The sequence below is a fragment of the Pinus tabuliformis genome, chromosome 1_2 (genome assembly GCF_031772625.1).
Source record: "Pinus tabuliformis cultivar Carrire ecotype Pingquan chromosome 1_2, CPIR1, whole genome shotgun sequence".
NCBI classification, from domain to species: Eukaryota; Viridiplantae; Streptophyta; class Pinopsida; order Pinales; family Pinaceae; genus Pinus; species Pinus tabuliformis.
The window spans coordinates 271,956,848-272,028,936 of NC_142298.1; positions in this window are offsets into that span (position 1 = coordinate 271,956,848).

Consider the following 72,089-nt stretch of genomic DNA (forward strand, 5'->3'; position numbering starts at 1 on the left):
GCATCCAACATATTCGCCAGCAGGTCCATGACATTCTTGAGAAATCAAATGCCAAGTACAAGCAGCGACATGATCAACACGGGTGCCACACAAGTTTCAGGTGGGCGACAAAGTCTGGTTGCATTTGCAAAAGGAACGCCTTACTGGAGCCTATCGGAAATTGAGACCACTCCGATATGGTCCTTACACCATTACTAAGGCTATGGGAGACAATGCATTTGAGCTCAGCATTCCCCCATTCCTTGGCCTGCACCCAGTGTTCAATGTGGACCGCCTTCGGCCATACTTTCCACCATTGCTAGACACATCCGACATTGCAGAACAGCTCAAACCCACAGAATTAAATCCAGATTGCATGGAACAAGCTGCAACTGATCGGATCATGGACACACAGATCAAGAACACTCGCCAACAGAATATCCAACTGTATCGAGTTGTCAAAGCAGGCCAACTCCTTCAGCAGGGCAAGTGGCTCACCAGGGAACAAGTTCAGCAGAAGTTTCCTCATCTCATGGAGGAGCTCAACGCAATGGGGACCATTGCTTCCTAAGGGGGGAGGAATGATCCAGGTGGATATTGGTGGCCACCTGCCAAGTCCACCTGGACCCCCACCATTGTCTTTCTCAGCATTTTCAGTTTCCTTAATTGTAGCACAACTTACTATTTTTAGCAGTTTTTCGGGTCCTGAACTTCCGGAGCCGTTTTGAGGCCCTAAACGACGTTTTTTGGGGAATCCAAGGGCTTACCGACCACAGCACATCCACAACCATACACCATTGGGTGGCTTCACCAAGGACGAGATCTTCGCGTGAGCTAGCAGTGTCGCCTTCCATACAACATCAAGCCCTTCACGGATGAGGTATTGTGTGACATTGCTCCCCTTGAAGTTTGTGATGTATTACTAGGACAACCATACTTGTGGAAGCGACATGCTGTGTATGAATCAAGGCCCCATGCTGTTATTATTACATTGGGAAATAAGTTGTTCAGGATACCAGAGGTAGCACCACCTGCCGCCCTCTCTTTGATTACTGCAAAACAATGCAGTAAGATCATTTCCAAAACCAGGAAATTTGTTTTCCTGATGATACGTCCTCAAGGAAAGAAGAAGACAGTGGCCGCGGCCTCCAAACGGGGTCCCTCTGCATGACAACTACATATGGACAAGGTTGTGGAGGAGTACGAGGACATCTTCACCTCCTCGGCAGGGGTTCCTCTGCACTGTCAAGTCAAGCACTCCATTGATCTGACCCCCAGGTGAGCCGCTACCCAATGGACCAATTTATCGGCGCTCCGTTCTGGAGAACGATGAAATCAAGAGGCAGATTCAGGAGCTCCTGCAGAAAGGTCACATCCGTCCGAGTTCATCGCCCTGTGGGAGCCCGATCGTGTTGGTACAGAAGAAGGATGGGACGTGGAGACTCTGTATTGACTATCGGGCGCTGAACAAGATCACTGTCCGTAATAGGTACCCGATCCCGCAGATTGATGACCTCCTAGACCAACTAAAGGGGGTGAAATATTTCAGTAGGATCGATCTGAAGTCAGGATATCACTAGGTACCAATCGAACCCTCCGATGTGTGGAAGACTGCCTTCAAATCCAAGGAGGGCCTCTTCGAATGGTTGGTCATGCCTTTCAGATTGACGAATGCTCCTGCAACCTTTATGAGGCTAATGGATGACATCTTGCGGCCATTCACCAACTCCTTTGTAGTAGTATACTTGGATGACATTCTGATCTTCAGCTAGAGTTGGGAAGAGCACCTCCACCACATCCGACAGGTTCTCCAAACACTGCGGCAACACAAGCTATGTGCCAATTTGGAGAAATGCACTTTTGGCATGACCCAGGTTCAGTATCTGGGATACATCATTGATGAACAGGGGGTGCATGTCGATCCGGCCAAGATCCAAGTCATTCGGGATTGGCCCTCTCCAACCACTCTAACAGAGCTCTGCAGCTTTCTAGGTCTTGCCAACTTCTACCGCAGGTTTGTGTTGGGGTTTTCTCATATTTCTTGGCCCTTGAGTCAAGTCACCAAGGGCGGGGTGAAAGCAAAATTATTTTGGTTTGAATCTCAACAGAAGGCATTCAGGGAATTGAAGGATCGCCTCTGCACAGCACCAGTGCTCGCGTTACCAGATTTACAACAACCATTTGAGGTCGAGACAGATGCCTCTGACTATGCTATTGGGGCAGTCCTTACTCAACATGGACATCCAGTGGCATATCACAGTGAAACACTTTCAGACACAGTCCGGAAGTACCCCACTTATGATAAAGAGATGTATTCCATTGTACAGGCCTGCCGACAATGGAAGCATTACATTTTGGGGAAGGAAACGGTCATCCACACAGACCACCGACCTCTGCAGTTCATACAGACCCAAGGGAAATTGCAGAATGATCGCCATCAGAAGTGGTCTACATACCTGCAATAGTTTCACTTGAATATCAAGTATAAAAAGGGCATCAATAATAATGTTGCAGATTGCCTCAGTCGGCCACCGATCATGGCGCTGACCACCGTGCTCAACTCTTGTGGGCACGAGACTGCTGATTGGCCACTTCTCTACAAAAGCGACCCAGAATTCGGCCACACATACCAGACACTCTTGGAAGGTCGGCATGTTGCAGATTTTCACCTCCAGGACGCCCTATTATGCCACCTCGGTCACCTTTGTGTTCCTTCAAGCGAGCGTGCCAAGATGATTTGGGAAGCACACTACGGTTGGGCTGCTGGGCATTTTGGGGTCGAGAAAACAGTGGCAGTACTGCAAAATTATTTCTATTGGCCAAATCTTCGACAGGATGTTGGGAAGTACATCCGATCATGTACTGCCTGTGCCATTGCCAAACCGACCATTAAGAAGCACGGCCTCTATACCCCGTTGCCTACCCCTAGTCGACCTTGGGAATCCATCTCCATGGATTACATGTCAGGCCTTCCTTCCAACAAGCATGGAAATGACTGTGTTTTTGTGGTCGTCGACAGGTTCTCGAAGATGGCCATTATGATGGCCTGCAAGAAGAATATCACAGCAGAAGACACTGCTAAACTCTTCTTTGAGCGAGTGTGGGTGCACTTTGGGATCCCACAGTCTATCATCTCAGATCGGGACAGTCGGTTTCTCAGCACATTTTGGTCCAGTCTCTGGTCAATGCTGGACACCAAACTCACGAAGTCCACAGCCTTCCATCCTCAAACTAATGGCCAGACAGAGGTTGTCAACGGGATGATTGTGCACATTCTGTGCATGTATAACTCAAAGCATCCACGCACATGGGACGAGAGCCTCCCCTATGTTCAGCACAGCTACAACCGAGCTCTTCACAGCTCCACTGGCCATAGCCCTTTTCAGGTGGGTTTGGGATTCCAGCCACTATGCCCCATTGATGTGGCCATGCCCCTTGCAGCTACTCACATGAATTCAGCTCATGTCCAGTCCGAAATAGATAAGGCCACCAGCTTCATTGATCGCATCCAACATATTTGCCAGCAGGTCCATGAAATTCTTGAGAAATCAAATGCCAAGTACAAGCAGCGACATGATCAACACCGGGTGCCACACAAGTTTCAGGTGGGCGACAAAGTCTGGTTGCATTTGCAAAAGGAACGCCTTACTGGAGCCTATCGGAAATTGAGACCACTCCGATATGGTCCTTACACCATTACTAAGGCGATGGGAGACAATGCATTTGAGCTCAGCATTCCCCCATTCCTTGGCCTGCACCTAGTGTTCAATGTGGACCGCCTTCGGCCATACTTTCCACCATTGCTAGACACATCCGACATTGCAGAACAACTCAAACTCACAGAATTAAATCCAGATTGCATGGAACAAGCTGCAACTGATCGGATCATGGACACACAGATCAAGAACACTCGCCAACAGAATATCCAACTGTATCGAGTTGTCAAAGCAGGCCAACTCCTTCAGCAGGGCAAGTGGCTCACCAGGGAACAAGTTCAGCAGAAGTTTCCTCATCTCATGGAGGAGCTCAACGCAATGGGGACCATTGCTTCCTAAGGGGGGAGGAATGATCCAGGTGGATATTGGTGGCCACCTGCCAAGTCCACCTGGACCCCCACCATTGTCTTTCTCAGCATTTTTAGTTTCCTTAATTGTAGCACAACTTACTATTTTTAGCAGTTTTTCGGGTCCTGAACTTCCGGAGCCGTTTCGAGGCCCTAAACGACGTTTTTTGGGGAATCCAGGGGCAACATGGGTCCATGGAATGGACCGATGTGGCCCGTTCCAACAATGATAGTGCTCGGATAGATCTTTCTAATGAGCTATTGTACGCGTCAAACGGAGATCATATGCCAAAGTTACGACCCCGGGAAGTTGGTGTACCAATTTACCCCCAAACGGGGCCCACAATTTGGTGTTTCATCTCCTAGGGTTAGGTTTTGGAATGTTAAGGGTTTTCCATTGTTTCTCAACAATAAATAGGCCTTCGAGCCTCATTGTAACACAGTTCAGAGGCATGTAGCCACCACATCTCTTCTCAGAGATAAGCTACCATCGCCCTAGCTGGTTTATTTCCATTTCTGGTTGTAAGCATATTTCAGTATTTTCCATTAATGAAATGAAGTATTATTTCCGCTGCATCTTTGTGTATATGGTTATCTCTGTAATTTGTTGCGTTCCTGTTTAAATCCGGATCACTTTGTTTCATGTATTATCTGTGATCATGGTAAAGTTGGAGTCTCCAAGCACCCTTTGGGCCTCACACAAAGGAAACCTATCCCTGATAATTCACTCTTAGGGCTCTAGCCTTCCATAGGAAAACCTAAGGAGAATTTTCCATGCAAATCCACCTAGGATTCATAGGGTATCACCATTTAATAGGGTTATAATGGCTCCTTGGTTCACACCCAACATGCAATGGTCACAACGATGAGAATGAATTATGGTTTTCTCACTAAGATTAAACTTTATATATGCATTCACACTTTTTGGCAAGTGCAACTCCAATAGATCTTCTCCCACCATTTAGGAACTTATGATAAGAATTATCACTTAGGAATACTTTTCTCCATTGGGTAAGCCCCTTTAACATAGATCCTTTATGTAATCCATTAGCCCTATTTCCCTCTTATGGATCCCTATCCCACAATACTGTTGTCTAATTGGTTTGTAGTAGTGATGTGTTTTATTAATGTATGGGTGTGATTACAATTTGCAATGCTAGGCTCACTAATATTTGAGTATACAGTCTCTTTGACCTAATATTGCATAAGCACTCTAGCCCAAAGCATATATATGCAAGCACTCTAACCCCAAAACATATCAGCTCACCATCCTACAAACAATATGTACATATACAACCTATGAATCAAGTTGAGGTATTAAATACCCTTTTCCCTTATTTAAGCATGATCCTTAAGGCGTTCTATACAAATATACAATCAAATTTCTTTTAAGAGTTGTGGGTATTCCTCCTACATGGCATCCTCATGCTCCCATATAGCATCTTCAAGACCATAGCAATCAATTAGACCTTTACTAGGATGGTGGATACATTCCTAAGCAGTTCGAGCTTCTTGTCCAATATGCACACAGGGTGGAATTGGAAGTAACCCTCGTGCTTCAATTAGATCACAATCCAACAAATTACATGGTTAGGATTATGCAAATACTTTTTAGGTAAAGACAAATGAAACATATTGTGTATGAAAATAGATGTGGGTAGTGCAAGCATGTATGCAACATGACCAATCCTCTCTAGGATTTTAAATGGTGCTTAATATCTTGTTACCAATTTTGGGTAGATCCCAAATCTCAATGAACTTTTCTTACCTTTCACTTTCAATAAACACATGTTCACCCACTCTACATTCGCTATGTCTTCAACCTTTGTCTACATAACTCTTCTTCATATTCTTTGTAGCCTTCAAATTATACTTTATCTTCAACATCTACACTTCCATTTCCCTAAGAAAATATGGCTCAATAAGGGGGTTGATAGGATAATGTACTCTATGACTCTCCTAAAGGAAGGTCCTTTTTCTCCCTTTATTTAAAAGAATTATCTCTCCTCAAGAAGTTCTTTTAGAGCTCTAATGGTGAACTATATCGACACAATGGTATGCCAATTATGAGACCATTTGGAAGCATAACATTGCTTTGAGCTTCCTTCTTATGATGGTCCCAAATGCAATGATATTTATAGGCCCGTGCTCATTTCTTGCCTCCCATTGGATCATTGATGAAATTTGATCTTTGAGTGAGCTAGTGGGAGAGAAGGGGAGTCCTTTGGAGGCTCCTTAACTCCACTTCAGTGGTGTATTAACTCGAGATTGGTCTCTTTAACCTAGTCCTTTCGCTTGGTGATTACCCATTTAATTTGATTTGGCCCGCAGACTGTTGAGATGTCACTTCTACGAATTTGTATGACTATCGAAGAAATAGTTGTGGTGATCCATGAAAAATTACTTAGGTGATTTTGCAGTTTAATTTTTTAAATCAAAACCTTAGGAATCTTTATTTTTTTCTTGATTTTTGATGTTTCCCAACAACACTGGTGCATTTACACAAACCCTTCATTGTTGAGTGCCTTGTCTAGTGCATTTGGGTTCATGAATTTTCAGTGATAATAGTTTCCCCTTTATATGTGATGTTAGGAGAAAGCATATAAATGAAATATATCATGATTTTTTACCTGAAAATGAGTCATGCTAACTTCTTGGGACAAAGATCCTTATTAGAGAGAGAAGAGGGGGTCTGGAAGGAGAGAAAGTAGAATCCATTACTGATAGAATATATATATATATATATATATATATATATATATATATATATATATATATATATATAGTGGGCATGTCCCATGTGTGTTGTTGTCGCTCCTAGAGACAGTCTCAGATTGCTTACAAGACCAGTGCCTAGGCACATCTAGATTTTGTGTGTCTCGTATGATTCTCAGGAAAATGGAGACATCACACACACACACACACATATATATTAAACAGAATGGGTTGGTTCATTCATCTAAAGGAGTAAGCCATGAGTTTCTGGTACTTCTTCACATATACAACTCACATAAATATGTGCATAAAATAGTGGAGGCCGAGTAGTTCAAGGACCTACAGTTTAATAAGCTTTGACAGAGCAATGAGAGAGGATAAGGAGAAGGAGTAACTCATCACATAGAGCTTAAAGCATCAAGAGTTCTACACTTAACACATAGAGCTTGAAGCATCAAGAATTTCTACACTTATTTGAGTTACAGGTAGATATAATGGACAAAAGAGAGACTGGGTGCTATGATTCACAAAGTACAATTTTAAAGATATAATCTCAATAATCCATACAGGCATGTGCATTAACAAGTCAATACAAATGAATCTGCGAGGAAGTCTGAAATATTTCTAGCAGCCATGATTACATGAATTCAGAGAATAAACATGAACATAATGGATTTTAACAGAGGGAGAACATATTGTACTACTCGAAGGAGGAATCACCACCATTTTCTTTATATTGTGAAAGATGTGTATCATACAGTCATACAGTCTTAAAATAACTTGTAGCTTTTTCTTTAGGATTTCTGAACCTTTGTAAAGTGTCACTTCCCTCTATTTATTTGGAGAGGGGAGAGTTTTAACATTCATTACAACAAAATATCTTCAGCCCTCTCTCAGTTGTCAGGTTGACTAGCTATCTCGTCCGGGGATGGCTTTGTGGCCCAAAAAAATTACAAAATATTAATTTCCTCATTTAATGGTGACACATTACAAGGTAATAAAACAAGTCAAAAGTCAGATAAGAATTCTAACAAAATATATTCATGCCCATCCCTGTGATAACCTTTGCTTCAGGTTGTAGCTTTCCTACGGTCTATCCTCCTGTGTCGCTCAGCCGATTCCCGTCGCTTTTGCCTTTACTACTTGAATCATTCATCCTTTAAAGCTGGGAGTGGGAAACTATCATTTTCATGCTGCAGTACAAAAGCAGAGGACCCTTGGGCAATACTTCGTCTTCCCTCTATATGGGACACCATGCTGGATAATCAAGTCCTCCCAGGCTTCCAAATTTTTGTTTTCTTCTGTCAGCGTCAACCCTGGTTTCATGTCACAAGGGGCCTTTTTGGGTCGGTCCATGTTGAGTTTGAATGCTCCATCTCCTTTCTTAAATGCCACAGTTGCCGACCCATCACACCTTTAAAGTTCTGCACTACCTGGTCGTGGAGTTATCACATCGAGACTTTCCATTAAGAAGTATTTACAGGATGGGGCCTTCTGATCCATTTTAGCCCCTTTTGCTTCATGTGACAGGGGCCATGATCAAGTGCTTAGTCCTTAGGCGCTAGGGCCTTTGGATTGCCCTCCAAGGGTTTTTTTCCTTTGTTACATAGAATCCTACATATTGGCGACTTATAATGCTTGCCTTTAGTATCTCCCCTTGAAACTTGCGATCATTGATCCGTGGGATTGAGCCCACCAGGGATATTGCAATCGGAGTATAGGAGAGGACCTTCCTACCATATTACATAGAGCTTGCCGATTGTCTGGACGTGAGACTTCAAGAAAGAAGGATGCATAAAATATTGCATCTGGGAGGGGTCTCGCCTATCACAATCATAGGTTGGGAGGGACTTCGGCAGAGGAGGGACCCTACTTTGTGCGATCACCGATCTACGGGATTGGCCCCTTTAGTGCTTGGCCCTTGGTTCTTCGGCCCCTCCCAACGACTTTACACTATATCGAGACTTTTCCACTTTCCAACATTTTAACCCCAGTCCTGTCTAGAATCATCGATCACTGATATTGTGAGACCTTTGACATTACGGGAAGTCCGACATGTGGGACCTCCAACCGCTGATAAGCTGATATACTATGCCCGAGGACCCTCCGATTGTCGATCTGCCTTGCCTTGGACCCGTCGATCACCGATGATCTGATATGTCATGCCTTAGACCCATCGATTTGCGATGTGTGATATCGGTGATCGACCAATTGCAAATTTCGTTGTTTTCCCCTATCACTTTTTCAGAAAAGCCCCAATTGTACTTTACAATGAGCCTGGATGTTAGCCATTTTTTCTTTGTATTCTAGCTTTCAAATGGTGTCTTCAATCTTCTCTAACTTCTGATCCAAGAGTCCATTTTTAGACTTCCACCTACTATTGTAAAGCTTATTGCAAGCACTATCCATTAGAGAGGTTACGATTTAGCTTTAAGAGCCTCTGTGGCTTGGAAGATGTATGTAAAATTGTCTGTTCTGTGGTACTCTTTGTACAAATGGAACTCTATTTTCAGAAGATGACAACATGTGTGATCATGACTTTGAAAAAGATGGTTACATAGGTGCACAAGAAGAATCTTATCAATAATGTTGAGGACATAATTGTTGTTGTTGAAGCAGATGATTGCTTCACCCTTAGGGATGTCTCTGAAAAAAGGTAGTACAGTTGATGCACATCTCCACAGGTACCAGACATGATAAGTGATGATGATATTGTCAACGGAGGTGCAAGCTTATTAGATAGGTACTTGACCAAAATGAGAAACTACAACTCTCACAAAGTATGACACTTCATTATGTGAAGCAATGTTGATGTCAAATGTTGGAGGGTGTCAATGAAATGAATGGGAAATGATGAGTTCCATTGTTCCATTTGAGGTTCACATTGGATGGGAATGAGAACTGAGATATTGCTTCTTTCCTAGAAAATGAGAGTCAGTGTCAACAAGAAAGAAGATTCAGTTCTTTAGAGAAAGAGGTTTTCTAGGAAATCAACTTTAGGTTGATACAGATACGAAACCATGGAATGATGGCAGAGGCATGATGAGTGAGGTCAAAAATATGGTATGGAAACTATAAACTTCTCAAGGTTCAAGAATTATTCCAATAGCAACAGTAAAAACAAATTGAGGTTGGAAAGTATTTGGAGTAGGGATACCATTGAGGGGAGTGACAAATGGTTGCTTTGCCACTAGGTGAGTTAGGTCAACAAAAATACAATATGTTGGCTAGAAGTGGAAGAGGGTCACATAATGAAGCTCATATTGAGTGGATGGGGTGTAAAGATGTGTTCTCAAACTAGGAGTGGTAACTTGTGTGATGGTGCAAGAGAATAACTACAAAGGGTGGTGGTCGAATCCACTAGTCCTGGTTTGGGGGGGATGAATGGAGGGTGATCATGGAGGTGTGATAGGCCAAATTTAGATGTGGTGGCAAATTAATGATGATCAAAAGTGTGGGTGCCCAAGAATGTAGAGGGTTGGTTAGAAATGAGCCAAGGATGAGGAATGTAGCCATGGTTCTAGGCATGCAATCAAACAACTAAGGGAGGTATGATAACATGGATGCCAATAATGCAAATGATACTACTATGTGGGGAAATCCATTAGGGTGGGAGAACTATTGACCATGCATGAATGTTCACCTATTATAAGAGGAAGGTGTAGGTGAACTTGGTCAGGATATGGGGCCCCTATGGTAAGCTCATGAAGAGGGAACTAGATTATGAAAATGTCTCCACAGGAGAATATGTTGTGTGTGGAGCATGATTGTTCAGAGGTCTTTGTTTCAGCTAGATGTATATCCCAGGAAGTTTGTACACCCCTCCACGCGGGGGGGACTTGTTCCCCCCGCGGGGGTCTGGGGGCCAGCGGTCCCCCGGCGGGGGTTCCGGGGCAGCGCCCCCGAAGCTAAAAACAAATGTAAAATTGCATTGTAAAAGTATAGTAATTTCTAGTCAATCTGGGCTGTTCATTAGGCAGATGATCTGACGGTAGAACTTATGTTTAGTTTAGGGTTTTTTGCCCTAGAAGGCAACCCCTCTCTTTGTATGAGGGCATTGTATTGGAGGCTGAGATATAGATGTGTATTCTGTGAGCGAGAAACAGAGAGGTGAGACTGTGAGAGAAAACAAAGGATATTACAACGGATTTGCTGTAGGTTGTGTCTCTTCATTTTGCTCGATAATAGAAAGGAAGGACTGGCTGTTCGGGGTGGACGTAGCCCAAACTGGGTGAACCACGTATATCTGTGTCTCTCTTGTTTTGTGCGTTTTTTGTGTTTATATTTCTGCAATATTTTATGTGTTCAATTGCTCCGTAATATATAATTTTCTAACAACTGGTATCACAGCCTAAGGTCTATTTGGCTGATAAACTCGCAGGAAAGAAGGGTTCCTGGTTCGAGTGGGAGCAATGGCAGAAGATGGTAAGTTTAGGGTCGAGAAATTTAACGGCCAAAACTTCTCGCTGTGGAAGATGCAGATGGAAGATTATCTGTATCAGAAAGATCTATACCTACCATTGGGCGGAAAAACAAAGATGCCGACAGGTATGAAAGACGAAGAATGGAACCTTCTCGATAGAAAGGCACTCGGAACAATACGGTTGTGCCTTGTTGCGTCAGTTGCCTTCAACATTTCGAAGGAAACCACGACAGAGGGTTTGATGCAGACGTTTTCGAAACTATATGAAAAACCCTCGGCCTCAAACAAGGTATTTCTTATGAAATGGTTATTTAATATGAATATGTCGGAAGGTGGATCTGTTGCAAACCATTTAAATGATTTTAATACAGTTACAAGTTAGTTAAGTTCTGTAGGGGTAAACTTTGATGATGAAGTTAGAGCTCTGTTATTCTTGTGCTCATTACCAGAAAGTTGGAATGGTTTGGTAATGGCCATTAGTAACTCCGTTTCTGGATCTAGTACTTTAAAGTTTGATGATGTTGTCGGTGCTATCCTTAGCGAGGAAATGCGACGGAAAACCTCCGGTGAGACATCGGGAAATGCTTTGAGTGCAGAGTCTAGAGGAAGAAAAATGGAAAGAGGAAAGAGCTCAGGATATCGCAGTAAATCAAGGAAAGGCAGATCCAAGTCTAGATCGGGGATAGTGTGCTGGAAATGTGGAAAGAAAGGACACCTAAAGAAAGACTGTAGATCTCGGAAGGGAAAAGAAGGAGATGCACAACAAGAAAACAATCATGAAGCAAATGTGACAGGTGAGGTGTTACAAGATGCTTTGATTCTTTCTTTCGAAAATATTACTGATTCCTGGGTGGTAGATTCAGGGGCTTCATTCCATGCCACACCTAATAAGAAATACTTTCATGACTATGTTCAAGGAGATTTTGGACAAGTTCGTCTGGGTGATGATAAACCCTGTAAAATTGTTGGAATGGGTAAGGTTCTTGTAAAATAGCAGAATGGAAACCAATGGCTATTAAAGGAGGTAAGGCATGTTCCAGATCTAAAGAAAAATCTGATTTCAACAGGGCAGTTAGGTGGTGAAGGTTGTGTGACAACTTTCACAGATAAAGCTTGGAAGGTCACCAAAGGAGCCCTGGTAATAGCAAAAGGCGAAAAGGTTGGTACATTGTATTTATGCAATGGTATTTCTAACTCTGTTAATGCTTTAACTTCCAAAGGAGCAGATGCAGCATTATGGCATCATAGGCTCGGACACATGAGTGAAAAGGGGATGAAGATTCTTCACTCAAGGAATTTGTTGCCAGGTTTGAAGAATTTTGATTTGGACTTCTGTGAGAATTGCATTTATGGAAAACAGACGAGAGTCAGATTTCTCAGAGTTGGAAAAGAAAAGAAGAATGAAAAATTAGAGCTTGTGCATACAGATGTATGGGGACCTGCTCAGGTATCATCTCTCGGTGGCTCTCGTTATTATGTTACTTTTATTGATGATGCAACTAGAAAAACTTGGATTTATTGTATTAAGAATAAATTTGATGTATTTGATACTTTCAAGAAATGGAAAGCTTTGGTTGAGATCGAGACAGGAAAGAAATTGAAGTGTCTTAGATCAGACAATGGAGGTGAATATTGCAGCAAAGAGTTTGATAAGTACTGTTCAGAGCATGGAATTCGCAGAGAGAAGACAGTTCCAAGAACACCACAAGAAAATGGTGTGTCAGAAAGGATGAACAAAACAATCATGGAGCGTGCAAGGTGCATGAGATTGCATGCAGGATTGCCTTTACAGTTTTGGGCAGATGCTGTAGATACGGCTTTTTATCTAATAAACAGAGGGCCTTCAAGTTCCTTGGATGGTGGTGTTCCAGAGGAAGCATGGACAGGTAAAAAGGTAAACTAATCTATTTTAAAGCCTTTTGGTTGTGAGGCCTTTGTCCATATTGATAAAGAAAATAGAACAAAGCTTGAGGCAAAGTCAAAGAAATGTACCTTTATTGGATATTGTGTTAATGATTTTGGTTATCGCTTATATGATTACGAAAATCACAAAATCATTAGGAGCAGAGATGTAATATTCATTGAAAAGGTCTTGTATAAGAATCATTTGCAGGAAAAGAAACAGGAAAAGGAAAACAAGGAATATGCAGTTCTTGATGAAATCACTGAAAAGGTAAAGGTGCCTGAAAATAATAATAATCAACAACAACAACCACCAGAACAACAAAAGGCACCCCAAACACCTGAAAGTGGTGTTAGAAGATCTACCAGGATAAGTAGACCCTCTGAACGATACTCTCCTTCATTATATTATTTATTGTTGACTGATTCTGGTGAACTTGAATGTTATGAAGAAGCAATGCAGGTTGAAAGCAGGAAGAAGTGGGAGGTAGCCATGGAAGAAGAGATGGACTCCTTAATGCATAACCAGACTTGGGATTTAGTCAGGTTGCCTACAGGAAAAACTACATTGAAGAATAAATGGGTTTACAGGCTGAAGGAAGAAGATGGAGGAAATTAGAGGTACAAAGCTAGACTTGTGGTGAAGGGGTTTGCACAAAAGAAAGGTATTGATTTTGATGAAATATTTTCTCCTGTTGTTAAAATGACTTCAATTAGAACCATTTTAAGTCTTGTAGCAGCTGAAGATTTGCATCTTGAGCAGTTAGATGTAAAGACAACCTTTCTCCATGGGGATTTGGAGGAAGAGATATATATGCAGCAGCCACAAGGATATAAGGTGAAAGGGAAGGAGAAACTAGTGTGCAAGTTGAAGAAGAGCTTGTATGGCTTAAAACAGGCTCCAAGGTAGTGGTATCTAAAATTTGACAAGTTTATGTCTGAACAAGGTTATACTAGATGTCACTCTGATCATTGTGTTTATTTGAAAAAGCAAAATGATGGCAGTTATATTATATTGTTATTGTATGTAGATGACATGCTTGTTGCAGGATCTAACATGCAGGAAATAAATGTACTCAAAAGAAAATTGGCAAATTCATTTGCAATGAAGGATTTGGGAGCTGCAAAACAAATCCTTGGTATGAGAATCACTAGAGACAGGACAAATCGCAAATTAACATTGTCTCAGAATGAGTACATACAAAAGGTGTTGAAAAGATTTAATATGCACAATGCAAAACCAGTTAGTACACCTTTTGCTAGCCATTTCAAACTTAGTAAGGAAATGTGCCCAAAACCCAAGAAGACATGGATTATATGTCTAAAGTTCCATATGCATCAGCAGTTGGAAGCCTAATGTATGCAATGGTCTGCATAAGGCCTGATATTGCACATGCAGTGGGAGTTGTAAGCAGGTACATGAACAATCCAGGAAAGGAACATTGGATGGCAGTGAAATGGATTCTCAGATAGTTGAAAGGTACCACAAATCAAGCATTATGCTTTGGTGGTTCAAACATCTCCCTACAAGGATATGTTGATGCAGATATGGCAGGTGACAGAGATAATAGGAGGAGCACTACAGGATATGTATTTACTGTTGGAGGAACAACTGTCAGTTGGGTTTCAAAAATCCAAAGTGTTGTTGCACTTTCAACAACAGAAGCAGAGTATGTTGCTGCTACAGAGGCTAGTAAAGAAATGATCTGGTTACAAAGGTTTATGGGTGAATTGGGTAAGGTGCATGATATGGGCACGTTATACAGTGATAGTCAAAGTGCCATTCATCTTGCAAAGAACTCAGCATTTCATTCCAGGACTAAACACATACAACTCAAGTACCATTTCATACTATCAGTATTGGAAGATGGAGAGTTGAAGCTGGAAAAGATACACACTAGCCAGAATCCTGCAGATATGCTAACAAAAGTTGTAACCAGGGAGAAACTGAGAATATGCTCAGTTTCAATTGGTCTTCAAGGATGACGATGAAGATGAGAAACAGCCAGGTCCAAAGAGGAGTCATTGTCCAGCAAATGAAACTTCGGTGGAGTTTCAACAATCATTCTCCAAGTGGGAGATTGTTGTGTGTGGAGCATGATTGTTCAGAGGTCTTTGTTTAAGCTAGATGTATACCCCAGGAAGTTTGTACACCCCTCCACGTGGGGGGGTCCGAGGCCAGCAGTCCCCCGGCGGGTGTTCGGGGGCAGCGCCCCCGAAGCTAAAAACAAATGTAAAATTGCCTTGTAAAAGTATAGTAATTTCTAGTCAATCTGGGCCGTTCATTAGGCAGATGATCTAACGGTAGAACTTATGTTTAGTTTAGGGTTTTTTGCCCTAGAAGGCAACCCCTCTCTTTGTATGAGGGCATTGTATTGGAGGCTGAGATATAGATGTGTATTCTGTGAGCAAGAAACAAAGAGGTGAGACTGTGAGAGAAAACAGAGGATATTACAGCGGATTTGCTGTAGGTTGTGTCTCTTCATTTTGCTGGATAATAGAAAGGAAGGACTGGCTGTTCGGGGTGGACGTAGCCCAAACTGGGTGAACCACGTATATCTGTGTCTCTCTTGTTTTGTGCATTTTCTGTGTTTATATTTCTACAATATTTTAGGTGTTCAATTGCTCCGTAATATATAATTTTCTAACAACTGGTATCAGAGCCGAAGGTCTATTTGGCTGATAAACTCGCAGGAAAGAAGGGTTCCTGGTTCGAGTGGGAGCAATGGCGGAAGATGGTAAGTTTAGGGTCGAGAAATTTAACGGCCAAAACTTCTCGTTGTGGAAGATGCAGATGGAAGATTATATGTATCAGAAAGATCTATACCTACCATTGGGCGGAAAAACAAAGATGCCGACGGGTATGAAAGACGAAGAATGGAACCTTCTCGATAGAAAGGCACTCGGAACAATACGGTTGTGCCTTGCTGCGTCAGTCGCCTTCAACATTTCAAAGGAAACCACGACAGAGAGTTTGATGCAGACGTTGTCGAAACTATATGAAAAACCCTCGGCCTCAAACAAGGTATTTCTTATGAAACGGTTATTTAATATGAATATGTCGGAAGGTGGATCTGTTGCAAACCATTTAAATGATTTTAATACAATTACAAGTCAGTTAAGTTCTGTAGGGGTAAAATTTGATGATGAAGTTAGAGCTCTGTTATTCTTGTGCTCATTACCAGAAAGTTGGAATGGTTTGGTAATGGCCATTAGTAACTCCGTTTCTGGATCTAGTACTTTAAAGTTTGATGATGTTGTTGGTGCTATCCTTAGCGAGGAAATGCGACGGAAAGGCTCCGGCGAGACACCGGGAAATGCTTTGAGTGCAGAGTCTAGAGGAAGAAAAATGGAAAGAGGAAAGAGCTCAGGATATCGCAGTAAATCAAGGAAAGGCAGATCCAAGTCCAGATCGGGGATAGTGTGCTGGAAATGTGGAAAGAAAGGACACCTAAAGAAAGACTGTAGATCTCGAAAGGGAAAAGAAGGATATGCACAACAAGAAAACAATCATGAAGCAAATGTGACAGGTGAGGTGCTACAAGATGCTTTGATTCTTTCTTTCGAAAATATTACTGATTCCTAGGTGGTAGATTCAGGGGCTTCATTCCATGCCACACCTAATAAGAAATACTTTCATGACTATGTTCAAGGAGATTTTGGACAAGTTCGTCTGGGTGATGATAAACCCTGTAAAATTGTTGGAATGGGTAAGGTTCTTGTAAAACAGCAGAATGGAAACCAATGACTATTAAAGGAGGTAAGGCATGTTCCAGATCTAAAGAAAAATCTGATTTCAACAGGGCAGTTAGGCGGTGAAGGTTGTGTGACAACTTTCACAGATAAAGCTTGGAAGGTCACCAAAGGAGCCTTGGTAATAGCAAAAGGCGAAAAGGTTGGTACATTGTATTTATGCAATGGTATTTCTAACTCTGTTAATGCTTTAACTTCCAAAGGAGCAGATGCAGCATTATGGCATCATAGGCTCGGACACATGAGTGAAAAGGGGATGAAGATTCTTCACTCAAGGAATTTGTTGCCAGGTTTGAAGAATGTTGATTTGGACTTCTGTGAGAATTGCATTTATGGAAAACAGACGAGAGTCAGATTTCTCAGAGTTGGAAAAGAAAAGAAGAATGAAAAATTAGAGCTTGTGCATACAGATGTATGGGGACCTGCTCAGGTATCATCTCTTGGTGGCTCTCGTTATTATGTTACTTTTATTGATGATGCAACTAGAAAAACTTGGATTTATTGTATTAAGAATAAATCTGATGTATTTGATACTTTCAAGAAATGGAAAGCTTTGGTTGAGATTTAGATAGGAAAGAAATTGAAGTGTCTTAGATCAAACAATGGAGGTGAATATTGCAGCAAAGAGTTTGATAGGTACTGTTCAGAGCATGGAATTCGCAGAGAGAAGACAGTTCCAAGAACACCACAAGAAAATGGTGTGTCAGAAAGGATGAACAGAACAATCATGGAGCGTGCAAGGTGCATGAGATTGCATGCAGGATTGCCTTTACAGTTTTGGGCAGATGCTGTAGATACTGTTGTTTATCTAATAAACAGAGGGCCTTCAAGTTCCTTGGATGGTGGTGTTCCAAAGGAAGCACGGACAGGTAAAAAGGTAAACTACTCTATTTTAAAGCCTTTTGGTTGTGAGGCCTTTGTCCATATTGATAAAGAAAATATAACAAAGCTTGAGGCAAAGTCAAAGAAATGTACCTTTATTGGATATGGTGTTAATGATTTTGGTTATCGCTTATATGATTACGAAAATCACAAAATCATTAGGAGCATAGATGTAATATTCAATGAAAAGGTCTTGTATAAGAATCAGTTGCAGGAAAAGAAACAGGAAAAGGAAAACAAGGAATATGCAGTTCTTGATGAAATCACTGAAAAGGTAAAGGTGCCTGAAAATAATAATAATCAACAACAACAACCACCACAACAACAACAGGCACCCCAAACACCTGAAAGTGGTGTTAGAAGATCTACCAGGATAAGTAGAGCCTCTGAACGATGCTCTCCTTCATTATATTATTTATTGTTGACTGATTCTGGTGAACCTGAATGTTATGAAGAAGCAATGCAGGTTGAAAGCAGGAAGAAGTGGGAGGTAGCCATGGAAGAAGAGATGGACTCCTTAATGCATAACCAGACTTGGGATTTAGTCAGGTTTCCTGCAGGAAAAACTACATTGAAGAATAAATGGGTTTACAGGCTGAAGGAAGAAGATGGAGGAAATCAGAGGTACAAAGCTAGACTTGTGGTGAAGGGGTTTGCACAAAAGAAAGGTATTGATTTTGATGAAATATTTTCTCCTGTTGTTAAAATGACTTCAATCAGAACCATTTTAAGTCTTGTAGCAGCTAAAGATTTACATCTTGAGCAGTTAAATGTAAAGACAGCCTTTCTCCATGGGGATTTGGAGGAAGAGATATATATGCAGCAGCCACAAGGATATGAGGTGAAAGGGAAGGAGAAACTAGTGTGCAAGTTGAAGAAGAGCTTGTATGGCTTAAAACAGGCTCCAAGGGAGTGGTATCTAAAATTTGACAAGTTTATGTCTGAACAAGGTTATACTAGATGTCACTCTGATCATTGTGTTTATTTGAAAAAGCAAAATGATGGCAGCTATATTATATTGTTATTTTATGTAGATGACATGCTTGTTGCAGGATCTAACATGCAGGAAATAAATGTACTCAAAAGAAAATTGGCAAATTCATTTGCAATGAAGGATTTGGGAGCTGTAAAACAAATCCTTGGTATGAGAATCACTAGAGACAGGACAAATCGCAAATTAACATTGTCTCAGAATGAGTACATACAAAAGGTGTTGAAAAGATTTAATATGCACAATGCAAAACTAGTTAGTACACCTTTTGCTAGCCATTTCAAACTTAGTAAGGAAATGTGCCCAAAGACCCAAGAAGACATGGATTATATGTCTAAAGTTCCATATGCATCAGCAGTTGGAAGCCTAATGTATGTAATGGTCTGCACAAGGCCTGATATTGCACATGCAGTGGGAGTTGTAAGCAGGTACATGAACAATCCAGGAAAGGAACATTGGATGGCAGTGAAATGGATTCTCAGATATTTGAAAGGTACCACAAATCAAGCATTATGATTTGGTGGTTCAAACATCTCCCTACAAGGATATGTTGATGCAGATATGGCAGGTGACAGAGATAACAGGAGGAGCACTACAGGATATGTATTTACTGTTGGAGGAACAGCTGTCAGTTGGGTTTCAAAAATCCAAAGTGTTGTTGCACTTTCAACAAAAAAAGCAGAGTATGTTGCTGCTACAGAGGCTAGTAAAGAAATGATCTGGTTACAAAGGTTTATGGGTGAATTGGGTAAGGTGCATGATATGGGCACGTTATACAGTGATAGTCAAAGTGCCATTCATCTTGCAAAGAACTCAGCATTTCATTACAGGACTAAACACATACAGCTCAAGTACCATTTCATACGATCAGTATTGGAAGATGGAGAGTTGAAGCTGGAAAAGATACACACTAGCCAGAATCCTGCAGATATGCTAACAAAAGTTGTAACCAGGGAGAAACTGAGAATATGCTCAGTTTCAATTGGTCTTCAAGGATGACGATGAAGATGAGAAATAGCCAGGTCCAAAGAGGAGTCATTGTCCAGCAAATGAAGCAGCGGTGGAGTTTCAACAATCATTCTCCAAGTGGGAGATTGTTGTGTGTGGAGCATGATTGTTCAGAGGTCTTTGTTTCAGTCAGATGTATACCCCAGGAAGTTTGTACACCCCTCCACGCGGGGGGACTTGTCCCCCCTGCGGGGGTCCGGGGGCCAGCGGTCCCCCGGCGGGGGTTCGGGGGCAGTGCCCCTGAAGCTAAAAACAAATGTAAAATTGCCTTGTAAAAGTATAGTAATTTCTAGTCAATCTGGGCCGTTCATTAGGCAGATGATCTGACGGTAGAACTTATGTTTAGTTTAGGGTTTTTTTCCCTAGAAGGAAACCCCTCTCTTTGTATGAGGGCATTGTATTGGAGGCTAAGATATAGATGTGTATTCTGTGAGCGAGAAACAGAGAGGTGAGACTGTGAGAGAAAACAGAGGATATTACAGCGGATTTGCTGTAGGTTGTGTCTCTTCATTTTGCTGGATAATAGAAAGGAAGGACTGGCTATTCGGGGTGGATGTAGCCCAAACTGGGTGAACCACGTATATCTGTGTCTCTCTTGTTTTGTACGTTTTCTGTGTTTATATTTCTACAATATTTTATGTGTTCCATTGCTCCGTAATATATAATTTTCTAACAGAATATATCATGCCACATAAAGAAAATGATACCTTGAGTGGGAGTGTGATGCCATGTAGTCGGGGAGCTGTGGTGGGAAAAGGATGTATTCTACAACCAAGAGTGAGACACCCCAAATGAAAGTACCACAAATATGAAAAATATTGAAAGTGCATATTTGAACAAGACATGATTAGAACATGGCACCTAAGGATGAGTTCGGGAGCAGTGGAGGCCATGGAGATGAAAATTTAGCACACTAAAAGGGGCGTTTGAATGAGAAGTGTGTAGTGTGTTGATTTAATAGGTACAAATTGTTTGGAAAAATGAATCTCATAGGCTCCCACACCCGGTCCACTTGAATTTCTAAGCCAAGGCATATAAAATGGTTGTGGGTCCCACCATGCCACCTCATATGCGCTGTGGTGAAGTGGTGATCGTAGAGCTCCCACATGACCCTAGTGTTTCTTGGAGACTTGTAGAGACCTTGTTTAAGTTGTGATTGGAGATAGGTGAGCCCCTGGTCATTAACCTTTGCAAATTTTGACTACTTTAGGGTGGTTGTATGGTATAGGGGTCGTATGGCCTTTTTTATATTTTGGGGCCCACGGTTGCGTGGGTGACTCAGTGGAAGTCACAGTGACCTCATGCGACATAGACACAATTTGTTTTATGTTTTTTCACTATTCATTATAACATAGTCTTGAATAATTTGTTAATAGATTCTACCTAGCCATTGGACTAATGGTAGTATAGTGAGGTAAACTCATGAGTGAACCCAAGGTGTGATGAGAGTTATTGAAAAACTTCATTTTTTAAGGGCTTGTTGTGGTCAGACACTAACTCCTTGGGAACCCAAAACCAAGTGATGACATGGTTAAATAAGAAATGTGTTGTGATGTCGGTGGTGTTGTTGTATGTGTGGGCATAGCCTTTGCCCAGTTGGTGCAATAGCCAACAACGAATACTATGTACTTATAGTTGTTTTGGGACGATGGATTACAACTCATGCAATCAATGTCCATTTGCAAAATGGACCTATTGTGATGAGATGATGTAATGGAATTAGAGGGGCTCTTGTTTTTGGGCATACAGTTGGCACTTAGTGCACCTTTTGACTCCTTGATTGCAGTCATGAAAAAGGGTGGGCCAAAAATAACCAACGTGGATAATTTTCTGGGCGGTTCAAATCTCTTAAAGGTTTCCTTTGTAAGATCCATTATGATATTCATTCAAGACCCATTTCACTTCTTCTAAAGTGAAGTAATGGCATATAAGGGAATCAAATCCTCATTGATAGAGCATATCTCCTATGAGGAGATAGTAAAGGGAATGGTGGTGAATTCACCATCGATTGTCTCACGTGGAATGTGGGTTGAAATTTTAGGTTCTCAAGTAGAGGAGAATGTCCCCATACTAAGTATCATTCAACAAGATGATGAAGAGGTGTTCTTCGGGGAAAATAATGTCTATTGGTGAATCCTTGCTAGTTTATGGTAGGTCAGCAATGAAATATGCGAGTATCAAGGCCTTCTTTCATTTTGGCAAGGTGAAATTGAGGTAAAACTCCTAGAGAATGACAATCCATTGAGTGAACTTGTGATTCATCATCCTATGAGTAATCAAGTGCTACATGGGGTTTGAACTTGTGACTACTTTGTTAGTCCTAATTGTGATATAATGTCATAACTTGTGTATTGCATGCATTAATGTGACAATATTTTTTTCATCTAAATCATAGTTAATAGTAGATCCCAACAAGTTTTTTTTATGTAGTAGATTACATGTTTTTGGTTGTCATCGTCTTCTTGGACTAACACCCCGGGGATGCCTACCTTAGAAGCTAATAGACATAGAGTGTGGAATTTTTTGTAGTTAGGAGGAGTGATCAAGAGTACATTTGATAAGGCATATTTTAAGGCATTGAAATATTGTGTGCATGGTCATCCCATTAGAAAGGAATATCTTGACGCAAAAGATGAAGGAACCCATGAGCACAAGTAGCACAGTCTAGGGTGAAGCATCACAAAAAATTGACCATGCCTTAAAGACTTTGCAATTGGCACAAATTTTTGGGTGGGAGGATCTCCCAAATGGCCTGGACCTTAAGTGGGTCTACCATTATCCCTTGCTGGGAAATAATGAATCCAAGCAAGCATCCAACAGAGACATAGAATACACACGTGATAGTGTTCAAGCAAAGTTTGTATTATCAACGTTGTTAAAATACAATGTGGAGATCCTCAAGGTGTTGAGAGTGTTGTTTGGAATGAGTGGTGAGTGGTGAAGAATGTGAAAAATTAATTCATAGTTGGTTGGAAGGTGGTACCAACATTTTTAAGGCCCAAAGGCATTACTTGATATGTGAACATACCCCATAGGGTAGTGAAGGTAGTTTTGTACTAATCTACATGGAAAATTTGAATTTGATTGTAGTATGAGAAGTCGTCTATGAACGACAAGCCTTCATGCCTTGCACATGGGAAGTTATCCTTTAAGCATACTTTTTTAAAACCTTGGAAATCAATACAAATCAGAATGGTCCTTTACTTCTTCATGGTGGGAACTAGGTTAGAAACCTATGAAGTATAAGGAATAGGGTCTATGAACACTACTTTGTGCAACTTATCAATTTAATATTTCATAGTTGTGGCTTTTGACGGGTGCAGTGGACATTGCTTCTACCAAATAAGAAAGCACCAGGCCATGTGTTGACATGGTGTTCTACAATGGTAGGAACTGGGTTGCGAATTTATGCATATGACCAAGCGAAAATATTGTGGTGCTCCTTGAAAAGGACCTTATAGGTGGAAAATTCAGGGGAGAAAGATGCTCCCATCATTCTTTCTTCAATGATGTCGATCTTTATAGGGATTCATTGAAATGTAAACTTTTATGGTTACCTTTTTGAAGGCGTCTGGTGTAAGAATGGATATTTTAAACCATTTGACATGACTTGCAGAAATGAAACTATTCGTTTCCATTACACACATATTATTTGTAGATGGTACATAAAGTGTAAATTCTCCTTGAGGTAAAACAAGGAGAAATGGTGCATGCCATCCCAAGGGAACTCTAGCATTGTCAAGACCTTAAGGATGTCATCATTTGAATGGAAGATACTTGAGAAAGGTTGTGGTGTCATTGATGGGTCATGAGGCATGGTTGGCACATGGAAGTAATAGTGGACATGCACGGGTGCAATATTGTACTAGGTTCCATATGACCAATGAGGACATATCATAGACAAGGTGGGTCCATGTTGTCCTAGTTGGTGCTACTTTTGTTTTAGACGAAGAAATATCGACACCATGGAACGATAAGTAGATGAGTGGTATGATTACTCCTACATATGAGGAAATATAGTAAATATACTCTTGATTATGTTGGTCATTAGCACTAGGTGGTGGAATAATCTATTTCCATGGTCCAAGTGGTGGGGAAATTTAAACTTCTAATGGTTGCACTAGTGTGGTGGGAACCATATTGGGGGTTAATTCTTCCCTTAAAATGGTCGAGGTACTTGGTGTATCAAGAGTGGCCACACTTTGAGGCAGACTAGGATTTTGAGGAGGGGGAGATCTCACCTAAGCCAGTGGTGCAAATGATATGTGATGAGTAAAGAACATGTATAGGTGAGATGAGTGTCTTTGGAACACAATGTGCAAGGGCATGCCATTCGTTGATTAACTGAGGCGGTGAAATTGAAAACAGTGGACAGTGCATCATCACCACATGGTGTTAGTGGAAGTGGTGGTGCAATTGTCGAAGCATGACATAGGATGATTTATGCATCCCAATATCATGAGAAATCAATACAATGATGCATATAATGTCTTTGTTGCACAAAAATGAAACATGTGTGGTTGATCTTAAACCTTTATTACGTAATGAAGTAGCTATGTAACTTTATGGAGTGGGGAGCGATGGGGATGCCTAAGGGGCATGAAAAAGAACCGTCAACTCATGTACTATGGGGTATAAATTGGTGGGATGGCCTAGTGTGTTGTAAAGGGAACATTGGGAACTTACCCTAAGAGTGGTTGTGGTTGAAAGGCCTTTCTTTGTTTTCTTTCTCCCAACTATTTTTTGGTGCCCTATAGTTCCCTTGTGTTGGTCGGTGTTTCCAAAGGAGTAGGTTCCTCTGAAGATGGGGTATAGGTACTCTGTCCAACAAGAATGTCAAATAACATAGTCAACATGGTAAGGGTTCCAACTACTGTATATGTAGTGTTAAATCCATGTTTGGTAAGGTAAGTGTTTCCATCACTTGATGTGAGAAAAAACCAAGTGGAGGATACAAGAAGGGAGTTTGAGTGATAACATATGGTAATAAAATTGCATCGATCGTTAGAGCCAATTCCTATTTAGTTGTTGTTGGTTGTCTGTGCTTAGATGACTTGCTAGAGGAGTTGATTACATGGGTTGAGAAAAAAGAGGGCATGCCAATGGGGTCTCCTCAGGGTATGTTCCTAAGAGAGTGGAATCTTTGAGGATTACAGGTCCAACTTCAGTGAAAGAGTGGACTAGTTCTTGTTGTGATCCCACAAAGGGTAACACACCATAAGGGGAGTAGGAGGCCCTCGACTTATAGTGTTTCAATTGATCTATGACTATGAATTTTCCATCATGATGGAATATCATGGTGCAAAATACTAAGGATATTATAACATTCATTTCATACATGTAACTTCTTTTGAAAAAAATGGTTGTAATCTAGTGGAGTGCCAAGGACTTCTATATCAATAAGAACTATTTTACTGCCACTAGAAAATTCTGGAAAAGTCCTATTGGTTGCAAAGAGTGACCATCATATGCCTTGAAGGTAATAGATGAAGCTACAAAGTCGAGAAATCCTAGTTTTTTCCACACTATCTTGGACTTGATGCATGTAGATGCCCCTCAGCGATGGTGCATTTGTGAATAATTGCATTACATATGGTCACATGAATATGGAAAACAACTAACGATGGGAGTCAAGGTTTCAAATCGTTCAAATTAAATGTGATCAAGTGGGAATCAAAAGGGTTGATTGTGCCTAAAGTTGAAAGAAAATCCTTTGATTGAGTTGGACATGTTTGAAGTACTTCCAATGCTAACATGGCAGCAAGTTATTGCACAAGATCACCAATAATGTTATAACTATGTACTACCTTTGTGTTGTGTTAGGTAAGGGCCATTTATTCAACTTAGCAATTGGGTCTATGGGAGGTTGTGGAATCATGGGGCGTGGGGGGGGGGGGGAGCTTGAAGTAGATGGAATTGCCTCTTTTGATGAGGGACTACGCTCAGGAGGAGAGCCATAGTCTTAATTGTTGAGAAACCTATAGGGCTATAGTTAGGATGATTTCTCTTAAGCTTGATAACTACTTATGATGTCTTTTTACTTTTTTCTTACTTATTAGCTTCTTCTCTTATTCTTATGTTATTATTATCATCAAATAACTAGAAAACAAGAATACAAGAATACACAAGAACATAGGATATACAAGTAGAAAGCCAGGGCCAAAACCTCTCCACTTGAGAGGAAAACCCACAAATCTCTTCTCTTCTTGTAGATTCTTCAAATGAAAAATTCCAAGACCTTTGTACCAAGACCAATACCCTTCCAAGACTAGGTCTGACCTTATTGATGATGTGTTTCATTTATCTAAGTCAAACCTAGTCAAATATCTTGTGGCTACACAACTTCAACCTCCAGCTACATAATTCTGGCCTCTACTGCAGGTCTGAAATTTTCAGCCCCTGCAACTATTGTTGCCTCCACATGTGTGAGAAAATATAGAGCTTCTAAGGCTTCCTTTAACCTTCACTTGAGTTTCTCCTTCTTCTAGGGCTTGAGGATGACCTAATAGACCTTACTTCAACCTTCTTTCTACAATTTCTCCAAGTTTGATCTTGTAGCAGCAAAACCGTAACCTCCTTCCTTAGCATTTTGAAAATAGAGAGAGAAATAACCCAAACACTTGTCCTTCATCCTTCTTCCTTCTTAGCTAGCCTTCTTCTTCTTCTCCTTCACTTGAATGATGAGAGGATGAGTGATGTCTATAGGAGGTCAAGTTCTCTCCTATATATAGGATTCCAAGGTAGATGAAATTCCCTAATTGAGGTTGACTTCATAGATGCCAGGTCAACTTAGTCTTGGAGGGTATTTTGACACTTTTAAATACAAAAATATTTTTTTTTACAAGTTAGAATATGCCCGATGGGATCTTATTCATATGATAATGACACTTTTGACTTCTTGACCCTAGGAGAAACCATGGAAGCACCCAATGGATGCTTGACCTAAAAAATAAAAGACCTTGATCATGAAATCCATGCTACAAAAATAGCAATAATTTTTTTTCTTTTATTTTAAAATATAGAGGACTCAAAAGTACATTTCATATTTATGAAGACAAAACCTAGTTACACATTTTTCAACACTCCCTCTTAAATAGGGAGTTATTCATAAATGGTACATGGACATACTAAAACTGAAGAGATCTCAGAAGAAGAGTCTGATTGGTAAGCCATATCTTTGCGTCATACCAACCAGCATTGTCACATAGAAAGGCCTTGATTAGAAACTCCATCGGTCCTTCAAACAAGTCGGACAACAACTTACTCAACCAGACAAATTCTTTGCTTACTTCACAGGCTGCAATATATTCAGCCTCAACATTACTCAAAGAAATTGATTCTTGCTTTCTGCTCATCTAGAAGATCATGGAGGATCCCGAACTAAAACATCCTCTAGTAATGCTTCTTCCATCCATCTCACTACCTCCCCAATTGAAATATGTATATCCAATCAAGTGGGTATCATTCCTCTTATCATACTTCAGGTAGTAGTGGATTGTTCCTTGTAGATATCTCAGTATATTCTTGGCTGCTATCTAATGATCATGCTTGGGATATACCTGGAACTGATTGATAACATTCACTACAGAAAAATGTCTCCTCTAGTATTTACCAAATACATCAGTGGGCCAATCAATTGTCTATACCTTGCCAGATCCACTGGGCTTGATTCAAAACTTCTTAGCCTATTCAAGTTTGTGAGCATAGGGGTTGTCATAGTTTTGAAATCCATCATGTAAAACCTCTTCAACATCTCGATCACATACTTTCCTTGACCTATATAAATTTTATTAGGTCTTTTCCAAACTTCCAACCCCAAATAATAGTGAATCAGCCTTAGATCCTTCATATGGAATTCTGTTGTTAGTTTCTTCTTGCATTCTTGAATACAAACTTCTACACCTGTCACGAGAAGATCATCCACATATATAAGAATGATTATGGGCTCATCCTTCACAACTTGATATAGAGATTTGGATTAGCAGAACTCTTCAAGAAGCCCAATCTTTGTAGGTATGCATCCATCCTTACATACCATGCCCTTGGTGCCTACTTATGGCCATACAATGCCTTCTTCAACCTGTAGACATAAGTATGTCTATCTTTTACTTCAAATCCCAAGGGTTGTTCTATATAGACTTCCTCATCGATCATGCCATTTAGAAATATTGTCTTGACATCCATTTGATGGATGTTCCATCCCATCAATGCTACCAAAAATACCAATGAGAGTATAGCTGTATACCTTGTTGTAGGTGAAAATGTTTCTTCATAACCAATGCCTTCTTATTGAGTGAAGCCCTAGCCACAAATATTTCCTTATATTTATCAATACTTCCATCTGTTGCATGTTTAATCTTGTAAAGCCACTTGGAAGTGACCACATATTTGTCTTCAGGCCTAGGTACGATCTCCCAAACTCCATTTTTCATTATTGATTGATACTCTTCATTCATGGTGTCTTTCGATTCTTGATGTTTGATAGCCTCTTCAAAGGTGGATGGTTCATCTTCTATTAACTTCATCATATAGCCTACATATCTTTAATATATTTTGGGCTTCTTACTTTCCCTGAATGTGCCTTTGTCTGCTCCATGTCCTTCTGCATTTAGAAGGGTTGAATTCAACCAATTAGGTCTCTTTTTTCTTTCAGCGATGATCACAAGTTGCATAAGTTCATTGAGACATTCATCTTCATGATTTTAGTTATCTTCCTCCCTGGCACATTCTTCTTCAAATATGGAAGTTCTTCATCAGCAAAGTCCATCGGGAGGTCCTTTGATTTCTTGAATGAAATACTTTGGTTGAGGATCACATCTCGGCTTACTTCTATTCATTGTCCTTCCTTTATGTAGATCATATATGTCTTTGAAGTATTAATATATCCAACAAATATTCCCTTCATTCTTGTAGGATCAAACTTATTTCTTTTCTCCTTCGGAATGTGGATATAGACAGGACAACCAAATATTTAGATATGTTCCATGCTTGGTTTCTTCCTAGTGAATTCTTCTTCAGGAGTCATGTTGTCTAGTGATATATGAGGACTTCGATTTTGAACATATACAACAATCTTTGTTGCTTCTCCCCACAAAAATTTTGGCAAGTCTTGATCATGTAACATGGTTCTTACACTTTCTTCAATAGATTGATTCTTCTGTTCAACAACTCCATTTTGTTCGGGATTATATGGGACTATCATAATCCCAACCTCCTTACAGAAAGATATGAGTTCCTTTTAAGTGTATTCTCCTTCGTTATCAGATATTAGAACCTTTATTCCCTTTTCTGTAAGGTTCTCTACTTCAGCTTTGAATTCTTTAAATTTGTTGAATACTTCATCCTTGGACTTTAGCAAATAGATCCAAGTTTTCCTTAAGTGATCATTAATGAACGTTACATAATATAGATGACCTTCAAGAGACTTTGTAGACATAGGACCACATACATCAGAATGAATGAGATCCAAGATTTCTTTTGACTTTTAAGCATTGCTTCGAAATGGTCTCTTAGCATTTTTACCTAATGCACATCCCTTTCATAATCCTTCATGATCCTCCTTGATTTCAGGGATGCCATTCATTATTTAATTTATAGTTGGTAAGGTTTTATAGCGAAGGTGACAAAACGTTATATGCCAAAGTTCACATGGACTTCAATGTGAACCAAAGATTGAGAGAGAGGAGTCAACAATTCGTAGAGTCTTCCTCCATGAATCCCAATATCTTTTCATTTTTTATGCTAGACTTTTATCCCATACTACAACATTTCCATCTATATAAGCGACTCTATCTCCCTTATCTTCTAGACATGAAATAGAAAGTAGATTTTTTTGCAAACCTGGAACAAGCATGATGTTGTTGAGATGAATATTTCCTCCATTCTCTAGTTCCAGTGAGGTTGATCCAATTCCCCTTACATGATAGATCTTCTTTTTACCAAGCTCAAAGGAGTAAGAATATTTTACTCTTGATAAGGTATTTAATTACTTGTGTTCACCTGTCATATGTCTTGATGCTCCACTGTCAATTACCCAAATATTTTCATCTTCAAATGTGCCAATAAGTGTTTAGAATAACCCTTCGTCCTTTGTAGAAGTCTTGGTCATACTATTATTGGATAATAAGAGATTCCACAATGCCTTGTGATGAGCCTCATCATTGGGTAATTATATGGGCCTTAATTCACCTCCTAGCTTAGTCAAACCAACTTTTCTCACAACTTATTACATGTTTTTGATTATATTTTGTTTATGAGATGAGTTAGAGTTGGATATTATGGGCCTTGTGGAGGTCACTTTACAGCAAAGAGGACAACATTCAAAGTGCTGCAAGTAGGCTATTATTGGCCCAATCTTCATTAGGATGTGAAACGATATACTAGTCAATGTGATTGGTGCCAAAGGATGGGAAGGCCTACTCTAAGAGATGAAATGCCTCTGTAGCCTCAATTGACTTTCGAGCCGTTTGACAAGTGGGGCATGGACTTCATTGTTCCTATTGACCCTCCTTCCAAACAAAAATAGTACATCATTGTGTGCACTAATTATTTGACTAAGTGGGTTGAACCAAGGCAATTAAAGCAGCAACAGAGGAGAAGGTAGCTGAGTTCCAAAGGGAGAATGTATTCTACAAATTTGGGTACCCTAGAGAGTTGATCACAGAATAAGGCAACCAATTTACCTTCAACATGATTGAAGACTTGCTTAGGCAGCACAAGTTCAAGCATGGAACCTCCACTCCCTATCATCCACTAGCTAATGGGCAAGTGGAGGTGACCAACAGAGCGCTGGAGGGAATATTGACCAAGTGGTAAGCAACAACAGGAAGGATTGGACAAATAGACTAGTTGAGGCTACCTGGGCCTATAATACCATCTGGAAGACCACCATTGGATTCACACCCTATGAGATGGCCTATGGGAAAAAGGCCCTGTCTTCCATTGAATTTGAGTATAACACATTAAGGATGGTAGCCCAACTAGATCTAGATCTCAGCAGTGCGCAAAAAGAGAGATTTCTCCAGTTGAATGGTTTAGATGAGTTCAGGATGCAGGCCCTCCTACATACAAAGGTAATTCAACTTCAGAGGAAGATCTGGCATGATAATAACATCAAGGAAAAGCAATTTCAAGAAGGTTATTGGGCTTTGTTATATGATTCTAGGTATAAAGACATCAAGGGAAAGTTAAGGACAAGATGGATAGGACCTTATGTTGTAGAAAGATGCCATGATAATGGTTCAGTACAAATCAGAACCATAGATGAAGAGGCCATTCCTTTACTTGTTAATGGACACCGATTGAAAATTTACAAGAGATCATTGTCAGAACAAGAGTTCATTGATGGTATCAATAAAACAATGATGGTAGTGGAGCAAGTTTCAATTCCTACCTCATCAAATCACTGAAAAAAAAAAAAAAAAAAAAAAAAAAAAGGACTCGGGTGAAAACCTCCACGAGGTGCCTGAGTCCCACTATTGGGTTGAAAACCTCTTGGGGCGGCCCAGGTCGCATCAAATAATGGGGAGGTGGAAATTTTGGAGAGTGCAAAAGTGTTGGATATATGGTTCTACACCCCCAATAAAAAAAGAAAAAAAGAAAAAATGAGGATAAAAGATCCCTGGGTGAAAACCTCTCTCGAGGCGCCCAGGGAAAATAGCTAGGATGAAAACCTCTCAGAGGCAGCCTAGTTGTTTTCAAAAAAAAAAAAGAGGAAAAAAGAGAAAAATCATGAAAATTTCTATTTTGCAGGTCAGCAAGAAGGACGATCAAAGAGCAAAGGAGGATCACAAAGAGACCTATTTCACTCACATTTTTATTTTTCCACTCATTGTCATTCATCACTCCACCATTTCTTTCATTTTTTCCACTCCTCTAATTTAGTTTACAAGGGGACTGTGTTTTCTACAGGATCCCCTGTAAACCTACAAGATCCCGTGAAAACCTACAGGATGATCCTGTAGGAATTACAGTGACCCAGAAATCCTATAGGAAGTGACCCTAAGGAAAAAAAATGACCTGCTATGTCAAGAAAATAGCACCCCTACATCATCATTCCATTACCATGCCTATGTCCACCTTCATCACCCCTGCATTCACCCTTTAAAAAAAAAAATAGTTTCAATTTTTTTCATAGTCTTCAAAAATAGAAGGAAACAGAGAGCAGAAGGGAGCATCACCTGAGCATTTATCATTCTTCACACTGCTAGTCTCCCTCTCCATCCATGTCACCATCCTCAAAATCCTGGCAAAGTGTATGATTAAGAGTTCTAAGGGAGAAGCAGCTACAGGACATCCTATAGGAAATCATGTAGCAGCCTATCCCACAGAATACAAATCATAAGAACAACAAGCTTCTAGCATGATGATCCAAGAGTAGAAGGGACTCCAAAGCAGCAACAACACCATCATTCTCAACACCAGGTACCTACACAACAAAGGAATCGTTAGAGAATAACAAAAAAGGGAAGAAGAATAGCATGCAGCCAATACACACAGCAAGCACCTTCGGTCTTCAACAACTACAACAAGGTATTAGCACCATAGGTAAGTATTCCACTCACTCTCTCATGTGCATAATGTAGTCAAAAGATGTAAAGGTTACGAGTAAGTTGGTTTATAAGTGAAAGGTGGCTAGTTAACTTGGCCACCTTCAATCAGTCAACAAAGACAAAACAATTTGTCCTCTCACACGTGGCAACAGTCAACTCAAAAACAGAAAGGAGAAGGACAAAAGTAGTTAAGGCTAGGAAGCATGAAGTGGGAGTTGATTACGAGGAGTGGGGAATGATGAGGTGGTAGTGGGGACCAACAGTCCAAAAATGGAAATCGTACCTCGGCTACCAGCACACCACCTCACCCTAAATGACCATAAGAGGAAATAATCATCATCCCCATGCATTCATGCATTCATTTCCTCGAGGCTCACTCTCACAAGTCGTTCTCATACCCAAGAAACCTATAGAAAGGAAAACTCCATCGTTTTTCTACACAGGAATTCCTACAGGATTGCACAGGAAATCCTACAGGATTGCACATAGGATTCCTACAGGATACACAAAGACAATCTACAGGATAGTCCGAGAGGAGTTTCAGAGGGTAAAACACAGGGGTTGGCCACAACAAACACTATGAAGAGTTAGGCTTTGTAATTACATTCCTATTTCCAAGTAAATTAAATAAAAAAATCCTCTAGTTTGAGTGAATTTGGTAGCTGTGCAAGAGAATTGTCCACACAATCATTTCAGTTTTTTACTTCTGCATTTGAAAATTGTATCAACCATCTCATCTCCTCAAACTTCACCAACCAAGATGACAAGAGGGTTTAATAGAAGGGAGCCCATTAACACTGTGAGAATCCAAAAACACCCTCAGGTGCTAGAAATCTTCACAAGGCATAATTGGATGGGGTATTTTGAAAAATTAAGGGGGTATGATGATGAGGTGGCCCGAGATTTTTCTCTCTCCCTCATTCCACTTACCAGAGTCCATGCCACTGTTGTGGTAAGAGGCCTCTCCATAGAGCTCACCCCTAAACTCATCAACAGAGTTACCACACTTCCCCTAGGAGTACCATGGAGGAAGGAAGACAAAGGAGATAGCCAGATTGCCAAAAGGAAATTATTTTTAGAAGGTGAGGAACCCATTGAGGACAAGAATGGAGTAAGGAGAGAAAGTCTGCCATATCCCTAGAATGAGGTGAGCTACCAACTTATCAAATACATATCATGTGAGGGTAGGTATAGTGTGGTCTATGGCTATCATTTTAGGCTTCTTGAAGAGTTGAGATTTGGAGCAGAAACACCCCCTCACCATAGGCTCAACATACCATACTTCCTGCTGCAATCACTGATAGACACAAGCATCAAGGTGCAAGAGGGAAATTCCCAACAGTTAGCTCACCATGGGTTAATTAGAATCCTTATAGAAGATGCCCTCCAAAACCTCAGAATTCCTATACAATGGTCAATTTTCAGAGACATGCAGGTAGAGGAGGACATCAAAGCTCTCACATATGATGTTAGTCCTACTGTCAGTGGAAAGGATGAGGAAGAGACTGAAGCAGAGGAAGAAGAAGTAGAGCAGGAAGAAGAAGAAGCAGAAGCAGATGAAGGTGAGATGGATGAAGAAGAATATGAAACAAAAGAAAATGAGGAAGATGAAGAAGAAGAGGAGAAAGAGAAGGAGGATGATGAAGAAACAGAGGAGCATGTTAAGGAGGAAACTGATAAAGAATATGAGGATCTACAAGAGGAAGAATAAAGGAAAGACATAGGTGAAGAAAGCAATGGGAAAGAGGGGGCAGAAGACAAGGAGGAGTCACCTAGAGTGTCTCCAAAACCCACTAAGAGAGAGGCAGCAAATGCCCTCACTGATCTTAGCACCCCCATCAAGCAAAAAGGCAAAAGACAGAGGCAGACCTCCTTATATTTCAGGACAATGAAAAGCACAAGAATAAGGAAGGGGAAACACCAAAAACCAACCAAAATTCCCATTGTGATTGAGGCCTCACCTAAACAATAGGAGAAAATGCCTTCTCCTAAGTCTCCTATCACCTATGTGAGAAGGCCTATGACTAAATCCACCTCTTCCAAGGGAAAAGCAATCCTACAGGATACACAGAAGGATCCACAGGAAGTTGAAGTAGTCCTATAGGTTACTCTGCTGAACCTACATGAGACACAAAAATTGAAAAAGGAGGTAGGCCAAAAACAAGAAACTAAAGAAGAGGACCCATAGTTAAAGGAACCTAGCCCCAAACCTAACCTTGAATCATACCACAAGTTTATTGAAGGAGGTAGGGTCATTCCTAAAAATTTTTCTATTCCATTATTCTTCGAGCTTGAGAAGGAGAGAGCCAGAACTCATCGATGGAGGTAGATTGCAAAATCCAAGGGGGTGGAAGACATTGGGCACATGGAGGAGAAACTCAAGGAGATGGGCACAAAGCTAGTAGCTTGAGAGACAAAGAAGCCATAATGAAGAATCAACTAGAAACAAAAAATGCATGGTTAAGAGGACAACTACAAGAAAGAGAGAATCAATTGGCATGTATGGCCAGTCTCTCTTTGGAAGCAATCCAGTGTAGGATGCCAGCTAAATCCTATGCCCTATACCTTAAGGAATAGTGGTTGCAGTTCTAGATTAAGACCCTAACACAGAGAAGCATGATGCCATTTCAGGACTACAAGCAGTTCATTGATCTTTGTGATCAAAGCACACTTGAAGATAGGGCCAAGATGTTTGATTTTTATTTGCATAACATGGCCTTAACAGAAATGAATGTCTGGGACCCTAATGCCAATCTAGGAGATTTACAGTTGATGGCTTTGGCATCATGGATGAACCATGAGGAATCAAGGGCTGCAGAGATGAAGAAGATATTGGCAAGAGAACAAACTAAACCTCTTATGATCAGAGTTGAACAGTCAGATCCAATGGCCCTCATCAGTACACATAATTTGATTGCAAATGACCCTCATCTTACACCCAGGTATCTTGTTACCCAAGAGCAAGCAATTTCACATTTTGAGGACATGTTCAGGTTGTTAGGGAATGATAGCATACATGCTTGCCTGAGGAGATGGAACACATTGCCATACAGCTTAAAGATAAGAGAGTACCACTCTCCTCAAAGATTGAAAGAAGCACTGAACATGACACCCATGTACAAGCAATCTATGCAACAATTGGATTGGCTTGAAACTCAATCCACCACTAATCTTAGGAATGCTAGAAGGAAGGAAGGAAGAAGAAGAAAAGAGGTAGTGGGAGGAGGTAGAAAAGAAAGCAGGCTTCTATGAACAAGAAGAGGAAACGATAGTAGAGGCATGGGATGTCAGGGAGGCCACTAGAGCTATGAAGGATATGGATATTGATTGAGTTGATCAAAGGATGAGCAACGCTTTCAATAGGGGGTGATGATGAGCCTCATCATTGGGTAATTATATGGGCATTAATTCACCTCATAGCTTAGTCAAACCAATTTTTCTCACAACTTATTACATGTTTTTTATTATATTTTGTTTCTGAGATGAGTTAGAGTTAGATATTATGCCTAGTGGACTAATGATCTAGGTCCGGGTGTGACGAAGGACCCTTCCAAGACCTTTTACTTTTGTGATGTGTTAAATTGATTTTTTTTCTTTAAAGGAACATAAGTGAATACTTTTGCATGTTGTAAAGAAGAGGAACATGACAATCATCAGCAACATAAAATCATATGTCGTTGACAATGGAGCTCATCTAGGAGGGACTATGTCTCTGGGCCCCGGTGTCAAGATGGTAGAGGTCGCTGCATTAAGTGTTCTAAATAGTGATGATGTCACTATCATACAAGGAAAATGCCCTCACGCGGGAGTGGCGTCAAGAGATGTTCTACTACAGGAACTCTCAGTCAAAAGACTCCTATCAGTATGACACAAACTCATGCATGATGATCATCCTGCCAACGTGGCATAAAAGGGATCTCAAAACAAAACATGCATAGCGACACATGAGTATCCCATCAAAATACAACAAAGGGATCTCAAAACATAACATGACAAATCACGACAACAAATACATCACATAGACTATTCTGCGTCACATCAAGCAGGAATCATGAAAACAAGTAATAAACAAGATCTCACATCAAGCATCAAACAGGGACCTGTGTAGCACAATGCATAAGAACAGAAGTACATGAACACACTGCATATACCTCACAACCTGGGGCCATCTCAAGAAGCAGATGTCAAACTACTGAAGCTGTTTGTGCCATCGATCTCACGACATCGAATCGCACGAAAATGGTTGCTCGCACATGAATGCTGACACCTGCATTCCACTTAGAAAAGTGGTTGAAGAATCAAATGAGAAAATGAAAAATTTGAACACACCATCAGATTTGTGGCATCGAATAGTGCAAAATCGACTTTCAAATTTTTGAATTCTGAGAAATTGAGAATTTGGGGCTCAAGGAATCTTTTAGATTCCCCTTAGATTCCTTAAAGATTCCCTCCTTCGAGTCCTCTACAAATCGGATGCTCAGATCAAGAAACTAACTACACCATCGGGTTTGTGTTGCCGAGAGGCATAAGATCGACATAAAGTTTGTCCAATTTGGACACTGCGAAAATTTCACCCTCCTGAGAATTTTGCCCAATCATGGTTTCGCCTGCCTCTTTTCTGGGCTCATGGTTCCACCTGCAATAAATTAATAAAAAAATGATATGTCTCGAAAAACGCGCTTAGTCTCTGGGGCTCCGTTGCTCTGTTCTCCATTCTCCCTTCAATGCCTCCGTTCCATTCCCATGTGACCTCTCCTTGTGCAAATAACTTTAAGGGTTTATATAAAAATTGCCCGGCAGAATTACCAATGAGCCCACGTGGTAGAAAGGTTGGGCGTTGCCATCAAAGGTGGGAGGTCAGGTGTTCTAACCCCGCCTCCGCCAAATTTACACATAGCAATTTAAACTTTATTTTAATTAAGGCGCATTTGTTAAGGTTTTATTTTTTGGTGGTGCATTAATGGTCTGAATTAAGTGGGGCCGTTGCGTTGTCGTATGGTGATATGATATGGAGTGTGGAGAGTGTATGAGGGTGCCTGGGAGGCGCGCCAACCACACCGGTCAGGCAGGTTCAAGCCTCGCCACCCTCGGCCTATCTATGGTAATGTATGAGGGGTGTGGGCTGGGTCCACCAGAGGTGGCCCGCACCCACCCCATATATTTATAATGTTGTGGGGTGCGGTTGGACTGGTGGGGTCATGGTTGTTGGTTTGTTTAATTAAAATTGTTTTTTTCTTGTTATATAGTTGTTGGAGGTGGCGGGGGTGGTGGCCCACCACCACATTCATATTATTTTATTTTTTATTTTTTATTTAAAAATTAGGGTTGTTTTAATTTTTTTTCTAATATAAGGGTTATTAGACAAATTAAAGGGGCCACAATTTTTCCCGTTTCAGGAGCTAGGTTTCATGCCCCGGGGTCGGTCAAGTTGTAGGACACTTAAACCTAGCCCACAACCCAACTTTGACCAAAACTTTGATAGCGTCTAACTTTCGCATACAGACTCGGTTTGATGAACCGTTCACATCATCGCGATCAGGACGATGAGATCTCCGCTCTGGCCCTATTCTGAAATCATTCTGATCACTTTGATTTTCAAGCTTCCATAAGCCCTCTTTGTCCTGTGTGTCTCTAAAGCCACCTAGATCAACTAATATGCATTGAATGCAGGATTGAAGGAGAAAATCAAGGAATTTTGGCATAGACTAAGGTTAAAACTCGAATGGGACAAGGAAGATGGATTGTAGGAGGTAAATCCTCCTCATTTACTTCTCCCCCATTCGAATATTCCTCCATTTATCACACCAGCTCGGAGTGCAAGTAGCCAAGTCATGAGGATTAGAAGGCAGTCAAGCAAGTGAGAGACAAAGAGCTAGTTTATCTCGAGTTTGGGAGCCGAGCCTTCCTAATTTTAAGGAAGTCGTTGGGGACTTCAATTGTATAAGTAGAGAGGCCTAGGGCCTCATTAGGATTCGAATTTTTGTTGTAAAACTCTAAGTTATTTTCGAGCTCTAGATTTGTGGAAGTTTTATTGATGTAATTTTCTGTTTTGGTAATAAGCATGAGTTTTGTTTTGAGCCATCACTGATTTAACTCAAAGGGTTGAAGCTCTTTGGTTAGGGCCCAACCTTAGTAGCCAAGGCTCCTCTTTATTGTATCTATGTGTGTAGATTAGTCTTATAGCTTCATTGTTAATTTGTATTTAGATGTATTTTCATTGCAAGTAGTGTAGATTGGATTGGTTGTTTATTAGTTTGCTTCCATATGTGCCTTACTTCAGGAGCAAGTTATCAGAGATAAAAGGAACACCACAAGGCTATCAGTAGGTGTCTTGGTCTCATTTCCTCCCCTTGCGATCATGATTTGAGGAAGGGACCCTTATGCAGCCCCAAAAACACAAAATTCTATTTCTTGTTTGAGCTTTAGAGTTTACTGTATTTAAGCTAGCATTTGATCAGTTTTTCAAAGTAGGATTTCATTGCCATCTCTTCTATCTTCATTCTTGCAGTAGATCTCATCCATGCTTTCATTCCTTTCAGCAACTTTCCTCATCCATAATGTAGGCAGTTAGTCATTAATTCTACTTTTCTAGCTTATGAGAATGCTTCTTGTTTACATAGCTTTTTGGAAACTACACATGTTATATGCAGAGCAGGTGCTTTAGAAGTAGACAAATAATTCATATCCAGCAACCACCTTCCACTTCATCCACCATAGTCATTCCTTGTTTTCACCATTGCCTTCACTAGTTTTCATCATTTTACATAGAAATTCTTCCAAGCACATTGAGCGAATCGAACCATATTCTATCCTTGCTGTTAACTTATGAGTGATCCTATACCTTTTCTCACTTCATTGCACCCATCTACCACCTTCCCTAAGCCTTCCATCACTTCCAACACCTCCCATTTTTCTCTTGACTGTATCCTGTAAGTTTCTAGTACATCCTAGAGGTTTTCCTATAATGGCCTATTTTGAGGCTGAATTGAGGGAAAACCTCTAGGAAGTCACCCAAGGGTCTCCCACACCATCCAACCATCTCCTAACCCTTCCAACCATCCTCCAACATCCTTAATTCACCTGCCACATCACCAAAAGAAATTAGTTTGCATACTTGATTTTGCATGAAAAGACAAAAAGACAAAAATAGATTTATTTCAGTCCCTTTACTTGCAAATTAGTGATGTTTGATGTTTTTTACTTCCATGCTTAGATAGTATCATTTGGTTCATGTTAATTTAGCATTATTTCAAAGCGTAGTTTCTTGGCATTTAATTAGGAAATGGTGTGACTTAGCATTGAATTTCGGTCTTTTTCATTATTGCAGTAGAGTAGCTCTCCCTTAGAGTAGATTTACCTTTATTCCATCAAGAAACCAAGCTTCTTATAACTCCATAGAAGTTTGGCTTGAAAACCCCAGTGGTCTCTCGCCAGCTGAACAGTGACAAAAGGCAGAACCATCACTTTTACTTGTATATACAACACTGTCACCTCCAAGTTTGTACAAACCCTGGGTTGATAAAGTAAAGTTGGTAGCCCATGAGTTGTAACATTCTTGCTGCAACACTGGTGCTTACCACCTTGATACCTTCCTTGAGATGAATTGCTATGATAGAACACTTTTTTAAGGACGTCTTTATGGATGTAGTGATCTTCATCATGCCATTTTCCAACCTTAGCTATGATATGATGTTAAAAAATATATAGGGTTATAGGTAGGATGATTTCTCTTAAGCTTGATAACTACTTGTGATGTATTTTTACTTTTTTCTTAATTCTTAGATTCTTCTCTTATTATTATGTTATTATTATCATCAAACAAATACCAAAACAAGAATATCAATAGTACATAGGAACACAGGGTATAGGCTACAAGCCAAGGCCAAAACCCCTCCACTTGAGAGGAAAACCCACAAATATCTTATCTTCTTATAGATTCTTCAAATGACAAATTCCAAGACCTTTGGACCAAGACCAATACCCTTCCAAGGCCAACTCTGACCTTCTTGATGATGTTCCTCCTTTGTCTAAGTCAAACCGAGTCAAATCTCTTCTAGTTGCACAACTTTGACATCCAGCTACATAATTACAACCTCTACTCCAATTATGAAACTTTCAGCCCCTACAACTTTTGTTGCCTCCACACATGTGAGTAAATCTAGGGCTTCCAATGCTTCCTTTAACCTTCACTTGAGTTTATCCTTCTTTTAGGGCTTGAGAATGACCTAATATAATTTCCTTTGACTTTCTTTCTACAATTTCTTTAAGTTCGATCTTGCAACAAAAAAAACCTAGCCTCCTTCCTTCACAGGTGTGAAGAGAGAGAGAGAGAAATAACCCAAACACTTATCCTTTGTCCTTCGTCCTTCTTCTTTGCCTTCACTTGAAAGATGAGATGATGAGTGATGTCCATAGGAGGTCGAGTTCTCTCCTCTATATAGGCTTCCAAGGTAGAAGGAATTCCCTAATTGAGGTTGACTTCTTAGCTGCCAGGCTGATTTGGTCTTGGAGGTTATTTTGACACTTTTAAATACAAAAATAATTATTTTTACAAGTTACAATGTGCCTGATGGGGTCTTCTTCATATGACAATGACTCTTTTGAATTCTTGACCCTAGGACAAACCCTATAAGCACTCAATGGGTGTTTGAACTAAAAAATAAAAGACATTGAGCATGAAATCCATGCTACAAAAATAACAATACTATTTTTTCTGCCATTTTACAATATACAAGGCTCAAAAGTACATTTCATATTTATGAAGTCTGAACCTAGTTACACATTTTTCAACATTGATGACATGTTTGCAGTATGATGTCTACTTCATTCATGTAAATATCATGATTGGCCATATCTTGGGTGTTACCAATTGCAGTATTATTGTAATGAAGAACATCGACTTCCTATTATGTAGCAACTACCTCTTTGAGGGAGAGGTGTTTATAGTATTGTAGGTTGTTGGATACCATCTGATTGGCAACTATGGTTACCCATAGCCTCCTTCATGTGTTTGAATTCAACAATTTGGGGGAAATTATGGGTGTAATGTTGATACTCTCCACAAAGGAAACAAAGATAATTAGTCCTCATAACATTATTATTGCCTTGTTTATGAGTATTTTTGGGGCCTTGGTTAGGATTTTGGTTCCAATTAGGGGAATTTCCCCCACCTTGCATGTTTTGTTGCTATGAATTATCACCATGTGGCTAGTTCCCATTCTATTTGTTCTTTCCTTTCTTCTTCCTAGTATTCATGGGGTTGGAAGTATTTAGTTGTTCAAATGCTTTTCATTGGTGGGGGGAAGAAGGAAAATTAAGCCTTGCATTACGTTTGGCATCTAGGGGGTTAGATTGTGATTGATATTGGAAAGGGAAATATGGTTTGTCTTGTGCTAGAATTCTATAGGAGGGTTGGGATGTTGACAAATCGTTGGAGCTACACATGGTGGGGTAATTTTCCCTTTGCATGGGGTTCTTATTGACTTGAGTAAGACTATTACGATAGTGCCCTATTGTTGTGGTTGAGGGGACTGGAGACATCTTGCCTACCTAAGGGAATGATGGATGTGGTCCATATGAATTTCCCTGATAGGGAATTTGGTTTCCATACTAATGTTGGTATTGGGTAATTGATCCAATTAGGTCATCAACAATGTTTTATGACCCCATTTTTTCTTTGTTGAAAGGTTGAGGTCATGGAGCATGCTTGATAACTATATAGAGATACATTGATTGGGCATAAATGAGCTCAAAATGTTTGAGCTTTTGTGATGGATTCTTCCTCATTTTGTTGTATGGTGGTGAAAATTTTCTTTGTTATCACAAGAAAGAGGGAATTGAGGAAAAATATAAGAGAAGTTCTTTGGGAATGTCAATTTTGAAGATACTACGATTTAAAATCCCCTGGTTGATTTTCCATGTAAATAAAATAAGACCAAGGTCATGGGACATGTATTCCAAGTTGAATGTTGGGAACACCATAGTGATGGGGTATCATTGGTGATTAATTAATGGATATGGAAATTGGCAAAGACAAAGTGGAAATAATTGGCATTTATTTATGAAATAAAGGAAAATAGGAGAAAAGGAAGGTGAAGAGATACAAATTTGCATGAGAGGGAAATTGAAGGAAAAATGAAGGAAAACGAAAAAAATAGAGGTCTTAATGATAAAAAGGCTTTTGAGGATCAGTTCACAACTTTTGTCAGTTGAACCTTTTGATAGTTTTGTGTGGATATCTCTTCTATTCTATCATTCTCTTATACTCTTATGCACTAAGAATAATATTGGAGTATTTTTGGAGCACATTAGCATACATTGGATTTGGAGAAGGCAAAGGATATCAGGAAAGCATAAGGGAACATTTGGATTAACAAGTACAACTGGATTGATTTGCAGGTAATAGGTTGCATGTGTGATTTCCTTGCTTATTTCTAGATGCATGGTATATGCATGTGATTTTTTGGTTATGTGATGTCATTGGCTTGCATATTTGCCTAGATTGACAATGGTTTTAGCCTTGCCTTGCCATTTCCTAGATAGCCATGGTGTAGTGGGTTTTTCCATTTTATTTTTTTATGATTGGTGCTTATAATTCCTTATCATTGTGGGTTGGAACAAATGCTCTGGAAGCCCTAGAACAACTTGGGTTGAGTTACTAGTACTGGAGCCTAGGCTTCGACAAACGCTATGGAGCCCTTGGTGGATTGAGTTATTAGTCCCTAGAGCTAGGTTGGGCAAACTCTCTGGAGCCTTGGAAGGTTGTGTATTGAGTTACTAGTTCCTAGAGCCCTGGAAAACTTGGGTAGAGACCGATGAGAGTTGAGGTGGTTTGGCCTTTGGATGCCCTAGTTTGGTGTTGTATTTGTTTATTCCATGAGATCCCACATTCATGCTTGAAATCTAGCATGTGGGTAATTGGCTAAAAGAGAGATTTGGTTTAGCCCAATCTATGGTTGGGTGGTACGTGGAAGTCCCTGACTTGGTTGGTATTTTCACATGTTAATATGAAATATTTCCTTATTGTGATTCATGTATATTTGTAGCAATTATATTGGTGATATTATGGTTGAGTTGCGATGGTTCATATGCTGGTTATTTACCTGTTATTTGTTGGTTACTTGATGTATGTTATTTATGGCTCTTGTCATGAATGGTTTAGCTATTGATTGGTTGATGAATGTATGGAATAATAAGTGTTGTTGCAACTATGTGGAGAGGGAATAAAGCCTTCTTGGTGATTCTTAGATGAATCTTAGACTATTATGATCATATATGCATTCATGACCTGTAGCTTACATGTTCGCCATGTGTTTAATGTAATGTCTAGTATGTTCTGGCTTGTCTAGGTCAAGTTCCTTACTCAAGTTTATATGTTTATCATTCTCATTATGTCTATTATGATTCTAGAAAGTCTCAGGTAGTTAGGGGCAATGGTCTAGAGGCTGATCTGGAATTGTGTCTCAGATCTCGGGACTGCACCCTTTAAATTGGGAAAATTGGGTCACAACCGCATGGAGGTAGTGTCGTGCATGCAGTTGGAGGCCTTCAACCACACCATGGCCTTGTCATGCATGTGATTGGGGGTCTAGATCAGTGAAAAGGAGCCCAAACTTAGGGTTTTGTCACATGGGGTGGTTCTTTGGCCCTTGCGTGTCTTATAACCTTGAGAGATGTTGTGAGGTGTAAGCCGGTAGTCAATTTGTCGACACCACTTACTTAACTAGAGTTGGGAGATCAGGGCATGTCACAATAACTTTTCATCTCATTTTTAGCTTGGTAGGCCAATGAAATTGGGTAAATGTGGGAGGGGTGGTTATAGTGTGGTATCAGAGAGAGGTTGTAACATTGGAACTCAGGGTAGATGTGATTGTTATGCATGCATGTTAGTTGTCGATGTGTTTGTCATGCATGTATGATTGGCTATTTCTTGTGATGGTCATTGTGGAAATTGTGCCAACATGTAGAGTTTGATGATGTTGATGTTGAGATGATTGATATATTGATTTCATTATATATACATGTGTTGTGCTAATCCGTATTGACTGTGCAGACAGGATAGCCTCCCCTAAAATTCACTGAGGTATGTTTTACTGTGTTTATATTTGGTTATCTTACATGGTATGTTTGCAGGAAGTAGAAGATCAGAGATGACTAGCAGAATGATGGATTAGAGTTCATGTGACCCTCCTTATAGATCATATGAGTAGCACAGAGATGAGTACTCCCCTGGCATAGCAGACACCTTGACATGTTTTAAGGTAGAGATCAGAAGTTTTAAGGTGGATAATGACAAGATCATTCAACCACAAGAAAGACTTTCCATGGAACAAGAAAGGAAATAAGAGGTCAATGTAGTGATTCTTCAAAGTTTATCAAAATTTCAAAGACGGGGACAACCATGAATCAGTTATGGACAGGAGGAAAGGACAAATGGATCATATGGTAGCAGGTCTCATGGAGAACATAGTTCCGACAGGGATGACACAGTCAAAGGTAGTAAATGGATGGATACACCTGACAAGAGAGGTAATGGTTATGGGTTTTGTTGTCACCTTCTGAAAAGAGAGTTCCAGTTGTACAAAGAGGGCAAAAGAATAGAGATGTTTGGAGCTAGCCTCCAAGCCATATGTTATCCATGATAACCCTAGAAATAATTTTTAGTTTGATTAATCATTTGCATCTATCTGCTACTATTCTGAAAGATGTTGTTGTGCTTTGAAAATTGGAGATTAAAGGAGGAAGAACAGGTCTAGTTTAAATTGTTTTGGAGAAATTTCCATATTCTCTAAAAAACATTTTCTTTCACAAAACCCATTTTTTCTTTGTTTTTTAAACTCTAGCTGTAGTGACCCATTTTTAACTCTAGCCGAAATCCCTTTGTATATCCAACTCTATCCGTGTTTCCTTTCCCCTTTGAAATGTTTTAAAACATTCATAAATCATGCTGAAACCATTTTTAAGCGTCGAGACCCACAAACCATAATTGCTATTGTCCCCTTCCCTTTTTGTGATACATATCTGCCCATCTCCCTTTTTAACTTTTGCAATTGTGATATCACATATCACAAAGTTCCCCACCGATTACCATATCCAAGTCCTGTCACCACTCCTTCTCGCCGATTGTGATATCTCATCTGCTCGCTGATTTTGATAATTCCTCCCCCCACCGATTGCGATATCACAATCGAGGATCGCACAAGTCAAAGTCCCTCCTCTATCGAAGTCCCTTCCAACTTACGATTGTGATGTGCGAGAACCCTCCCAGATGCGATATTTTATGTATCATGCTTTATTGAAGTTTCGCGTCCGGACAATTGGCAAGCACTATGAAATATGTTAAGAAGGCCCTCTACCAACAGGTCCGGATCAACGATCCAGATTGAATCGACCTAGATCAATGACCCAGATCAAGGAACATTAAAACGTCTATTTTGCTTCCACTCAATGGGAGAATGAGGGTATTTTCTCTATTCAAGCTTTTGTGATCCATAATGAATTAAACAAAGTCTTTATATAGAAATCACATGAGAGAATTTTTTGGCTGACGTGTTTCGAACCAAGGACCAGATGAGGGTATTTTTTGGCATATATCCAACAAAATGATCACCAAACAGAACAAACAGAGGAAATACTATGAAATGGTCAATTGCGATATCCCGGGTGGGCCCAATCCCGCATAACGGTGATCGCAAGTGTCAAGGGGAGACACCGAAGGCGAGCATCAGAAATCATTGATATGCGGGATTCTATTTAACAAAGGGTCGAGCCTCACAGACACGAGCCCAAATGTCCTAGCACCCAAATACTAAAAGCTTGGTCATAGCCCTGGTCACATGAAGCAAAAGGGGCTAAAGTAGATCGGAATGTCCCGTCCCGTAAGGACCTTTAATGGAAAACCCCGATGCAATAACTCTGTGATAAAGTAACACAAAACTTTAAAGGCGTGGTGGGTCGGCAGCTGAGGAATTTAAGAAAGGAGATGCAACATTCAAAATCGGCATGGGTTGACCCAAAAAGGCCCCTTGTGACACGAAACCAGGGTCGATGCTGATAGAGTAAATGAAGACATGGAATCTTAGGAGGACTTGATGATCCAACATGGTGCTCCACACAGAGGGAAGATGAAGTACCACTGAGGTGACCTCTGCTCCTGTACTGTGGCATTAAACTGATAATTAATCGATCCCCATTTGAAGAATGAACGATCCGAGTAGTAAAGGCAGAAGTGACAGGAATCGGCTGAGTGACACAGGTGGCCAAACCATGGGCAAGCAACAACCTGAGAAAAGGCAATTCCAGGGATGGGAATGGACAGATTTTGTTGGCATTTCCATATAATTGTTGACCTGTTTTGTAATCATGTAATGTGTCAATCATTTATTGAAGCAATTAATCTTTTGTAGTGATTTTTGGGCCATAGAGCCATCCAAGGCCAAGACATCTAGTCGATTTGACAGCTGAGGCTTGACTGAAGATATTTTGTTGTAATTTTTGTTCAATGCTCCCCTCTCCAGATAAATAGTGGGAAGCAACACTTCACAAAGGTTCAGAATCCTAAAGAAAGAAATACATGTTATTTTCAAGACTGTATGACTTTATGATATGCATCTTTCAGAATATTAAGGAAATGGTGGTGCTTCCTCCTTCGAGTACTACAGTATGTTATCCCTCTGTTAAATTCTATTATGTTCATGTTTCCTCTTTGAATTCATGTAAGCGTAGCCGCTAGAAATGTTTCATATATTCTTACAGATTCATTTGTATTGACTCATTAAGGCATGTGTCTGTATGGATCTTTGATATTATATCTTTAAAATTGTGCTCCATGGATCATCGCACCCATCCTCTTTCATGCATTATGTCTACCTTTAACTCAGATAAGTGTAGAATTCTAGAGGTTTCAAAATCTATGCGATAAGTGTAGAATTCCTGACGCTTCAAGCTCTATGTAATGAGTTACTCTATCTCATTATCCTCTATGATCTGCCAAAGCTTATTAAACTATATGTCCTTGAACTAGTCGGCCTCCACTAGTTTATACTTATATTTCTATGAGTTGTATATGTGAAGAAGTACCAGAAATACATGGCTTACGCCTTTAGATGAATGAACCAACCCATGTTGTTTATTATATATTTTGATATATATATATATATATATATATATATATATATATATATATATATATATATATATATATATATATCTGTGTGTGTGTGTGTGTGTGTGTGTGTGTGTGTGTGCGTGTGTGTGTGTGTGTGTGTGTGTGTGTGTGTGTGTGTGTGCGTGTGTGTGTGTGTGTGATGTCTCTAGATTCCCGAGAATCATATGAGGCACACAAAATCTAGATGTTCCAAGCACTGGTCTTGTAAGCAATCCGAGGCTGTCTCTCGAAGTGACAACATATTTTGGCTTCGTTTCCGGAGAACGTATTGAAGGATTTTCCCCCTGGGATACGACAAGTTAAGCACTCTTTGTGTAGGTGAGAAAATACATTCTAATTGCATCCTCATCACCTTGGTGACTCCACAAATCCCATTATCATTTGTCATCCTGGCGTTTAGAATGCCACACACTCGCTCAAAACCTCTCAGTAGAAAACCCCATTTGTATTTGACCTAGAGAAATTAATTATCTAGAGAGTCTGGAAGGAGAAGACTCCAACTACCTATGCTATTGTATCATCATTATTTGAAGCCTTCTCATCTAGCTCCCAACCCACTGTCATTCACTGCTCAGAATTTACTCCTAAGATCCTTACATACCCTGCTCTTAGTCTAGCCACTCCAACCACTGTGGTTTTGGCCCAAGTTCCTCCTGAAAATATCAACCCCCTCCATTAATTCATATGGATGTTCTGGGTTTCTTACTGAATAAATATGACCCTCTTGATTTACCTCAACCTCTAAGTGCTATGCCTCAGGACTACCTAAATCTTTTTCCTAGGTTCAATGGGGAGGATGAAAACACTGCACAAAGACACATTGAAACCTTCTGTGCTTTTGCTGAGAATTTAAATGTAGAACAATTGGATGTGAATTCGAGACTCTTTGTACAATCCCTTTATGGAGAATCCAGAAATGGTATAAAGCCCTACCTAATGCCTCCATCACTACCTAGGAGGAACTTGGAAACCTTTCACACAATATTGGGGTGAAAAGAGAAACCATGGGTATGTCCTCACAGAGTTCAATGCTATAAGGAAGAAGCCAAAAGAGGATATTTTAGAATTCATAAAACGGTTCAATAATTAGTATAATAACCTTCCTGGTGAGATAAAGCCTCCTCAAGTTGTTTCTCGCATAGTTTTTGTGGGATCCTTTGAATCTAACTTTGGTTTTACCCTAAGAGAAATGAAGTCTTGCACTTTGGATCAACTCCAAGTTGATGCTCTCAAGGTAGAAGCAAATTTCACCTTGGCAGGGAATTCAAGAGGTAGGGATGAACCTACTGAGAAGAAAAGGTGGAAAGAAGAAACATCCTCCTCTGGTCAAGCTAAAGAATCGCCAGATCTAAAGTGGGAAGAAATGGATCAACTCATCAAGAGTTTATCGTATAAGGTGTTTTAACCTGAGCTAAGGAACAAGAGTCTCCCGAAACCAAATGCTCAAGGTAACAACTGAGGTTATAACCCGCAATACAAGAGGCCACCATTGTAGATGCTTCCAAGGGAAAGAAAGGACCAACTTGATTAGATCCCTCATCCTCTATTTTTGGAAGATGATCCCAATGAACAATCATCGGATACACATGAGATGTAGGGAAACTTGTATTCCTCTTTCTCTGAAGAAGAACGTGAAAATATGGCTCACCAGGAGACAATTCATGATAGAGAAGCAACAACAATTGAGGAGGACATAGGAAATTATTGTAAACAGTTTGCGGATTTCATGCAAGCACAACTACACCGAAGGTATGATCTAAGATCTTCAAGAAAGAGGTTGAGGGAACTAGAACAACAAGAGGGAACTTCTCCCCAAGATATTTCCCTATTGCCAAATAAAGGGAAAGGTAAGTTGAATCTTGAATCATCCAAGGTAAAAGTCCCCTCAAATAAGGAATGCAATAGCTCTAAGGTACACATAGAAGAGAAGGCACTAATTCTGATAAAAATTACCAGCGATAAGGAAAGATAAGCAGAGCTAGGAGGTGTAGAAAAGGGCCAACCTACATTCAATCTTCAAAAGGAACTTGAAAAGGTAAAGATTCGTGTTCCTATAATTGAACTTCTAAAGAAGCCCACTTATAAAACCCAAGTCTCTCTGTTCATGCTTCCATCCACCTCAGTACCAACCCATGAATGTTTAAACCTTCAAGAAGAAAGACCAATGGTTGTTTTTGGGCCTCATGTTGAAGAACTTGATCCTTCCACTACACCCTTCTATGTGACCTTGGTAATTCATGACCTTTTATTGCATAACTACATGTTGGACTCCAGAGCCTCACATAACCTCATGCCCTTAGCCATGATGGAACAAATTGGCTTGCAGATCACCAGGCCCTACAAGGACCTATACTCCTTTGACTCTAAGAGGGTCAAATTCTTGGGAATGATAAAAGATCTGGTGGTAAACTTGGCTCAAATCCCTGTGAAGAGTGTAGTGATGGACATCATAGTGGTAGATATTCCCCCTCAATTCGACATGCTCCTAACTAGGTCTTTGGGTTCCAAGGTTGGGGGCTCTATCAAGTTAGATCTAACTTATGCCACTATTCCCACTTTTGGAGGCGAAGAAAGGAGGTTGTACAGAGAGTCCAAATTTGTAAAAACTGTGACCCCAACTGAAGGTTCTAAAAATTCTCTAGTGTATGGAAAAGAAAGCGACCTCTCCTGCCTATTCCTAGAAGAAGATGAGACCATATTAGAAGAAACACCAGTACATCTAATGATGCAGTTAGAACACCAGCACACATATGAAAACAAAGTGTGGAAATTATACTTTGACGGAACAAATTCCAAAGAGGGAATGGAGCAGGGGTATTGTTGGTATCTCCTGAGGGCAGCTTGATACCCCTCTCATTCAAGCTAGAGTTTGAGGCAACCCAAAATGTGGCAGAGTATGAAGCATTTCTCCTTGGGTTACAAACAACAAGGAATATGAATATTGAATGCTTAACTGTGCATGGAGACTTCGAGCTGGTTGTAAAGCAGATCAGAAATTAGTGCTAGGCTAAACACCCCAGATTGAGGACTTACTGGAATGAAGTATGAGATTTGATTGATAACTTCTTCCTGGCCTTTAATATCCAATTTCTTCCTAGAGAAGGAAACATAATGGCTGATTCCCTTGCTGTAGTAGCAAGAAATTTCAAACCCCCTCAAAATCCGCTTCTCAGGTACAAGGTGGAGGTTAGATATAGACCCTCTATACCTGATAATGTCAAGCATTGGCATGTATTCGAGGAAAATGAGTAGATAAAATGATTTATAGAAGTAGTCAGGGAGTTCACTAACTCAACCATTGATCAAGGAGAGGAAAAAGAGGCAGACCAAGAACCCACTTCATGGGAAGACATAGTGGCTGAACATAAAACTCTACAACTAAAAGGGAATACCATTCCTCGTGGGATAATCCCGTTAGAAAGATTATTTAACAAGGATGATGTAGCCTCCAAACCAATGGCTTCGGAGATGGACGAACAAGTAGAAGATTTCAATATTGGCTCAGAGGATGAAACCTAGCTGGTCAGAATATCAAAAGGAATCCCCTCACAATATCAACAAATGTATTTAAATCTCTTCGAAACCTATAAGGATGTTTTTGCTTGGTCTTATGAGGATTTAAAATAATGATACTAACATCATACAACATAAGATTCCTTTAAAGAGTGGAATAAAACCATGCAAGCAGAAGCTCAGGAAGATTAACCCAATCTCACTCCCCTCCATTGAAAAATAAGTGAGGAAAATTCTTCAGGCTAAATCATAGTGCCTTTAAGGTACTCAGAGTGGGTGGCCAACTTAGTGCCAGTCCAAAAAATGAATGGAGAAATAAGGCTAGGTGTAGGTTTTCAGAACCTTAACAGGGCATCATTGAAAGACAACTACCTGCTACCTAAGATGGATTACATATTGCAGAAGGTGGTTGGGTCAGTCAGAATTTTCATGAGGGATGGGTTCTCTGGTTACAACCAAGTGGCGGTCCACCCTGATGATCAGAAGAAGACTGATTTCACCACACCTTGGGGAACTTTCATGTATGACCTCATGCCTTTCAGTCTTATTAATGTAGGGTCCATGTTTTAGCGAGCTATGGATATAGATTTTTTAGGGGAGAAAGACAAGTTTGTAGTGGTATTTTTGGATGATATCATGGTTTTCTCTAAGACCGATGAAGAACACATCTTGCACTTGAAGCTCACATTTGAGAAATGCAGGAGGTATGGTATTTCTTTGAATCCCAAGAAATCAGAGTTCGCCTTGAGTGAGGGGAAGCCACTAGGACACATAGTAGTGCAAGAAGGAATGAAAATCGATCCTAAGCAAGTCACAACTATCAATCATATTCCTCTACTGAGAAATAAGAAAGAGGTCCAAGCCTTTTCAGGGCGAATCAATTTCTTGAGGAGGTTCGTACCCAACTATGTAGAAATAGTGAAGGGTATTACAGATATGCTAAAAAAGGAAAATGAAGTCAAGTGGAGCCCTGCCCCACGAGATTCTTTTACTAGAATTAAAGAAGCTTTGGCTGAAGCCCCGGTACTAGTCATCTCTGACTACTTAGCGCATTTCTATATATTTCCTTTTGCTTCTTCACATACTATTGCCGTAGTTTTTCTACAAAAGAATAAAGATGGTTATGAAAAACACATCACCTTCTTCAGCCAAGTCTTGAGGGATGCTAAGCTGAAATATAACATCTTGGAGAAACAAGTCTATGCACTAGTCAAGGATTTGAAGGCATTTCGAATGTATGTGCTACAATCAGAAATCACAACATTTGTCCCAATGAAAGCGGTCAAGGACATCCTTGTGCAAAGAGACAGTGAAGGAAAAAGGGGTAGGTGGATAGAAAAGATACAAGAATAAGAGTTAGCAATAAAGCCTACTAAGCTCATAAAAGGCTAGGGGCTGGCCAAGGTTTTATTAGAATCCAATTCCCAAGCTTCAGGGATAAACTTGATAACAGAGGAAGGCAGAACAGAGGTTCAACAGAGCTGGATTAAAACATTAGAGCAGAAGATCTATGCTAAATATGAGTGATCCAAATGGATCTAACATAGACTTCTAAGTCTATGAATTCTCCTCATAGAGGAAAAATGAAAGTCAAAGGATGCTCCTGGAAATAGTCTGATTGCAGAGATCTCTTCATTCTGAATCGAACATAATTTGAATGGGTTAAAATGGACTTTGGATGAAGGAGATATTGTAAAAAGAAAATTTTCCATTGTCCTTTGAAAAGGAGGCATTTTCTTATTAAATGGGACTTAAGAGAAATAAAGGCTTTCTATGGAAAAATTGCATCGGAAGGTTCAAGGGGAGGACTTAGACCAAAGGCCTTAAGGACCCCTGATTGCGATCTCCAACATACCGCATTGGAGGTAGGCTACCATGCAATATTGGAACTCGGGCGAGCCGATAGAGCGATTGCGATCGGCGGATCGACGATCGACATAGTTAAAGGGAAGACCCCTGGGGACGTTGCGATAGCGATATGCGATGCGTCGATATCGGTGATTGGCGATCGGGATTGCAACCAATACATGGGCTGTTACATGCGACATACGCCGATGCGATACACTGATGTGATGATGTCGATATGCGATAGCACCAACATGCGATTGCGATAGCACTATCGACGATCGGTGAATCCCTGATACAAGGGCCGTTGCTACTTATGACATGCGATAAAGGCTGGATCCGATAAGTTTATAAGCGCAATTTCATATAATTTGAAATCTGGATTTACGGGATTTCTTTGTATTTCCTTGTATTGAGGCTTAACCATACACAATGTGATTTGCGATACGCTGATAAGTGATATAGTGATAATGCCGATAGCCAATGAGGCGTCGATCAGAGTGATCAGAGGTCGATAAATTGGATCACGATGATACAAAGGGGCCAATGCACCATGCGACATGCAATTGCAATATGCGATCGAGGCACGAACCCGATAAGGATTATAAACATGATTTCATATTATTTGAAGTCTGGACTTAAGGCCCATGATGCGTTTTGCCTGTGTACTCCGTTGTTTGAATATTTTCAGGATTTCTGCATAGGAAGGCCAAACGACTGGGTTTCCCGTGCCCGCCGATTCCTTTGTAACTGTCCCTGTTCTAAAATCATTGTGCCATGCTGTAAGCAAGCGTTTTGTAACAATGATGCGTTGTAACAGGAATGCGTTATATGCAAAGAGCCACAGAGCCACAGAGCCATATAGCTAGTCGCGGACCCACAGAGCCACAGAGCTAGAGGGCCAGTCGAAAGGAAAGAGGAATGATTGCACACAGAGGAATAGATGGAAGCCGCAGAGTCAGAGGATTCTTCAAAGGCCAAAGAGCTAAGCGAAGAAGCAAGTTTTCCCTTCAGAGAGCTCACAGCTGAGCAAAGAGTCGAGATCCAGAGCCAGAGCGAGAGCCAAGAGCTAGAGAGCCAAACGGCCAAGGATAAAAATGGTATTCTAAACCCATAGGTTTAGTTGTAAACCAATGGAGTTGAGTGTGGAACTTGTAAAAGAAATATTACCATAATCCTAGAGAGCCTAGTCGAGTTGACTAGAGCTCACGGAGATGTATCCTAAGAGGTTTGGGTGAACTCCTAACTATATTGTTGTCTTATGTGTTTGTTGATTGCTGCTTTATTTACTGTTATGTGTGTTGAAATATCAGCATAAGCAAATGAACTCAAAGCACATAAACAGTCTAAAGACAAACACCAGCATACACCTATTTCAAGTACTTAATTCCACAAATTATCAATCATAAGCATAGATCTTGGGAATATATAAGCTTTGGAGTGGGAGAGGTTCTTGTAAGCATGTCAAGAAGCCTTTAGTGCCCCATTTTTAGATCAGGTGGTATTAGAGTTGGTTATATCAGAGCCTTAGGTTAATTAATCCCACCTTCAAAGAAGGTGATATCAAAGTTAAGTTATACCAGAGCAAGTGGTATCATGATTCAGGTGATATCATATCAGGATGCTTGATTGATAGAGAAATCTATATGCTTTTTTGACTTGAAAGGTGTTCAAACAGTAGCAAGGATTTTACTCTTTGATTGTTTGTAAACTGACTGTTGTTTTAGTTTGCAGAGGTGAAGGGAAAGTTATTGACAGCTAAGTCCAGGAGAGGACAAGAAAGAAGAAGGGCTGAAGGCATTCTTCTTATCCCAAAGGACCTCAAAACAATCCTTGAAGCACAATAGGTTTGTTGCAAAAGGTTGCTTGAATAATCTCTTAATCTTGTTTGAAGTTCTTTTGTTCATTTTGATAATGACAACTTCTACAAGTGAGTCCTCAAATTCTTCTTTCTTCACAAGATTCTTTGATGAAGACATGAAGCAAGACTTGTTCACCATGATGGATATGGTGAGAGAAATGTATGAGGATGGAAGGAAGAGCATCATACTTAGAGAGCAGTTGAATTCCATGAAGGAAGAGAAGTTGTTGCTTTCTGACAAATTGCAGGAAATGGAGATACAACTTCATATTGAAAATATGAACCTGGAAATAATGCATGAGTTGGAGACACAACTCTTTGTTGCAAAGGAAGCCTTAGTCAAGTATCAGCTTGAAGAAGAGGTAAACAATTCCAGTTTGTCTTCAAATTCTTCTAAGAATGTTTATGTTGGTTCTTTTGAAAAACATACCAGAGGCATAGGTTCCAAGTTAATGTCCAAGATGGGATATGAAGGAAAGGGCTTGGACAAACATGCACAGGGTATTTTTGAGCCAATAATAGTTGAGGAAAGGCCTAAGTATTTGGGTCTTGGCGATGGAAAAGCTTATGGAGAAAGTTCCAAAGTTGCCATTGAAAAAACTCCAAGAAGGATTTTCATTGTAGGTCTTCTACCTCAAGAGTGTGAAGATTGTATTCTTGGGGAATGCAATAGTGTGAAGCATACTTTGTAGAAAGAAGGTGTATATCAGCATACACTTGAACCAAAGAGTTGTGGAAACTCTGAAACCATTGAAGAGGTTGATGGTGTTCCAAAGGGAGCTACTTCTTCATTCAATTCACCTCCTCATGAAGGCAATAAAGGTGAAAAAGAAAGGTCTAAATCTGGTTCTAATCATATTCCTTTTGATTATGTTAAGAATGATAAATTTCCATATAAGCATGGGAAAATAATTGCATGTTCCTTTTGTGGTTTCAATAACCATAATGTTTCTAGATGTTGGAAGAGAATGACCACATATAGGAAACTTTTGAAGGGAAGGAAGCAAAAAGCCAAAGGTCCACTGGACAAGGCAAGTCATGCTTTCAAGAGGATGCACATGCGTTGCACTTACTGCCATAAGCAAGGACATATTGCTGCAAAATGTTGGTCTCTGAATCCAACAATGCTTCCACGAAACTTGAAGAAGGTGGAAATATAAAATGGCAGGAATGGAAAGGAAGTTTCCATAAATGATGTGTTTCAGGATGATTCACATGTTGCTGTTGATGTACAAACAAAGGAAGGACCTTTGAAATGGATTGGTAAGAAATGGTTAGAGTTCTTATCCAATTAAGATTGCATGTCTATTGATATAATGCATCTATTTGCATTTATTTGTTAATGGAATGCAAGTTGCAGGGTTTTACCAAGAAGGTGAATGGAAAAGTTGAGTAGGAGACTCACTTTATTGCTGCAACATTATATTCATTTCAGCTTTGAAAGTACAGTGTACTTAAGCGAAAGTTGAAAGATGAAATGCATGCATAAGCTTGATATGCATGAACACATGGATGTTGATGATTTCCTTGTATTTAAACATGTATGTGTGACTAACTTGAAGCGTTGATTAATTTGTTGTAAACATGCATGTAATGCAATATTGACTTGGGAAAAGTTGATTTGGTCTCCAAGATGGAGATGATGGTGAAGTGTTTCATCTTTGAAAAAGAACTTTAGAATTCTTTTTCTACATGCTTGACTTGAAGGGTCAATTGTTTTAAAGGCATGTTTTGTTGGCTTGTTATCTAGTCAATCATTTGTATGTAGATGTAAAGACATGGAGGTGTTCACAAGATGTGAAATCTATTTCTTTTGTTGAAGCAGGAGTTTAGGCCATCCAGTTGTTGTCTGTAATCCTGTTGTTGTTAACAATTGTTGTTGACAGTATGTCAAATAGGTACAAATGAAAATTTTGTGAAGCAGATGTAACTTCACATTGGTTTGAGCCACCTTGGATCAATGATCAAGGCAGAGAAGTTCAAACTACCTTCTGTGACCTTCTCAGCAGGAGTTCTGTAGGAAGTCAAGGAGGAAGACAGTTCTTCCCAGGAGGACAAGCACATCTAGGAAGGGAGTGTTCAAAGGCTTTGGTTCAGAGGCACTATGCAAGGCAAGTGTATGGAGGCTGAAAGAAGAGGGTGAGGTACTCTCATTTACTATTCAGATTAGTATATCAGTCTTTTGGAGTCCAAAATATTTTTAGTGGGAAGGCGTGATCCAAAATGGATCTAACATAGACTTCTAAGTCTATGAATTTTCCTCACAAAGGAAAAATGAAAGTCAAAGGATGCTCCTGGAAATAGTCTTATTTCAGAGATCTCTTCATTCTGAATCCAACGCAATTTGGATGGGCTAAAATGGTCTTCGAATGAAGGAGGTATTGTAAAAAGAAAATTGCCCATTGTCCTTTGAAAAGGAGGCATTTTCTTATTAAATGGGACTTAAGAGAAATAAAGGCTTTCTATGGAAAAATTGCATTGGAAGGTTCAAAGGGAGGACTTAGACCAAAGGCCTTAAGGACCCCCGATTGCAATCTCCAACATATCGCATCAGAGGTAGGCTACCATGTGATATCGGAACCTAGGCGAGCTGATAGAGCGATTGCGATCGGTGGATCGACAATTGGCATAGTTAAAGGGAAGATCCCCGGGGCCGTTGTGATAGAGATATGCGATGCGCTGATATTGGTTATCAGCAATCGGGATCACAACCAATACAAAGGGACGTTACATGTGACATATGCTGATGCGATGGCGCCGATATGCGATAGCACCAAGATGCGATTGCGATAGCGCGATCGACGATCGGCGAATCCCCGATACAAGGGCCGTTGCGACTTGCGACATGAGATAAAGGATAGACCCGATAAGTTTATAAGTGTGGTTTCATATAATTTGAAATCTGAATTTACAAGATTTCTTTGTATTCTCGTGTATTTGGGTTTAGCCATGTGCAATGTGATTTACGATAGCTGATGAGGCACTGATCTGAGCGATCGGAGGTCGGTAAATTGGTTCGCGATGATACAAAGGGGCCAATGCACCATGCGACGTGGGATTGCGATATGCGGTCGAGGCACGGACCCGATAAGGATTATAAACATGATTTCATATTATTTGAAGTCTGGACTTAAGGCCCATGATGCATTTTTCTTGTGTATTTCGTTATTTGGTTATTTTCGGGATTTCTGCACAGGAAGGCCAAATGATCGGGTTGCCCGTGCCCAGCGATTCCTTTGTAACTTTCCCTGTTCTAAAATCATTGTGCCATGTTGTAAGCAGGCATTTTGTAACAATGATGCGTTGTAATAGGAATGCATTATACGCAGAGAGCCACAGAGCCATATGGCTAGTCGCAGAGCCAGAGAGCTAGAGAGCCAGAGGGCTAGTCGAAGAGAAAGAGGAATGATTGCACATAGAGGAAAGGATGGAAGCCGCATAGTCGAAGGATTCTTCAAAGGCCAGAGAGCCAAGCGAAGAAGCTAGTTTTCCCTTCAGGGAGCTCACAACTGAGCAAAGAGCTGAGAGCTAGAGTGAGAGCGAGAGCTAAGAGCTAGAGAGCCAAATGGCTAGGGATAAAAATGGTATTCTAAACCCGTAGGCTCATTTTTAAACCAATGGAGTTGAGTGTGGAACTTGTAAAAGAAATATTACCATAATCCTAGAGAGCCTAGTCGAGTTGACTAGGGCTCACAGAGACGTAGCCCAAGAGGTTTGGGTGAACTCCTAACTATATTGTTGTCTTATGTGTTTGCTGATTGCTGCTTTATTTACTGTTATGTGTGTTGAAATATCAGCATAAGCAAATGAACTCAAAGCACATAAACAGTCTAAAGACAAACAACAACATACACCTATTTCAAGTACTTAATTATGCAAATTATCAATCATAAGCATAGATCTTGGGAATATATAAGCTTTGGAGTGGGAGAGGTTCTCGTAATCATGACAAGAAGCCTTTAGTGCCCCATTTTCAGATCAATGAGGGATCACTCTGGTATAAGAATATCACCCATTATCTCTTATTCCTGAGGTGCCCACTAGGGCTGGATAAATCCAAATACAAAACTCTAAGACTACAAGCTCAAAAGTTTATCATATCCAATGGTCAACTCTACTAGAAGGACCCGGTGGGAGTTTTGCTGTTATCTTTGGTAGAAGGTGAAACTCATAAAGTGATTGAGGAATTTCATGGGGAAGTTTGTGGAGGTAATTACAACTCGAAGACCATAACTCACAAAATCCTCAAGGCAGGATTATATTGGCCTACACTGTTTGGAAATGTTCATTCCCACGTCAGATCATGTCAGAAGTGCCAATTGTTTTTTGATAGACAAAAAATTTCTCCTCTCCCCTTGATTCCAGTGCATGTGGAAGAACCCTTTAGACAGTGGGGACTAGACTTCATAGGAGAAATAAATCCACCTTCTAGTGGCCAACATAAGTGGATGTTAACATCCACAAATTATTTCACCAAGTGGGTAGAGGCCATCCCACCAAAAAACACTACTGACTTAGTAGTAATTTAGTTTATGGAGGAAAACATATTATCACTTTTTCGTTGCCCTATCAAAATCATCACTGATAATTCTCAAGTCTTCAAATCTACAAAATTCATAAGCTTCTGTCAGAAATTTAATATCATCATCGGGACTCTACTACCTACTATCCTCAAGGTAACGACTTAGCCAGTCTTCAAACAAAACTGTGGTGAGAGTTTTGAAGAAGACCATCACCGAGAATCGGAGGAACTAGGTCACCTAATTGAATGTTTCCCTCTAGGCTAACCGAGTGACTCCTAAATGATCCATTGGAAAATCACCTTTCGAGTTAGTGTATGGAAAGGTTGAAATCTTCCCAATCCAATTTGCAATGCTAGTGGCAAAGTTACTATAGGAAGCTGAGGAAGATCCAAGTGCCTTGACACGAAGGATAAACCAACTGGTCGAACTTCATGAAAACAGAGAATAGGTGGGGGCTAAATTGGAAAATTACCAATAGAAGATGAAATCCCTATTTGACAAAAAGGCCAAGGATCGACCCCTTCAACTAGGAGATTTAGTTCTCCGATGGGATGTCCGACGGTAAGAAAAAGGAAAACATGGAAAATTTGATCCACTTTGGTTCGGTCCTTTCAAAATTTTAGAAGAGAAAGGAAATAATATGTACCTGCTCGAAAATATGGACGGTGAATCATTGGAGCTGCCGGTAAATGGTCAGTTTCTCAAAATCTATTTCTAGAATTAGAGGTACTTGTCCTACACCCATTGTAAATACTGGTGTGTGTATTGTAATTATTATATTGAATTTCCAATTTTTGTTGAAAATACCACTTTCAAAAAATTATCATTTGTTTAGAAAAGACTCCATGCCCAAAAGAGAAGTTCACAATATGCAGGTTCTCGATGCATTTCAATCTAATGCCCCATCCCCAGGTGGAGCCAATTTTGTCACATTCTGAAAAGAGAGTTCTGGTTGTACAAAGAGGGCAAAAGAACAGAGATGTTTAGAGCTAGACTCCAAGCCATATGTGATCCATGATAACCCCTAGAAATAATTTTTAGTTTGATTAATCATTTGCATATATCTGCTACTATTCTGAAAGAGGTTTCTATGCTTTGCAAATTTGAGATTAAAGGAGGAAGAATAGGTCCAGTTTAAATTGTTTTGGAGAAAGTTCCATATTCTCTATAAAAAATAATCTTTCAAAAACCCCTTTTTTCCTTTGTTTTTTAAACTCTAACCATAATGACACATTTTTAACTCTAGCCGAAATCCCTTTGTATATCTAACTCTAGCCATGTTTCCCATTCCCCTTTGAAATGTTTTAAAACATTAAGAAATCATGTTGAAACCATTTTTAATCATCGAGACCCACAAACCATAATCACTATCGACCCCTTCCCTTTTTGTGATACATATCTGTCTGTCTCCCTTTTTAACTCTTGCAATTGCGATATCACATATCGCAAATTTCCCCGTCGATTTCCATATCCACGTCCTGTCACTACTCGTTCTTGCTGATTGTGATAATTCCTTCCCTCGCTGATTGCGATATCGAAATCGGGGATTGCACAAGTCAAAGTCCCTCCTCTGTCGAAGTCCCTTCCAACTTGCAATTGCGATGTGCGAGAACCCTCCCAGATGCGATATTCTATGTATCATGATTTATTGAAGTTTCGCGTCTAGACAATCAGCAAGCACTATGAAATATGTTAAAAAGGCCCTCTCCTGCATTGTGATTGTGATACCAACAGGCCCGGATCAACGACCCCGATTGAATCACCCCAGATCAACGAACATTAAAACGTCTATTTCGCTTTCGCTCAGTGGGACGACGAGGCTATTTTTCAGCATATATCCAACAAAACGATCATCAAACAGAGAAAATAGAGGGAATACTATGAAATGGCCGATTGCGATATCTCGGGTGGGCCCAATCACGCATAATGATGATCGAAAGTGTTAAGGGGAGACACTGAAGGCGAGCATCAGAAATCACCGATATGCGGGATTCTATTTAACAAAGGGCCAAGCCTCATAGACACGAGCCAAAGGTCCTAGCACCCAAAGACTAAAATCTTGGTTGTAGCCCCTGGTCACATGAAGCAAAAGGGGCTAAAGTAGATCAGAATGTCCCATCCCGTAAGGACCTTTAATGGAAAACCCCGATGTGATAACTCTGTGATAAAGTAATGCAAAAATTTAAAGGCGTGGTGGGTCAACAACTAAGGCATTTAAGAAAGGAGATGCAACATTCAAAATCGGCATGGGCTGACCCAGAAAGGCCCCTTGTGACATGAAACTAGGGTCGACGCTAATAGAGTAAATGAAGACATGGAAGCTCAGGAGGACTTGATGATCCAGCATGGTGCTCCACGTAGAGGGAAGACAAAGTACTGCCCAGGTGACCTCTACTCCTGTAATGTGGCATTAAATCGATAATTGACCACTCCCCGTTTTGAAGAACGAACGATCCGAGCAATAAAGGAAAAATCGACAGGAATCGGCTGAGTGACACAAGTGGCCAGACATGGGCAAGCAAAAACCTAAGCAAAGGAAATTCCAGGGATGGGCATGGAGAGATTTTGTTGGCATTTCCATCTAATTGTTTACCTATTTTGTAATCATGTAATGTTTCGACCATTTAATGAAGCAATTAATATTTTTTAGTGATTTTTGGGCCATAGAGATATCCTAGGCCGAGACAGCTAGTTGATCTGACAGCTAAGGATCGACTGAAGATATTTTGTTGTAATTACTATTTAATGCTCCCCTCTCCATATAAATAGTGGGAACCAATACTTCACAAAGGTTTATAATCCTAAAGAAATAACTACATGTTATTTTCAATACTATATGACTTTATGATATGCATCTTTCAGAATATTAAGGAAATGGTGGTGATTCCTCCTTCGAGTACTACAATATGTTATCCCTATGTTAAATTCCATTATGTTCATGTTTCCTCTCTGAATTCATGTAATCGTAGCCGCTATAAATGTTTCATATGTTCTTACAGATTCATTTGTATTGACTTGTTAAGGCATGTTCCTATATGGATGTTTGATATAATATCTTTAAAATTGCACTCCGTGAATCATCGCACCCATCCTCTTTCATCCATTATGTCTACCTTTAACTCAAATAAGTGTAGAATTCTGCAGGCTTCAAGCTCTATGCGATAAGTGTGGAATTCTTGACGCTTCAAGCTCTATGTAGTGAGTTACTTTATCTCCTTATCTTCTCTCATTTCTCTTCCAAAGCTTATTAAACTGTAGGTCCTTGAACTACTCAACCTCCACTAGTTTATACATATATTTCTGTGAGTTGTATATGTGAAGAAGTACCATAAATACATGGCTTATGCCTTTGGAAAAATGAACCAACCCATGTTGTTTATTATATATTTTGAATATATATATATATGTGTGTGTGTGTGTGTGTGTTTGTGTGTGTGATGTCTCTAGATTCCTGAGAATGATATGAGACACACAAAATCTAGATGTTCCAGGCACTGGCCTTGTAAGCAATCTGAGGTTGTCTTTGGAAGCGACAACATGTTCCATTGTAGTTTTAGTTTAGATAAGCAACATGGTCATCGTCGATATCATCCTTATAAGATGAATGAGGAGCAGTAATTTATGGATGAGTTCAAGAAATCCAAGCCTCCTACATTTGATGGAGAGTTGAAGAATCCGAAAGATGTAAAAGCATGGTTGCTTGGAATGAAGAATTTATTCAAGCTACATGACTATATAGAGAATATGAAAGCCAGGACATCCATTTTCAGTCTCAAAGGAAAAACGTACATTTGGTGGGAAGATGTGAAACATGTGAGAAGCCTCAAGATAGAGGAATTGAGTTGGAATTAGTTCAAAATACTTTTAAGAAAGAAGTACTTGTTAGAGAGATACTATGACGGTAAGGCTAAGGAGTTATACTAGTTGAATATATGATCTATGACAGATGAAGAGTACACAACTAAGTTTCTAGAGTTGTTGAGGTATGTAACATATCTTAAGGATGAGAAGACGAAGGTTCAAAGATTCATTAGTTGATTTCCATTAGCATTTTAAGATCAGATTGAGTATGATGAGCCTTGAACATTGGAGGAAGTAATTGGGAAGTTGAAAAATTGTTTTTAGAAGTCAAAAGTAAATCAAAGCCTAAGCAGGGTTGGAAACTTAATGAAAAGACTAAGGGAAAATGGGATGAGAAGCGAGTAATACCTCAAGATGAAGGTAACAAGGAGAATGCAACGTCGCATAAGAAATTCAATGTATCTTACATAGGACAAGGATTTCAATCTGAGGAGAAGAACAAGGGTGAGGACAAGAAGCCTTTGCAATGTTGGATTTGTGGCAAGGATCTTAGCAAGAGAGATTGTCCACAACATTAGGTTGGAATATCTCTGATTTACAGTGATAAGGAGGCACATATAGTTGGGGATGTTAGACAAAGTATTCCTCGGATTTATGCACCATTGGAGAATAGGCAGTTTGATCATTGGGAATCTATTATCGAGATGGAAGGTAAGATTTGTTATAAAGTTATTTCTATTTTGATTGACCCTGGATTTGACTATAGTTCTTCATTCCTGACTTGGTGGATAAGTGTTGCTTGAAAAAAAAGTGCATGCAAAGCCTCAGTTGGTGCAGTGTGTTACAGGTACCAAGAAAATGGTTCATCATTGGGTAAGATCTTGTGCATTTGAACTTAACGGAATGTCTATATCAACACATATAAATTTGCTTCCATTGGGATCACACAATATGTTGTTAGATATGGATTGGTTGTACATTCACAAGAATAAGGTAGATTTTTACAATAAGGCTATTGAGTATTTGGATGACGATGGAGAGAAGAGAATTTTATAGGGTAAGAAGAAGCCTACATCAATGAGAATGGTTACAACTATGCAGGAAACACAAAATAGCAGGAAAGGATGTGTATTATTTGCAGTTCATATTTCTAGTGACAAATGGAAGGATGTTGAGGATGAATTCTTGAAGAGGTATTCTATTTTGCAGGAAAGGAAAGTCCTACATTATTCTTGCAAGAAGGAAATCACACTTTTCATGAAGTAAATTGCGGGAAGGAAATCAATACTAATTATAGAAATCAACATTCAAGATGAGAACAATGTAAGAGCTAAATGGTGACCTAAAAAAGAATCAAATCAACCAAAGTGGCCTCATACCATTCATAGGCTATAAATATACCTCTACCATGAATTTAGAAAATGAAGATCTCAAAACAAATTGCTACACGACAACTACAAGACTGATACTCCTTGAGATAACTTGTCGAATGGCCAAGCAAATCAAATTAAAATTAGATGGGATATTTTTTATTATTAAGTAGGATGTTCCAAGAATCCATTCCAAGTGGAATCACTAAAAAATACCCTTGTTAACATGTGCTAAAAAATAACAAAAAATTACTATCTAAAAACCGGAAATTCTAGAACTAGTGAGCTAGTTAACCTTCCAAATGCCTAACCTAATCAAGTGAAAATTATATGGGGTAATTTTTTTTATTAACTTGGTTTTTTTTATGACTCAAAAAAAGTGGAATAAACTCAAATTAAGCTCATTAACATATTATAAAAAAATAGCAGAAAATTACTACTATTTTTCTACAAGAGACTTCTAGAAATTCTAGATTTGTGAACTAGTAAATCAATCCAAGTAGCTCAATGATGAATATGACTTTTCAAAGTTGTTCTAAGGATGCATCATGCTTGTGACTCTATAAATAACCTAAAAAAAAACTCACTTCAATCATTTAACCAATGTAACCTACAACAAAAGAGGCATGAACACTAAATGTAGAAATAAGAGATGCAAGTGAAAAAGACATTCAAAGGAAATAAAGAAATTGTACAAGAGGGCTCTGAGGCTCTTGGGATGGCCAATCCCAAGGATACTCAGATTCCTATGAATGAAACCAAGCTTTAGAAGCTAAAAATGGCACCAAACTTCATTATTTGAATCAATCCAAGTACATTCCTATTAGAAACGAAAGTGGAGTTGCTAAGAAACAAGTTTTCTCCACAAGAAGACTACAAAACACATGCATCTAGAGGAAAATTCGAAATGGTAATTATACAAAGTGATGAGGAAACGTTCTACTTGAAAGGAGGTAGCTTTCCCCTCCAAAATTCCTCAAAAAGTGGATATAGTTCCCAACAATTAAAATTCAGGGAACACATTTCTAGATTTTCTCAACGAGTGGAGCTCCAGAATTTGTCAATAATTTCATGATATTTTGTTAATTTATTATCCAATATTAATCCTATTGTAGAAGGGAGAAAGTGCCTAAATGATCTCATTCTCCAAGTCTTCATAATCTACCTAATATTCTCACAATATTCTACAAAAATAAATAACATTAGGCACATAATATGCAATTATCTCTAAACCTTCCTAAGAACATATTAAAGCTATAAAAACATTATTAAGTGTATAAAGAGAGATTTAATATAGTCTTTATATGCCTAGGAAAGGTTAGATTGGCCTTAATTTGTGTCTAATTTGGAGGTCCGTCTTACCCCCCTATTGAAACTATTGCTCATCCTCTGAGAAATCTATCCAACTTCTTGCCCTGTTTTTCTTCTTTTATGCCTTAGATGTATTTTCATGTAGTTCCCTTCCTTAGCTTAATGGAATGTGATTTGGATGGCTGCCTACATTGGATGGCTTCCATGGACAAACTTTCCATGGTGGTAAGTTGTACCTCTTTTTCCTGTAGCTACTCCCTTAGCCTGTTGTTTTCTAATTGTAGTTTCTCTTTCATGACAGACTCACTTAGCCTTAAATCATTCAATTCCTTGCTCATTTCTTGCATTTTTTCCTCCATGAGACCCACATCTTCTACTTTATTAGATTTTGGAATTTCCATCCACTAGCGATTTCTGCCTCTTTTCGTAATAAAATTTTAATAGGATCCAATACCAGGATGTGGAGTGGGCTCTTAAAGTCCTTGTGGACCTTATCCCCCCTCTTGAGTTGTTATCATCCCTTCCTGTAGCAATTATTTTTTCACCTATAACATCTATATTTGAACCCTTTCCATTTCCTTTGAATATTTCCTTACCCCCCAAGGCTATAGTGGCTATTCTACACAAAATTTGTCTTTTTGTAGCACTCTGATAGCTTGTTGTAGAAACTTGTTGCTTACTGTAGCATCTCTATTATTCTTGTAGCAATTATGTTCTTCCTATAGCAGTTTTTTTCTGGTCTTGTGGCATCTTGTTTTGATCTTGTAGCACACAACCTGAATCTTGTAGCAACTAATCTTTGCATGCCAAGAGGTGGTGGGTGCACCTTTTATTTTTATTGTTTATTATTATTATTATTATTATTCTCTTTTTTTCAATGCATGCAAAATAAACTTAGAGTGCTTTGTGTTAATTGAGTTTCCCACTAGCTACTTTTTGAACTCTAAGATAACATCCCACTTTCTTAAGTCTTTTTTCACTTTTGTCTCATTTATCTCCCACATGTGTGGTTGTCCTTTGGAGAAAAGTTAAGTGACTTGCTAGATAAGACCAAGGCTTCCTGCTATTAAGTTTGGCTATAAAAGACCTTTCCTTCTCACACTTTTAATGTTTTCTCAAGCTAGAATAGGTTCGAAGGGTGAGGTTAGAGAGTTGCATACCTATGCCTTACCATGAGTGTTTTTGTGTGTAGGATGTTGTTGTAGTTGTGGAGGCTGCCTTTGATGATCCTGAAGCTGCATGCGATAATCTGCTAGAGGTCCTCTAGGTTTTCTTGCTATTTTTGTTGCTTTGCTCCTTAGATTCTCTTGATGTGAGTGTTGTAGCTGATCATATGTCATTTCTAAACAGAGGTAAGGTTGTTGTGCATGTCTTCTACAATTTCTTGAGAAATATACGTTTTTTTTTTTATGTTCTCTTGCTAACTGATGCTTGATGATGCAGTTCTTTCCTTCATGTAGATGCTATTTGGATCAAATGTTGTTATTTGTTGAGTTATAAATAATCTTGTAGAAATTAACATAAGTTCTTGTAGTTGCTTGAGGATTAGAGTTATCATCTCCAAATTCTCCATGGTGGCTGACTTCTGGATCTGGTACTCTAGCTATGGTCTGGCAGGGTATGTGCAAATTGCTACAAGACTGTGTGTCTTCTTGTAGTAGTCACATAGACCCTGCTAAGATCACAATTTTCTTTAGTTTCTGCCTTTAAAATACTAATAATTCATGAATAATATGTTCATAAGGATCAAAGGCCTTCTTTTGGTAGAAGAGATGGAAGAAGGGGTGAAAAGGGGTGGCTAGAAGATTAGTAGGTGTTGGATCCCAGCCCTTTTACCTTAGCCTCTTCTTCGCCCGACCCCTCTCTGTTTGTTTAGCTGGTCGTTGTTTTCTCTTGATATCATTGGTTTAGTAATAGTAATATCACCCTTTTAATTATTCACCCTAGACCTGGATTATTAATAATTAACTATTGCAATTTTATTCATTTCACTCATATATTAAAAAAAAATAAAAAAAATTAAAATAATAATAATTTTACCTGAGACTAATATTATTAATATTAATTGGAAATTAACATTATAATATTAGCTTGGAGTTAATCTTATAATATTACTAAAGGTTATTACAATAATATTACTATTAATGACAACATTTTAATAATTTGATATAAAAATAAAAATAATAATTAATAATAATAATAATAAATAAATAAATAAAAATTAATAATAATAATAATAATAATAATAGAATATAAAAATAAAACATAAATTACCCTAATCTATTATTGATAATAATATTCAAAAATGTTAATTTAAAATTAATATAGTAATATTAGCTTGAGGTTAATATAATACAATAATATCACTGTAAATAAATAAATAAATAAATAAATAAATAATTAATAATAATAACTAAAATAATAAAAATAATATATATATATATATATATATATATATTATAACCTTTAAAGGAATTTTTAACCGTTGCCTGTTCATATAGCCGTTTATATAGCCGTTGAAGGACCTGCATACTCTATTTAACGGATCGCTCAGATTTGTTCCTCAACTTGTCCTGACGATGAACCACACTAGTTGGTTCGAAACGCGTCGACAAATGATTCTCTATGTGATTTTGCTGAAATCTCTTACAATCAAGTATGGATCACAGAAGTCTAAACTCTTTAATAATTTCCCTGCACGGAGAAGCCACTGCTAAAAAAGTTCATCATTTCGAAAGGGCACGCATGCAGGTCTCGAAGTTGAAGTCAAATCTAGCGTTTCTAAAGCGTTGCAGGGACTCCTCGGTTATTCCAGCATTTTCCAGAATTAAGCATAACCTTAATATACCCGGTAATCTTGGCATTTTTCTGAAAGCTAGCTTAGGGTTGGTTAGAGCTGAAATTTGTAGAGTTAGAAAAAGTCTCGACCTGGTATCCCGGTCCCTTCTGGCTTCGCATTTGGAGCTTTCCAATTTTTTCACCGCGTCCCTCTGGGCAAAGATAGATGCCTGTTCTGCTCTGAAATCTCAGCATTTGGAGGAGTTACTCAAGCAGCGACAATCCGCTAAGTTTCTCAAACTCTCCAAATGTTTCACTACGTCACGGGGTTTCGTTCCTCCTTTTGGCAGCCAGGTTTCGAAAGACCAGGTTTCGGCCCTCCGTTCGTGGGTCTTGGGCTCTACCATAAAAATCTGCTCGGACGCGCATGGCCCCATCGATTCAGAAACCTGTCTGGGGGATAGATCTCCATTTCAACCGTCCAGCATAAATCGTGTTGTATCAAGCACCTCGGCCTTACCTGCGCAGCAGCAAACGATTGGTGAGAACGTGCTGGCTCGTGTAGATAGGGTGGGTTTCGGTGAGCCTCCAGTAATAGGCGTGGATGGGGATGTATCGACCTGCTCGGCCTTACCTTCTCGGCAGCAAATGAACGGTGAGAACGTGCTGGCTCATGGAGACAGGGCGGTTTTCGGTGAGCCTCCAGGTACGAATCCCTTGTGCGTGCCTTTTGTAAACGCTGTCTCATATTCTTCTTGTAAAATTGAAGCTCACAAGAATTCAAACGTGTTAAACCAAGACGGGCTGTGTAGTAATAGGCGTGGCTTATGCTTAAGCGTGAATATGGATGGTATTGAAATTGATAACTTTAATAATAACGATAACAATTATAATGATTATAATATCAGGGTAGATTATAATAACATTAATGATAATTATATTAATAATAATAATATTAGGTACGTTAATAATAATAATAATAATATTTATAATATTAATAATAATATTATGTATCACTTTAATAATAATAATAAAGGGTATGATATAGGACAGAGTCGGAATAACAATAACATTAATAATAGGGGAGGAAATAATGATATTAACGATAATAATAAAAATAATATTTACGATAATAATAATAATAATATTAATAATAATAATAATAATAAGGTGTATGATATAGAACAGAGTTTGAATAATAATAACATTAATAATAGGGGAGGAAATAATGATATTAATGATAATATTAATATCGATGAAAATAATAATAATAAGGTGTACGATATAGAACAAAATTTTAATAATGATAATAATAATATAGGAGGAAATTATAATATTAATAATAACATTAATATCGTTAATAATTATAATAATAATAATAACCTTGATCCGGGGAGTAATTCTCACCCTCTACCCCCCAGCAATAAGGTGATCAATCTCTCTAGCTTTTCCTTTCCCCCGTCTGTTTTTAGTCTCTTAAGTAAGGGTCTTAATTTTGCCTTAGCTCCGAAGAAAATTCCAGTTGAAGACATCATCTGCAGTGTGGAATTTGGTATTAAGAGCCTTCCGGATAAAACTAAGGACACGATTAGGCAAGATTGTGCCGTGGCCCTTAGGAAGGCAAAACCGCCCCGTAGTAATATCAGCAAAGCTGAGTTTGAGGCTCTAAAAACCTTAAACCAAAATCGCAATATTGTTGTCCTAAAAGCCGATAAAGGTGGGGCAGCAGTCATCCTTAACAAGGATGATTACCGATCCAAGATGTTGGATCATCTTAACAATAGTGGAAGTTACAAAAAGCTGTCCAGGAATCCTTTAAAGAAGGTTTCAAAGGCAGTTGCTCTTGCTATCAAGTCCTGTAATTTTACTGATTCTTTTTCCCAGAGGCTCATAGAAAGCAACCCCATCACCCCTAGGATCTATGGCCTTCCAAAGATCCACAAAGAAGGGGTTCCCTTAAGACCTATTGTCAATACCATCGGTGGTCCTACTTACCTTCTTGCAAAATTCCTTGCCTTAAAGCTTAGACCATTGGTTGGTTGCACAGAGTCCTTCGTAAAAGACTCTGCGTCGTTTGTTGATGATCTTAAGAAGGTGAAGCTTGACCCCGATGATATTCTAGTTAGTTTCGACGTGGTCTCCCTTTATACTTGTATTCCCATCAATGAGGCCATGGAAGTTATCAATAGGCTCACTGACCCTGATACCGCTCGGTTAGTTGAGTTGTGTCTTACTTCCACCTTTTTTAGCTTTGAAGGAGAGTTCTATGAGCAAACTTGTGGGGTGGCCATGGGCTCCCCCCTATCCCCAGTCGTCACAAATCTTTTTATGGAAGATTTCGAGTCCAGAGCTTTGTCCTCAACCTGTCTCTTGCCAAAGCTTTGGAAGAGGTTTGTAGATGACACTGGTGTCATTTGGTCTCATGGTCATGATGAGTTGGATCTCTTCTTCCGTCATCTCAATGAACAATCCTCTGCCATTAAGTTCACTATGGAAAAGGAAGTCAACGGTTGCCTTCCCTTCCTTGATGTTCTCATCTCAAAGAATATTGATGGTTCCTTCTCCCACCAGGTCTTTCGAAAAAAGACTCACACCGACCAATATCTCCACGCCAGCTCTCATCATTTCCCTGCTCAGAAGTTAGGCATTCTCAACACGCTGGCTACTCGTGCATTAAGAATCTTTGATGAGAAAAACTTAGCAAAGGAGAAGGCTCATCTCTTGGATGTCTTCGTTAAAAATGGTTACAGTAGACACCTAGGTCAAAAAGCCTTCCTCAAGGCCCGGAAGGAGCCCTCTGTCCAAAAAGATCCTAAAGACCGGATCCTTGGTGTACACCTCCCCTACATCTAAGGAACCACTGATAGGATCGCCAAGATTCTTAAGAGGCATAATATTCCCTCGACCTTTAGACCTCTTAACACCATCTGTAGCTCGCTGAGATCTGTTAAAGATCCTGTCGACCCTAAAGACATGAAAGGGGTCTATGTCATTCCCTGTTCCTGCGGGGCCCCATACATTGGTGAAACGGGTCACTCAATTAATCAAAGGATCAGTGAGCATGCAGCAGACTTGAGGCATGGTAGGGTCAAGTCCTCAGCCCTTACTGAGCATGCCGAGAAAACTAAACATCAAGTCTGTATCGAAGAGGCTCAAGTTATCGCAAGAGTGGCGCAATTTCACCATCGTAAATTGAGGGAAGCCCTTGAGATCGAGAAAAGACCTTTGAATCTCAATAGGGATGACGGCTGGAAGATTAGTAGGTGTTGGATCCCAGCCCTTTTACCTTAGCCTCTTCTTCGCCTGACCCCTCTCTGTTTGTTTAGTTGGTCGTTGTTTTCTCTTGATATCATTGGTTTAGTAATAGTAATATCACCCTTTTAATTATTCACCCTAGACTTGGATTATTAATAATTAACTATTGCAATTTTATTCATTTCACTCATATATTAAAAAATAAAAAAAATAAACAAAAAATAAAAAAATAAAAAAATAAAAAATAAAAAAAATAAAATAATAATAATTTTACCTGAGACTAATATTATTAATATTAATTGGAAATTAACATTATAATATTAGCTTGGAGTTAATCTTATAATATTATTAAAGGTTATTACAATAATATTACTATTAATGACAACATTTCAATTATTT